Source organism: Mytilus edulis, chromosome 9 (assembly GCF_963676685.1).
Source record: "Mytilus edulis chromosome 9, xbMytEdul2.2, whole genome shotgun sequence".
Classification (NCBI taxonomy): domain Eukaryota; kingdom Metazoa; phylum Mollusca; class Bivalvia; order Mytilida; family Mytilidae; genus Mytilus; species Mytilus edulis.
The window spans coordinates 43,780,174-43,852,262 of NC_092352.1; the positions used below are offsets into that span (position 1 = coordinate 43,780,174).

At 32.0% G+C, this 72,089-nt stretch overlaps 2 protein-coding genes across 2 annotated transcripts; both read right to left on the reverse strand.

The window, feature by feature from the left end:
- Positions 1-10,773: 10,773 nt before the first annotated feature.
- Positions 10,774-22,120, reverse strand: LOC139488442 (temptin-like). Its single transcript, XM_071274042.1, has 3 exons — positions 21,579-22,120; positions 16,525-16,672; positions 10,774-12,391 (listed from the first exon to the last, which is right to left on the reverse strand). The coding sequence occupies exons 1-3, from the start codon at positions 21,801-21,803 to the stop codon at positions 12,291-12,293; spliced, it is 474 nt and encodes a 157-aa protein (XP_071130143.1). The 5' UTR covers positions 21,804-22,120; the 3' UTR covers positions 10,774-12,290.
- Positions 22,121-30,237: 8,117 nt separating this feature from the next.
- Positions 30,238-30,888, reverse strand: LOC139489977 (uncharacterized). The gene has a single exon (XM_071276829.1). The coding sequence runs from the start codon at positions 30,886-30,888 to the stop codon at positions 30,238-30,240; it is 651 nt and encodes a 216-aa protein (XP_071132930.1).
- Between the last annotated feature and the right edge of the window lie 41,201 nt (positions 30,889-72,089).

The following is a 72,089-nucleotide window of genomic DNA, read 5'->3' on the forward strand; positions in this document are numbered from 1 at the left end:
AATTAAGACTAGTGATTCTCAAAATGAGCAAGTCTTCAATACTGTTAGCACTAAGAAAATACTTCCATTGATCCTACAAAAACAAATGCCAACAATAACGACTTGTAAGGTTTAAATGTGTTTTATGAATTTGTTTCAATCTTAATCATCAATTTCTTCGTCTGTTGGATCTTTTAAGATTTTTTCTCAGTACCGTTTTGTTTTTTATAAAGGGACATAACACCATTACTAACCGTGTATAAAATAAGCTCCGCCCCCTTCTTACCTAATAAAGTATATAAAGGGACGTAACTCCACTACTAACCGTGTATGAGATAAGCCCCGCCTCCCTACTAACCTAATATCAAATATACACGGTTTGCACGCGGACGCTTTTAACCAATCATATTCCTGGAAATGTATAGAAGGTAAGATAAAGGTATTTACCTGTTATCAAACTTTAAAAATCTTGTGAAACAAACAATAAAGAATTCTATATGTCTTTTATAACACAAAATTGAAATTTCATTGAATTGTTTTTTGTAAGTAGTCTTAGCAGATCAATATAACAAGACCTATAAGACTGATATTGATTTGTAAAGGATGAGATTAAGCTTTTCATAGACATACCCTGAACACTAAAATTAATTTGTAAAAATACCTCTTTGAAATGTTATATAAGCTTGTTGATATCTCCTTCTTTACATGGTTCTTGTCATCTTTTTTCTTCAAACTCAACTTCAAGTATGGCTGATGTTGCTGCATCATTATCAGCATGTATGACTGAAATGAAGATTGAAGAATTATAAACCTGCAAAAAGCAACACGACAGCAGTCAAGGTATACAACTGCAAGTATATTTTCTAGTAATATTCAGACTTATCTAGTTAGCTAATGTAAATAAAGCAACACGATTAATTATGAATTTGATTTGTTACATGCAATTGGGCATATTATTTAATAATTAACAAGTTGACACACGTGATTCTTAGTCAAAATGTATGAACGAAATCCAATTTTCCTGTAAAAATTTAATGAAATTATATTTTTAAATTCTTTATTTTGTATATGAAACGTACCATTAGTTAGTTTCACATTCATCACTAATTAATCTGTAGGCCATAGACTGCGCCATATTTGACTCCATGGGTTTACTGAAGCCATGCCAATTCAATTGACAGTCATTCTCTGGAACAATCTCTTTTCTATTTAGATGGAATTCACAAGTCTTTTCTTAATGTCCTGCAACAATTAAAGTACAAGGTATAACAAATATGATCGGTTCTAACAGTTTAGTAAATTAGTACTAGTATTGTTATGAAGTTTGATTTCTCTAGTGGTGTAAGATAATAGATATTTTAATAAAATGTTTTTCCTGGACTTTTTCGGAATATCTCTACAAGTACACATTGAACAAATAAAGTGATAGGATGATTTCCGAACTATTACTGAATGTAAACTGTGTGTTGGAGCAAAAAAAAAGTCTAACATGTTGGTGGCGTGTACAATATAAGTACATTTTCACTTGAAAGACCCCCCCCCCCCCCCAATAAATAATAATAGAACAATTATTAGATCAAATGGTCCATGGCTTATTTTTTAATTCTTTATAAGACAATTTTGAGCATTTTTATATTCATCAATTACCATCGGACTGCGAAAAGGCAGTTTTTTTTTCATAAAAATCGAAGGGGAATCCAGGTAGGTCAAGTTTATTATTTATTTATAGTATGCAAGATGGCGTCGAGTTAGTTGCCTTTTTGTTTCATAGTATGTATAATAGTAAAATGGGGGTTTGTCTCCGAGTTCGTAAAATCACGCAAAACTAGGTGAGACATGCGCAGTAGTGATGGATATGTAGTATAAATAAAGAAAATTGAATATTTTAATCAACAAAATATCTATAATACTAAAATGACGAGGTCCAATTTGTCAGCCGTCATCGGGTAAAAACGACAAATCAAAGAAGTCAATTTTATATAAAGCCAATATAGGATAATGGTGTTGATTAAAAATTACACCACTCCAGACCCTTTTGTTTTCCACATAATTAATAGTGGCAATAATTAACGAGTTCCGGGTCGAATCCGATACCGATACCAATAGTATATTCACCTTTTACCTATTACATTATCTGTACGTTCCGCATCTGACAGGCGCACCACCAAACGATTTTGCTATATACACGGGTCATAATTACAGGGTTGTAGTACTAATTCAATCATTGACAAATTGTTCCCTTTTGTAGTATTAAATCAGTAAGACTTTCTAAGATGACAATACGAATACTAAAATTCTGGACTTAAAATAAGGCGTATTAGCAGTTTTCAGTTTGTTAGCAGGCATGACGTAAAACAGCTAATCAAAGGATTCAACTTTATTTATAACTTATATAGGACAATGCTGTTGATAAAAAAAATACTCCCTTCCAGGACCTTTTGTTTTTCAAATAATTAATATTACCAATAATTGAGAAGTTCCAGGTCGACGGGTTCAACTCATAAAATATACTTTAATTCAGTCACGGACCTGCGATATCACGGGTGTGTTCTAGTATACATATATATATATATATATAAAGTTTCTTTTCAAGCAGTCTACAGAATTATACATTAAAAATTAAATAAACAAAAAGAGTTTTAAAAGCAGCATTGTCTAGCGCTTTCATCCATCTTGGGACTTTTCAAGACTATGAACGTCGTTATGGGGAACACATTAGTATTATGACGTAACGTTATTGTTCGTAACATATTAGTAGTATGACGCGACGTTATTGTTCATGTAACTACTAAGCATTAAGCTTTGCGTCAAACACTTTGATGAATTTTCTCTTTAGTTCTTTACGGTATTCTTCTGTTGGTTCCGTACATTTGAAGAACGGGAAAAACTTGAATTTTCCTCCCGCACAAATGTCTAAATGTTCGCTCAACGGAATTTGTCTGTACTCGGGTTGCCGTATTTGCTGTTTATGGATCCTGACCCATTCACACACACTATTGACCTATGTAATTTTCTTTACAGTTGACACATGTTATACAACAGAAAAAAAATTCTGATTTGCAAGTCATGTTTGCGTTTACTGTAAATTTCTTACCGTTTTTGAAATATTTCGTACTACCGATTTCTAAGTAATTATAATTGTCTATGGAACATACTCTATAGCGTGAATCGCCACAAATTTGTACGGATGATATGTTTTCAACTATATCAAATCGCGCTTTTGTAAGTTGGTGTTTCAAATTTTTCGGTTGTCTTCTACTATAAATGATCGATTCTTCTTTTACCAAATTTTTCATTATCTCACTTTGATGTAAAATCGGACTATCATAACACAAAGTGAGCCACGTAGACGACAATAAGTCGCATAAGAAGGCCAAAGATACCAGAGGGACAATAAAGTGACAACGCCATGGATAAAAATGAAAAAGACAAATAAAAGTACACATGACACAAGCATATATAATTACGGAAGGCACCAATGATCTAAGTCTGCAATATTCGTATTTTTATGCCCCACCTACCATAGTAGAGGGGCATTATGTTTTCTGGTCCGTTCGTCCCACTTCAGGTTAAAGTTTTTGGTCAAGGTAGTTTTTGATGAAGCGGAAGTCCAATCAACTTGAAACTGAATACACATATTCCTTATGATATGATCTTTCTTATTTTAAAACAAAATAAAACTTTTGACCCCATTGTCATGGTCCACTGAACATAGATATTAATAGTGCGAGTCTCAGGTTAAAGTTTTTGGTCAAGGTAGTTTTTGATGAAGCTGAAGTCCAATCAACTTGAAACTTAGTACACATGTTCGCTTTTGGTTGATCTTTTTACTTTTCAGGCCAAATTAGATTTTTATGCCCCACCTACGATAGTAGAGGGGCATTATGTTTTCTGGTCTGTGCGTCCGTTCGTTCGTTCGTCCGTCCGTTCGTTTGTTCGCCCGTCTGTCCCGCTTCAGGTTAAAGTTTTTGGTCAAGGTAGTTTTTTGGTGAAGTTGAAGTCCAATCGACTTCAAACTTAATATACATATTCCCTATGATATGATCTTTTTAATTTTAATGCCAAATTAGAGGGTTTACCCCAATTTCACGGTCCACTGAACATAGAAAATGATAGTGCGAGTGGGGCATTCGTGTACTGGGGACACATTCTTGTTTACCCAATTTCACGGTCCATTGAACATGACAAATGATAATGCGAGTGGGGCATCCGTGTACTTTGGACACATTTTTGTTTCTTCTGTACCACTCATCGCTTTTTCAAACAGCTCCACACTAAATAGGACAACGGGACGAACACATAATCTATGATGAGTTTATTTACATATGATATAGTTACGTACAAATACACAGTATAAAGTAAAATCACAAAAATACTGAACTTAGAGGAAGATCAATTGGGAAAGTCCATAATCACATGGCAAAATCAAATCACAAAACGCATCAAAAACGAATGGACAAAAACTGTCATATTCCTGACTTGTATCCTTGTATCCTTTTTATTCTATTTTTTTTCATACAAAATACAAAATCTTTAATAGTGTGTATTTGAACGGAAACAACACCATCTACCACTAGGAACCCTTTGTTTACTAGCCGGTAACATTTTTCAAGGAATTCATGATATTGCGTATTTTGTCAGCAGAGAGACTCCTACTTAATTTGCATACATTCATTTTACTTTAAACAATATTTGTCTTTATTGGTGTAGAAGTGAACACTGTTTTGTCCCTCGGTGTTACCAAATTATATCAGCTAGTCGTCTGAGTCACTCTTGGGATATTTATATATTGTCTTCAGTTACTGACCTCAATATCTAAGACCGACGGGGATTGACCCAATTACTCAATGAATAACCGAAGTGTCCCATCGGAAGTACAACTCATGGCAGTATACCAAGGGGAAGAGCATTGTTCGTACGGTCAGGAACGTCTACCTGTATGCAAACGCTTTTGAAAAATAATGTGCACTAGACAATGCTCATTAGTTCCACAGAGATTTAAAAAAAAATATTATAATAAAATATATATGTTTAAAATGAAATGTGACTCACCATTTGTTTCCACCTAGTTGAATGAAGAATATTAAAAGGTAACTCATCACCAAGGTTCATTGTTCATATATATATATTTGAAGTATACATACGTAAAGGAGAAAGTTCACAACGTGAAACAATTAACCGATGCAATATTCATAATAAAATAATTATGTAATTAAAAAGCCGCACGGCACAGAATATAAAGTATTTAAAAGAAAATGTAATGTTCACAAGTAAGCAATCCTTTCTATTTATAAACTCCGCCAAATGTCCTAATTTTCGGTTTTTACCTTCAAGATATTTTCGTGTTGTAAATAAGGTCTGCATTTTCCCTTCATACTGAGACGTCTCATGTTGTTTTGGCCTTTTCTCTTAATGAGATCACACAATGTGCAAAGTAAATTTGGCAATGGTGAATTTTTGTTGTTTTTTTTTAGATAGGAAGAACCTTAATCTTATTTACAGCCATACATTTTGTCCGATATGAGTTGTATTAAAAGTGTTTCTGACGTTTCGAATTAGTGCTTTTTTGTAAATTTCTGAATCAGATTTGGTAGTAAGTGTAAATGAATTTGCTTGTGTAATGGTTATGGTTATGGAAACAACAAAACATTACTATTGAAACTATAAGAAAGGACATCAAAAAGTAGCCTGTTACTAGTATGTGAACATAAAATTGAGAACTTGAACTTTCCTGCTCCCCATAATACGTACAACATACACCATCGCCATCGAACATTTGACAACAGCAGCTTAGTCAATAAAATGAGTGTGCACTGCATTTAAAAAACGAAAAAAGTCTTGGTTGGTGATTTTTTCTGCACATGATCTTCTAGATGGACCACTCGAAATATGCATACTAATTACCACTTGCAACACGAAGCAAAGGTATGCTTATAATTAAAGTATGCTGTGAGCATAGTGATGTACTTTAATTCCATATTGGCTAGAGATACAGAAGGATGGTTGATATCTCGAAAAGCATGTTTAACCCGATGCATATTAAAATCTGTTCAAGTCTGGAGCATATACAGCCTTTGTGAGTGTTTTTTTCCCTTTAATTTTCCTCATTGAAATGTTTCGAAGTTTTATAAACTCATCATAGATACCAGGATAACAAAAAATTATATTTACGCCAGACGCGCGTTTCGTCTACAAAAGAGGGACGAAAGATACCAAAGGGACAGTCAAACTCATTAATCTAAAACAAACTGACAACGCCATGGCTAAAAATGAAAAAGACCAACAGAAAAACAATAGTACACATGACACAATATAGAAAACTAAAGAATAAACAACACGAACCCCACCAAAAACTAGGGGTGATCTCAGGTGCTCCGGAAGGGTAAGCAGATCCTGCTCCACATGTGGCACCCGTCGTGTTGCTTATGTGATTACAAATCCGGTAAATAGTCGAATTCGGTAGGTCACCTTCATGAAAGGGAAGGGGATTGTAGTTACGACGTAAGGAACATTTTCAAAAGACTCATCAGTGATGCTCGAATCAAAAAAAGTTTTAAAGGCCAAATAAAGTACGAAGTTGAAGAGCATTAAGGACCAAAATTTCCCAAACGTTTTGCCAAATACAGCTAAGGTAATCTATTCCTGAGGTAGGTAGAAAAGCATTAGTTTTTGCGAGCAACAGTAAGCAATCATGTCATTTGTTTTAATAATAAAACATGTTTTTACAAAAATCATTTGCGCTCGAAATGCACTTAAATCCGCTATTCAGTTACCATTTCCCCAACCTTTTCACAGTTTTGTGATCATCATGGATGATAAAGTTATGAGGTTAGTGGCATGATAAAAAAATACAAAAATACCGTTATTAAAGAGGGGCGAAAGATACCACAGGAACGGTGAAACTCATAGATCGAAAATAAACTGACAAACAGACACATAATAATAAACAAGACACAACATAGAAAAATAAGACTAAGCAACACGAACCCCACAAAAAACTGGGGGTGATCTCAGGTACTCCGGAAGGGTGAGCAGATCCTGATCCACATGTGGCACCCGTCGTGTTACTTATGTTATTACAAACCCGGTAAATAGTCGAATTTGGCGGATCATATTTGATGAAAAAAGTTAAATCACAAACATACTGAACTTAGAGGAAAATCAATTTGGAAAGTCCATAATCACATGGCAAAATCAAAAAACAAAACGTATCAAAAACGAATGGACAAGAACTGCCATATTCCTGATTTGGTACAGGCATTTCCAAATGTAGAAAATGGCGGATTAAACCTGGTTCTGTAGCGCTAGCCCTCTCACTTTAATGACAGTCTCATCAAATTCCGTTATATTTACATTGATGCGTTAAATGAACAGACACAATAAAGAAAATAGTCAAAAGATGGGTACATCAGTCATCATCGTATAACAATTTTAAAAGGAACAATTTAACAGAACACAAAAACATCCACGAACACATTCATTGATTTGAGTGGCTGACGTCAGAAAATTTTATACGTCACATAAATTTGTCGTTCAATGTGCATACAAACGATTTAAAATTTTAAATAGGCAATGTTAGCATACAGAGTTAAAAATCAAAAGTATGTAAGAATAAATTTCAGAAATAGACCGAGATTTAAACTAGTACAAAAGTTATATATATAGAATTTATAAGAATCCACAAATAGTTAATTCCACTACGCGATTGAATGATTTTGACGTTTGTGGTTCAACGTATATAGTAATTCATATTAGAAATTTATCATAATGACATATAATAGAACAATATCATACTGACGGGATCTTTTAAAGTACAGAGTCACGTTATAAGAACAAAAGAAATACAAAAAGTCGCATATACAAAACAAACCACCAAAAAATGAAAGCCAATACAAACATATTGACGAGATGTATAAGTTCCCAGCCACGTCAAACGAATATCGCATAAAACCACTCAACAGTAAAAGTAATATTAATAATAGAACAAATACAAATGAAAGAACTATAAAACACGTTGTTAAGATGACAATCAACATCAGTACGCAGAATCTATACATCAAGACCATCGTGTATTATTTGAGAAGTTGATACGGAATATTTATCAACAAGGAAAAGGGCATGGGATTGTAGTTACGACATAGTGAACATTTCCGATCTCATCCGTTAAACGGATATTCCATAAAGGCCATAACTCGTGATGGCATCCGTAAAATTAACGAAGGGATGATTTCAACTTCACAATTAAGAACTTTTGGTTTAATAGCTTCTTTGTGAGCTGCAACCCTCTATCAAAGAAATCACGATATTAATTACAAGCCGGGAATATCATATCAATTGGAAGATATATACTCCGTGTACATGCGCTGCTCGAATGTTGCTACAAAAAAATGGAAAGTTCATATTGGAAGCTAAAATCGTCTCAAATTATGTTATCAACCGACCCTCATTGTCCATTTCTAGATGAAAGACAAGATATGAGATACACTTAACTGTATCTGTTTTATTCTTTATCTCTGGGATAGATGCATTTAACATAGTCACTAAATTGTGTTAAGAGAACATCATCTGTATTAAATGATATTGCTAACTTCTTTTGTTTCTTCCTAAGGCGTTCCTGTATGAAGTCAGCCTCATAAGAATAAAGGAAAAAATCGGCAAGACGGGCACAATTTGTTCCCATGAGACTACCGATAATTTGCTGAAAACACGTCCTCCAAACGTAACAAATATGTTGTCACTCAAGAAATCAAGCATCTTGAAAATATCTGTTTGAGAGAATGTTTTTGTTTGAATAAACGTGTTTCTTTACAAAGAAGGATTTATCCCTCTCTTAGACAAGATATGATATGATTCTATGTCTTTCTATTTTATCTCGGAATTTAGTTGGTAATGAACGTTAATGTATTGTCTTTATTTATTCTCATTTCTTCAGTTAATTGGAACAATAAGAAAAGATAGTATTTCGTCAAACTGCATGTAAATGAGTTCACTGGCGTTTATCTGTTATCTTTTACGTAATGTTTGTCATGTGTAGCCAATGTAATCGTTGTACAACTTAATACTAGCAATGAACCTTGAACCTGAAAGGATTTTAACTAGCTACAAATCAATCTGTTTGATGAATTTAAACTGTTAACGATGTTATAAATTGAAGTATAATGTTATTTTTAAGCAAGTCTTTATGTTAGCCGTCGATCATATAGTTTTTCGACAGTTATGAAAATTAGAAACACGAGTTAAAACGAGGTATAGTTAAAAAAAAAAAGATACAAAAAGTAAAAAAAAAAAACGAACTCAAAACTGAACGTCCCATATATTCATTTGATAAAATTTACTGATTGCAATAGCATTAATTGTTCTAAATAATTAGGATGTTCTTATCCCAAGCATACAAACTTAGCCGTATTTGACACAACCTTTTTCAACTTTTGATCTTCAGTGCTGTACAACTTTGTACTTTTTTTCGCTTTCGATCTTTTATATCTGGGCGTCACTGGTGAGTCTTGTGTGGACGAGGCGCGTTTTTGGCGTATTAAATTTTTAAACCTGTTTCTTTGTCTAATACGTTTTCCTATTTATTTGTATTGTAGTCCTGTAATATTATGTTGTCATTTCTATGTTATATTTAACATTGCCATTAAAGTGCGAGGTTTGGAATGCCACAAAACCAGGTTCAACCCTCCATTTTTTCCTTTAAAAATGTCCTGTACCAAGTCAGGAATATGGCCATTGTTATATTATAGTTCGTTTCTGTGTGTGTTACAATTTAACGTTGTGTCGTTTGTTTTCTCTTGTTTTTGAGTGTAAATTGACATTGCGATAAGACGTGTCACGGTACTTGTCTATCCCAAATTCATGTATTTGGTTTTGATGTTATATTTGTTATTCTCGTGGGATTTTGTCTGATGCTTGGTCTGTTTCTGTGTGTGTTAGTTACATTGTAGTGTTGTGTCGTTGTTCTCCTCTTATATTTATGCGTTTCCGTCAGTTTTAGTTTGTTACCCCGATTTTGTTTTTTGTCCATGGATTTATGAGTTTGAACAGCGGTATACTACTGTTGCCTTTATTTATCAAATTGAAAAATCAAAATCTCAAACACATCAATTAAATTGAAACAACTGTCATATATCTGACTTGGTACTCTCAAAATCTCAAACACATTAAATGAATTAAAACAACTGTCATATATCTGACTTGGTACTCTTTAATTTGTTTATTATTGAAATAATAACCAATATCTACCAACATTAAGTATACACATTTGTGAACATTTGAACGAAATTTACAGCTTTATTCAGATTACTTTTAAATTATCAAAAAACAAATACACTAAACACTTACAATGCAAACTATGTATTTTTGCTAATATATATTTATGTACAGCCTTCACACGCTACTTCTTATTTTTTGTGTTTTCTTGACTGAGTGTTGTATATATGTGTGTGTGTAGTTTTGAATAACTCGACGAACCTTTTACAACTCCTCGTTTAAACTGTCATAAAAATTTTAAGTTCGTAGTGGAAATATTGTGAAAAAATTGACTTATATTTTTTTTTACAGCAATCAGTAGTTCTGTAAATCTTTAAACATTCATATCTTAATTGGTGCAAAAGTATCAATCTATCAAAAAACAACACAATCAACTAACAGTCCAAATATTAACAAAACGGCAACGAGGACAGACTTAATTATGCGATCGCCAAAAACTATTATAATATTACAAGTAGAAACGTAGGTAATGAGGTCATTGACCTTTACAATGCACATGTAAAACATGTTGTCAAACAACACAAATTATCTAAGATCTCTTACCCACATTTGACATTAGAAATTCTGTAAGAAAATATCACTTGTTTCAACGTAGATGATTAATGAAGTAAAATTCCTATAAAAGCATAGGTAAGTATGCACACGATAATATCAAAAGTAATATTAAATTTACAAAAATAAACGATAAAAAGAATGATTTGCTAATTACATACGACTAAGTATGATGCTGAAATACACAATGAGACGAATTTTGAAGGTTTTAAATATTCTTGAACGATAGATTTACGAAACACTTCATTAATAGGTCGTCAAACTCTATTGCAAGGTATCCCGTTTCGGTGTTGAAACATATTTTAATAGACTGAAAAGATTGAAAATATTATAGGTGTCAACCGTACAGAGGCTTCAAACAGTGAAAGATGAAGTCAGTGGTTAAGGAACGGGGGATATTCATGACATGCATGTACATTACATTCAAAGTTTCACATTTTGTTTTTGAAGATTTCACAAAGTCATGCTGCGAGTTTGCGAAAAAAAATCAACCCTATGACTTGAAAGGTAAACTGCCAACAGGCTTTGTAACTGTAAAAAATAAAAATCTGAATGCGAGTGAAAAAGGAACGGACAACAAAAAGGAGGTGCGTTAAATTGATACAAATAGAACAGTAGACTGCTAGTTCGAATATTGATTCACATAGAACAAGAATGTGTCCCAAGTACACGAATGCCCCACTCGCACTATCTTTTTCTATGTTCAATGGACCGTAAAATTGGGATAAACTCTAATTTGGCATTGAAATTAGAAAGATCATATCATAGGGAACATGTGTACTAAGTATCAAGTGGACTTCAACTTTATCAAAAACGACCTTGACCAAAAAACTTTAACCTGAAGCGGGACGAACGGACGGACGAACAGACGGATGAACAAACGAACAGACCAACAGACCAGAAAACATAATGCCCTGCCCTCTACTATCGTAGGTGGGGCATAAAAACTGTATTGCTGCTATAATCTTAGCAACAGCAATGTCTCGTTAACTTACCCTAGTTATTCTCATACAATTCAGATTGATTTTCTATATATACGAATGATTCCCATAATAGTATAAAAAAATAATGTAATACCAAAATTTATAACTTATAGTTCATATATAAATGATGAATTAAACATAAAATGCAATTTAAAACTAAAACACGTCCACAAGCAATTAATAACTTATCATACAAAATAAATATAACACATTTATATACAATACTATACAAACGTAGGATGAAATCCGTCAGTTTTACACATATAAATTAATCACTCCTGGAATGATATATTATAATTGTTTGTTGTTCATCACTTGTTCTTAATATGAGGTCAATATTACCAATTATCATCCTTCCTTGTCATTTCCATTTTTTTCCAATTTATCTTAATCGTACTTGTAAACAATTGTTCAAGTTCATTTTTTATATAAGTCGTAATAAGATTTTCCTCTGACCTCGTGTAACGACGGTCCATGTATCAAATGTCAAGGCCTTAACCTATAGCCTTATGCAATTGACAAAGCTTCTTGATCTTCACAGTTAACTATACTTTTAATGGTTCTACTTATATAGATGGCTTTGTTGTTCTTGAAAACTTCTTTGATACCTGTAAAACAAAAAAGGAAAAATAGAAGTATCACCTATAATGTTACAATTGAAATACATAAATCGGCGCCCATCGAAGATTGATGATGCTTTATATAACAAGACCAATTCCGAAACTGGACATAAACGCTATATGCAATTATTGCAGTAAATAAACTCCTCATAATATGTGTTGTGTAGCCTAACTGATTATTCCCCTTCTCTAATGTATCTAATACTTTAAGCTGCAGACAATAAATTAAATTAATCCCTTTCATAGAAGACAAGAAAATGTTACAGAAATTTTACTTGTAGAATGAGTGTTGTAAAATTTAATTTATGAAGATATCGTCAAAAATCAAGTGACTTCGTGTCAGATCGAAATTGCGTCATGGCAGTTACTAAACATTATAGAGCTTCAGACTTTGAAAATTAGACTACAACACATAACGAAACTCTTTTACATCTTCAAGCCTCACAAAGCCAACGGCCCATAAATATCAGTGACTATTACTTAAAAGAAATGGATGAAACATAAAGCAACAATTTTAACAAAAATATGTTTAAAAAATCACTCAAAAATGTACAAACACCACAGGACTAGAAACATGCTTATATTTCACTTGTCTTCAAAAAGGGTGACAAACATAAAGCTGTCAACTAAAAGCCAATTCATTGACATGCATCGCTGCAAGTTAATGGAACATAACGTCACAAAGCGCATCATTAATAGAAACATCTTGCGTATAATAGCATCATGTTCCATCTCCAACATTGTTTTCGACTTTCACGATCATGCAAACCCAAACTGTTTTTATTTAAGAAATATCTGCTACTAAGAACACTCAAACTGATCTCATTGAAAGACAACAGTCATATGACCAAAAAGGACACACAAATAGCCAAATTCATTAAAAAAGTTTATTATGCCACTTCGTTTTTGGGTAACTGTCTTTCTTAATAGTCTTAACACTACTTTAATATGTATTTTCAAAGTATAGTAATATATGATTTTTTTCTTCAAGAGTCTAAAAGGGTTCCTTTTGATATGTAAAGACCATTAATCGAAACTCAATTAGCATAGTCTCTATTCCAAATATAGATATTTTTTATAGCTATAGCTTTCAATTGAAATCAAGAATTGAATAAAAGTTCTCCTTTTTTATTTGTATTTCCAATGATCAAATAGTAAATAAGCTCAGTTTCGATATATATGTCGTGTACAAGTTGCGATTTTGTACAGGTTATAACATGTACACAAATATTGTACATGTTATAACTTGTATAATGCAAAAATACAAGTTATAACATGTACAAAAGTACCTCATACATGTTATAACCTGTACACAAATATTGTACATGTTATAACTTGTATAATGCAAAAATACAAGTTATAACATGTACAAAAGTACCTCATACATGTTATAACCTGTACAAAATATTGCTTAAAAATGGGTTTAACTTGTACAAAATTTAAGATAAATCTTAATGAAGTAAAATATACATCTAAATTCACCAATGCATAAAGAGCAACAATAAATAGGCCAGAACGTGTCTTTTTCTGTAGAGGACAATGATCAAAAAGTTTCAGAAATATATGTTTTATGACTTATGTTGGCAAAATATGTTTTCATGTAATTGTATGTTTTATGTAATCCATCGTGGCTTAAATAAGTGTGACACTATTTACTAAAAGCTCGCATTTCCTCAATGACAATTACATTAGATACTAGTAATTTAATTCTTCCAAAATTTTTAAGAACGATGCCTTAAAATTTTGGGTAATACTCCTCCCTATCGTTTTATAGCATGCACAGACAATGTCTTATATGCTTACTCTGTAAAAGCAAGAGAGAGCTGAAATAGTTTTCATTGGACCACGCTTCATTATCAATATCTTTGGATCTACTCTTCAACATTTTTGGCCTTCAGCATGACTTATGTAAATTTATAATTATTTTTTTTCTATAAACTATAAGATCATTGCATGAGGCGGATGTCATTTGATGTTTAAATATATATCCTTTACTTTGAAAGCATGTATTTGTGTCCTTTGGATGTCGTCTGCTCCATGGTCTGGTTGTTGTCTTTTAGACATATACCCCATTTCCATTCCCAATTTTATTTGTAGACACATCTGTCCTGGCTATCCTCTTGTGTCTTTTAGTGAGAACTAGATTGAAAGTATTTTACTATTGCCCTCAAAGTGGACACTCACAATTATAATTCATCAAATAAAGATATGTCCATAGATACTCATAAGAGGATCATAAGACATGTCCTAAGATATATCTTATGACAAGTCTTAGGAATGCTTCGTAATACCGACCCTGGAAATTAACTGTATCAAAAAAGGACAAAACACACTATCATGAAGGAATAATAAAAACGTTATGAAAATATTATTGAGGTCAATAACATCTGTTGCAATAATAGAAACATATCCTTATTTTTCGATTTTGTACAAGTTAAAACCATTTTTAAGCAATATTTTGTACAGGTTATAATATGTACGAGGTACTTTTGTACATGTTATAACTTGTATTTTTGCATTATATAAGTTATAATATGTACAATATTTTTGTACATGTTATAACCTGTACAAAATCGCAACATGTACACGACATATATATATATATCGAAACTGAAATAAGCTGAATGAATGTAATTATCAGTTTTTGACTTGTTATCTAAACTCTGATCGTTGCATGTCAACATCCTGAGTCTTACGTGTCATGATTTCATATTCGCATGATCATTTAAAAAGTTATATTAAACGAATGACCGGTGAAATATAATGTAATTCCAATTCTTGAACCAATGCATACAAAAATCCTAAACTAAAAAAAAAAGTATATGTACAAAAGTTTTAAAATGATAACTATCGATTGAGTTATAAAAAACATTGCGTATTGCGATCACCGAATTTTTACGAGATGGGTCACACTGGTCAGGTTGCATACGGAAAATATGTCTGGGAATTGCTTCTTGGAAACTTCTTCTAAATATGAACGAATTAAAGAATTTTCTTCAGAAAAAAGTATATGTACATAAGTTTTATAATAATAACAATCCATTCAGTTATAAAAAACATTGCATTATTTTTTTAAATTTGAGGTTTCTTATGACTTTAAACTCATGTTTTAAAAATATATCATGTACATTTTTAAATAGTTAAATATGTATAAATATTGTGCTTAAAATTAATTTCAGATAATTCATTATAATTTATAATTTATAGGTCTAATTTACCAAGGTTTTAGGTTATACAAATATCATAATAATTTTTTCTCTAAATAGAAAATAAAGAAAAAAGATTTTAAAGGGAAATTCCCATATAGATGACAGATGACGGAAAACGTTAAATATTGTGAAAGTTATTTATTCAACATAAATTTATTACACAGTTAAAGAAGTTATCAAGAAACAGAGAAGTAAATGTGCAGATGCAGATACCAACGGTTAGTTTCAGTATGGGGGAACATAATATTAATGAGGACAAAGTATTGGGTTCTTATTTGTTTTGCGCGAAGTAAAATGTTTCATCCAGCTAGGAAGACAACTTTAAAAATAAAATACTAGACATGCATACCTTTTGACACTAGAATTAAGCTACACAAATAATTTTGCTAATTTTAGTATATATCACAATTTAGGATAAACATATAGTGTTTACCTTTTTCTTTCCTAAGCCTCTGGCGGATATTTGTCTTATTTACAACAAAACAAACCAGAACCGCTTTATTTATAAATATTATAAAGGGAGTTTAACTGTTTCCTTCAAATATCCTTTTTTTAACTTTCAAAATATTTTTTAAATTTACGTTTATTTTGTGTGAAACCTACCAAAGAAACACAATTTTGGCCATATTCGAAAGACATAATTCAGACCTTCAAAGGGCGATGATCCAGGTAGAGGCTTTTTGTCTTGATACAATATGGTATGCTAAATACTATCATTCGAAACAAAATCCCGAAATCGTGCAGTTCATAAATAGACGAGGTGGCACAAAAACAAACTATGTAAAAAACCTGAATATAAACTAATTTTCAGGATAAGAAAATTTATAATTTCTACCAACTTATCTAGGTTTATATATAGCCATACTTAGAAAAAAATAATTATTCCAAAGGAAAGACACTCATAATATTTACCTGGATGACTTGTAGCAGGTCCTTCAGGTTTCTTTCCTTTAGACCAAACACAATGTGGGTCACCCAACTCTTCGCCGTTTGATTTCATGTCACCGTCGCTATCTTTGTTACAAAGCAACGACCAGTTACCTTTGAGTGTTTCGAAATCCTAGAAAAGTAGAAAAAAACACATGTAGTAGGTCTATTAAGTATAAAAAAAATTCATGATTTTACCAATTATTTTGCACTAGTATGATGTTTTCATGACTGTGACATCAAAAGAAATTTTTATCTATTTTATAATAAAGAGTTGTTTGAAGGAGATTTTTAATTATAGTATCCAAGAAAATCTCATATTAATACATCATTCACTTAACACAGTTACGTTGCACAAATTGACCGAAATGTCTGTAAAATAAATGGTCGAAGAAGAGCGAAGTTGAGCAAGATCTTTCCTGCAAATATCACTATCTATAATTGCAGATGCTCCTTGAAGACATGTCAAACTATTAACGGGGCACTAGCTACGAGATATATTAAAAAAAAATCAAAAGTAAGACTTTTTTTTGTTCAATCATTAATGAAAGTGACAATGTGAAATAATAATTTGCTTGTATCAGCTAAAATGGTTCAATTTTGTCAAATTAAGCTGATAAACATTGATAATGAATTATTCACTTTAATGAGGTCGAATTATTCACTTGCAAGTGAATAATTCGACCTCATTAAATCCATATTCATGTGAACTCTAATTTAAGCCCGTAAAAAGTGATAGAAAAACGCATGCATTGTCCGTGTACGGGTATTTAAAGGAAAAGAATGTCAACATTGAAAGTGAAGAAAAGGTAAATCATTTCATCAACCGATACAATCCACACAAAATCATTCTTAATAACGGTAAAAACGACGATAAACATATCTTTTTTTATCTATAATATAAAATTTAACAGACCTATAAAAGTAAAATTGCACGAGTTGCTTAATCTATTTATACCTGTGTTTATGTTTACATCGCTTATATGGTCATGGAAGGTCAACTCGATAGTTAATTGGATGATGTCTTGGCTAAATTTCACACGAAACGAAGCAACATCTTATTGAGATCATGTCCTGAAAATTGTTTATTTGATATTTTTGATAGTTTGGAAAAATAATTTACATTGTTATAAATAAATTATGAGAATTTGAGTCAAATCGGTGAACATGAATTTGGCAGCTAGTGCCCCTTTATGGAAAGATCAAAGTTAAAGCAATGTGTACTTATCTGGACTGAATTGCCTTGTTAATACATTATGTTCATAAAACAATATACACTGCAGCTGTGCTGTTTGAGCAGTCAAATTTTACGTCTTCCGCTCAAAATAAAGAAATAATGGTGTTTAGTTCTTCTTACCCTTATACTTAATTTAGAACAGTTTTAGAGTTGCAGTTTATGACGAATAACCATAAATTGTCTCGAAATATAAATATTATTAGTACTCGGCTCGAAACAGACAGACATGCTCGGCACAGTCTCGCTTTCTACCTGTTTCTAAGCCTTGTACAGATAATATTGATATTTCGAGACAATGTATGGTAATTCCATATATAAGTATTGTCTGTTATTTCCGGATATGATGCCCAGTGAAAACAACTCATGAAGAAATAAGAGATAATAAAGAACTAGGCGCTGACAAGATATCAATAATATGCAACAAGAATTTCAAATAAAAGCAAAATAACCAAAGTACCGAACGCCATGGAAAGTTCAGAACAGGCATTTTCCTATGTAGAAAGTTGTGGATTAAACCGGGTTTTACAGCTTGCTAAAACTCTCTCTTATGACAGTCGCGTAGAATTGCATTATATTGACAAAAATGTGTGAGAAAAAACAAACAATTCATCATGACGCCTTTCCTTCCTCAAATAAAAAATTTAAAAAAAAAACGAAAATATAAAAAAAAACCGCTCATATACAATTGTTTAATATGTCAAATACAGTACGAAGTGTGCATATTGAAAGCGAAAATATACAAACTTTGCCAAATACAGTTAAGGTTATCTTGTATATTAGATACATTATTTCTCAATACACATTTGCACTATTTCAGAAAAGAATCATCATTTTGGAAGGAAAAATAAAATAAAATAAATGATAACTATTTACAAATCTGACGGATATGTTGTACAGTTCTTTATGTTTACATGTAATAGTTTTCCAGTTGTCCAAAATGACATTACTTAGATTTATTTAATTCATTGTCAATCATCATTAGAATTTCCTCTTTCTCAAATGATTTCAATAGATGACCTTTACATTTGAGTCATAAGGAAAATAATTAACCTCTTTTCTGACATTGATAAATGTAGTTAATGATGACTCTTACAAAAGTGGACACCTGTTAAGATTGTGTATTGCTGGTTTAATTGATGTAAATAATTAATGAATGACATACAGACGTTATAAATATGTAAAATATAAACCAGGACAAGTCACCTTTGACCTAAACTAACAAGTTTTCGTTTATGATATACATTGTACATGGAAATAATCTGCTTAAAATTCGAATGGTGTAGAAGATCTTAGGAGTTTGAAACGTCAATCAAAAAGAAAAATAATTTAAAAATTGTAAACATTTACTTTAGGTTATGTTCTTCAACAATCAACAAAAACACATATCGTGTAGCTATAAAATTTCATAGATGAAAAATGGAATACAGTTCAAACGAGAAATCTATTCTCAGAGGGTACCACCAACCACCAGCCCGGCCAGTAGTCGGCACTTGTGTGTTGACAAGAATTATCATTGATATGGTCATATTTATAAATTAACTCTTTACAGTTTTAGTTAGTCACTCTGATTTGTTATTTCTTAATCGATTTACGACTTTCGAACAGCGGAATACTACTGTTGCCTTTATTTACAAAACTTTGACTTTTTGAAATAATAAGGCTTTTTTACCTCAGGAATAGATTACCGTAGATGTATTTGGCAAAACTGTTAGGAATTTATGGTCCGCAATGCTCTTCAACTTCGTACTTTTTTTGGCCTTTTAAAAACTTTTTTGATTCTAGGGTCACTGATCAGTCTTTTGAAAACAAAACGCCCATCTTGTGCAAATACAAAATTGTAATCCTGTTATATATGATGAGTTTATCTACTGATCTAGTAAATGTACAAATCAAAAATGAAAACCAATAGGATATACAGAAACAAACGACAGTCACTGAACTATAGCCTATTACGTCTACACATAACACAAAGGACAGAAAGTACTTTATAAAGATACCGAATGCTAGTTAAAAGGCAATAAACAAATATTAATATTCTTGTATCTGAAAGATTAAAATTACAATCAGTACATATCTAATAGTTCAGGTATAAAGACGTTATTAAAAATAAATCTGAAACATTGGCTTGTGCAATACTATTACATGTTGAAATGTTTACTAGGATCGTATCCAAATTAATGGGCTCGATTTTCAACATTATCGTAATAATGCATTTTCTACAGGTACAGGCAAACTAAAATCCAAGTTTTTATATCCATGAAAGAATTTAGTTAAGATTAACCGAACTCTTGGCTTAATATTTTACTAGTTATATATCTTACTGTCATCAACATTCAAAACGTTACTTCCGACCCGGGCTGAGCAAAGGAGTCGAACATTGTGTTATCAAAGATCTATTTTCATATTCGTATAAAAGTGTGAAACATTAAAATATGAAAAAACATAGATGCATTACTTCAAGAGAAAATCAACAAGTTAATATTTATATTTTTGCATTGCTCAATTTAAAGACACTATTGTATAAAGCTTCTTCATTAAAGCTGGGGTTCGTATTTATTTTGTTCGTGATAGGTGGTAATCAATTAACAGCTGAGGTTAATTTCCTATTTAAGCGAGAGCATTTCAACCCTGCTTTTCAAAATGATTAGCCGTCTTTAATAACGATGTTAAGTAAGTTGTTATCCTGTTGGTAGATTCCTTATGTTTTTTTGTCTTCTACTTTCAAGACCCATTGTTTATAGAGGTAACTATTGTTTTTGACAAATCACATTTTGTGAACGTCTGGAAGAAGTCTTTCTTAACAAGGTCTTGCTCGCTGCTTGAAAATAGAGTCGTGTGTTGGTGGTTTGTAATTTTTTTTTCGGAATGTGTGGTATTTCCTGTTACATCAGACACGCCTTTGACTAAAAGTTACAAAGTAAAATATTTGTGAAGAGAATAAATCGATAGAGTTACAAAGCAGTAGATTTGAGCAAGATCAACCATGGAATTGCCAGTAGTTTTCAATGGTAGCTATATAAAACATCTTAAAATGTCATAATTAGATTTAATAAATGCTTATGTAGCATAACACGAATAGTTTAATCGTTGAAATACCTTTTTGACTTTCTTGTACAAACAATTTTACTCAAAATAAATATGTTTTAAAATGGTTACATACGAAGTAAGTGTAGGTTTTAGTTATTGTAAGTATCAAATATAACACATTGCTACTATACTTTCAAGGTGAGGATGTTTGCTCATCTGTTTTGAAATTTTGACAAATTTTAGGAATCCTTTGGTATTATCCACGTTTTGCCATTAAAAATTTGCACCGGTAACCCACATTTTTATTACAAATTGTTTAAAAAGCAGTTTTTAAAAATCTGCCGAAATCTTTAAATTTTTTCAGTTTTTGAAACAAAAAAAGCGGCCGAATATACGAAAATGAATAATGTAGGGAAAAGTATTCCCGCCAAATTTTCAATAGCGGGGAAGGAAACAAGCACACGGAATATTTTTGTTTTTGTTTTGCTCTTTTATTTCCTCTCTTTTATTGATTTTTGTAGAGCCGTCTTTAGAGTAGCGAATAGCAAATATCCTGAAAAATCATTTATTAAGATGATATTATGATATCATTATTAAATAAATTACAGTTTTAGGTACTTATTTGATTTTTTTTTCAACGGTACTTTATTGTTTTTGCACAAAACGATAATCTAAACAGGAATTGAAATCATGGCATCTTGGCATCGAGCGATCATGTCGTTCACATTAAAATGAGGTATACACAGGTACAATGAAGACACTAGATAATACTTACGGATCCAAACGGATTTCTCTCAAATTTAAATGCATCGAATATTCCTCTATGCATTGAAAACCTATCCATATGTGGTGATTTCTGCCAATGACCAACTGCTGTAAATGATCCTTGTGCTGACGGACATGGATCAGGCACCTGGAAGCCGTTTGGAATTTCAAGTAGATATTTAGGAAAAGTATATGCAATGTCGATAAAGATTAAAAATAAAAATGTTTGATACATTTTTGCAACAAATTAATGATTTCCAAAAAATGTTAATGTCTTCTTAGGTAGTCGTAATAACAATAGATTTTATAATCCCATGAATTTGACGAATAAAGTTTTAACTTGAGTCGCACAACGCATCTTTGACAAACTATTCGTCATGTTCATTCACACTTAAGATTTTATACACATTTGACATCATATCAACCTTACCTGCGGGCTAAAACACGTTAAGACAATATTATTTTACAAAACCTTACTATAATCATGCTGCACCCACGTTTATTACCATTCGATATTAATTGTATAACAAAATATAAGCCGTTTTTTTGCAACCAAAGTTACCATAATGAGTTGTTGATATTACGTCATTATATGAGGAAATAAACAACTTGATAATCATAGTCACTGTGGTGTATAAGGAGGATATCTAGGAAACAAGTGTATTGACTGATTTATTAATGTATTGTTGTTTGCTTAAGGCCTGGTGGCAAACATTATTTTCGCATTTAGAACCGGAACCAATTCTTAATCAATAAATGCACCCAGGTGTACTAGAAATTCGACCACTATGGACATTTGGTTTCCATCCAATACATCTTAATCGGCTGACGTATGGAAAGAACATATATGTGTTAGACTTGTCAACAGCAAAGTGTTAGCTTCTAGTACCTTAATCATCTGTGTTTATTACTGTGCAGTTAACTTATTTGCTCACTATATACATTTTTTTTAATGTTTAATAGGATATAGCTTATAAGTTGGAACAAAAATTATGCCTGTTATCTTTCATTCTGTAATAAAAGTATTGGTCATCTCAGTAACACCTATCATATATTCATAGATATAGTTTATCAGGCAAACAAAACTACCTCAGATATAATTTTCTAGATCTTAACTTGTATAGATATTTGCAGTTGGCAAAAACATATAAGGGTATCTAGTCATTTCTTATATTTCAAATCCTTATTGTTTATATTACAAGTATTCGGTTTGACTTTACATTTCAAATTCAGTGTTTTTGTTTTGATCACACATTGTTGTCAATATAACGTAATTTTTATGCCACTGTCATTCAAGTGAGAGGTTAAGCCACCTATAAAACCAGGTTTAATCTACCGTTTCTAAATAGATATGCCTGACCAAGTCAGAATTATGACTGTTATTATCTCTTCGTTAGATGTGTTTCAGCTTTTGATTATGGACTTTCCGTTTTAAATTTTCCCATTCATTTTCGTTATAAAAAAAAATTACAACATTGTACAATAATATACTGCTAAAATTATATATTTCGGGTAGTTTTGTAAGCAGCTTAGTGCAATTTATTTTAGCTCCTATATTTGCCTTGTGTTTTACCATACAGTTTTTAACCTACAGGTAGCCTGAATAATACCTATAATAAAGCTTGTTATCGTCTTAAACATGTATCTAAATATTTAGACAAGAAGCGTGATTCAATTTTTCCTTATGTAAACTAAAATTTAATAGCCTAATTTATTTAACATAACAACGGTTAGATGTATTTACCTAATATAATAGGACAATGGTGTTGGTAGAAATTTAAACCATTCCAGGATATTTTGTTTTCCTTTGAAATTATTTTTAACACCAATTAATTAACGAGATCCGGGTCGAATCCGATATCGATACCAACGTCACCTGTTACCTTACCTGGACGTTCAGTCGATGGACTAAGTCTGTGCCCAAAACTATTTGAAAAACTAGCCCTATGGGCTAGTAAAAAAATACTAGCCCGAATTTATATGTACTGGACTGAATAAAATTCTGTGTCACCGGTGAGGATCACGAAGTGATCCGAACCAGCTAGGGGGGTTTGGGGGCATGCCCCTCAAAGAACATTTTGGAATATTAGATGTAAAATCCTGCATTCTGAGGTTACATTTTTGTATCTGGAAGTGTATATAACTTGTCAAAATGTAGAGTTTTTTCTCCATGTTATAGGAAAAATTCTACTTTCCTATTGTCCATTTGACTTCTATATATTTGCAGAAAAAAATTCTTAAAAATTCATTTTTTATAATTGACAAGGAAATTAGACTATGATAAAGTATAGTAATACAGTTAAAGGAAGTATAAATGTAAAAAATATTTTTTTTTTTAAATTGTATAAAGGTATAAAAATAATGAAAAGTTATTTGAATTTTATATTTTTATGATTTAATCTTTTTCACCCATAAAACGTAAATATAAGGAATAATTTTGAATGGTGAAAAATAAGGGGAAGTAACTCTAGTTCAGTTTGTAAACCAATGGTGTAATTTATTTACGACCTAAAGCTAAGGTAATTGGTGTTAATTAACAGTGTGTTTGACACCAAAGCTGTCAAGTGAAGTCATGCACTTAATGGGTCACTTAATTTGACAGTTTACTTAGCTAGATGAACTTCCTGTTCATGGAAGAATTACGAATTTGCCTGTATTTCAAAGGAATATTACTTATGAAATCAATCTCAAGGCTAAGAAATACGGGTGAAATCGGGTCATTTTCGGAATTCCCGGGTTATTTCAATGACCCGATGGGTGTTCCGGGTGATCCCTCAGAATTGTGAAAATCTCGGGTCACACCCGCAGAATACGGGTCAGTTGACAGATATGTCAACATTATTGTCCCATATTAGTTATCTTAGAAAGTTTTGCTGATTGCTGAATAAAACTACAATAGGGAAAAATTTGACAAAGATTGAATTTAGTAGTATCGGCCCTTTGATTATGACCCGTGTATATAGCAAAATCCTAAATACACCGTTTGGTGGTGCGCCTGTCAAATGCGGAACGTACCCTTTGATTATGACCCGTGTATATAGCAAAATCCTAAATACACCGTTTGGTGGTGCGCCTGTCAAATGCGGAACGTACAGATAAGGTAATGGGTAACAGGTGAATATATTATTGGTATCGGTATCGGATTCGACCCGGAACTTGTTAATTATTGGCAATATTAATTATGTGGAAAACAAAAGGGTATGGAGTGGTGTAATTTTTAATCTACAGTTGGGTGCAGACCAAGCATTACATGTAGACGGGCCGAAAAAGTTAACGCGGCGTTTGCTCGCGTGCACTTCATGTAAACGCCGCGTTAACTGTGCGTTAACTCCGAAATTGCAGTAGACATTAAAAGTAAACGGGCGTTTACTTTCGCGTTTACCTCCGCGTTAACGCAAAAACGGCGAGTCTTCTAATTTTGTAAAGAGTAAACGGGCGTTTACTTTTCCGTTTACCTCCGCGTTAACGTGGAAAAAGGCGCGTCTTCTATTTTTGTAATAAGTAAACGCGCGTTTACTGTTTGTAGTAAACGCCCGTTAACGCAGATTGTCATCGTAACTTGGATACACTGACCTAAAATATGAAATGATAAGGAACATCAAAATTAATTGACCAAGTGGTCATTTCTGCTTGACATATTGACGATTACAGTTATTTAAAAATGTCACACATTTGTATTTAATTGAACAATAATTATAGTAAATTTCTTGTTCTTCGCAAATAATAGTTTAAGTATGTTTATTCAAATACATGTAATTTAATCCTCACCAAAATCAAACAGTTTTCTCATCTTAGACAGACTGACTCGTAAAACAAAACTTTTTGATATCATTCACCACAACTGACAATATTTACCTCTTAACAAGTTATCTTATTCTATATAGAAGTAATTCAGTTATATTTTTATGCCATAATTGACCATATAAAACAATTGACAGCAATTTTTGTACCAGCCTGACGGCGATGGCCTCTTTTTATTTAAAATATTGAATAGTAAACAAAATTCAGTAGTTTTCATACATCAGACTAACTCGTAATATATAATTATTATTAGGTAGCAATATTTGAATATTATGACTAAAAAATTTTGTTCGCATCAATTTAGATTGCCAGCATGTACTTTTTTATTCAAAATATTGAATCATAAAAAAAATCAGAAGTTTTCATACCTCAGACTTACTCATGTAATAAAATAATTTGTCCGCAACAACAAAAACTGACCATATAAGCATTTTAATATGTAAATCTATATAGCTGCATAGTAAATTAGTTATATTTTCATGTAAGGATTGATTGAATAAGAAAATATGTAGCAATATTTGAATATTATGACTAAAAAAGTTTGTTCGCATCAATTTAGAGTGCCAGCATGTCCTTTTTTATTCAAAATATCGAATCTTAAACCAAATTCAGTAGTTTTCTTACCTCAGACTGACTCATATAATAAAATTGTTTGTCTGCAACAACCAAAACTGACCATATAAGCATTCTAGTATGTAAATCTATATAGCCGCATAGTAAATGAGGTATATTTTCATGTAAGGATTGATTGTATAATAAAATAGGTAGAAATATTTGAAAATTATGACTAAAAAATTTTGTTAGCATCAATTTAGAGTGCCAGCATGTCCTTTTTTTATTTAAAATATTGAATCGTAAACAAAATTCAGTAGTTTTCATACCTCAGACTGACTCATATAATAAAATTATTTGTCCGCAACAACCAAAACTGACCATATAAGCATTTTATTATGTAAATCTATATAGCCACATAGTAAATGAGTTATATTTTCATGTAAGGATTGATTGTATAAGAAAATAGGTAGCAATATTTGAATATTATGATTACAAAATTTTGTTCGCATCAATTTAGAGTGCCAGCATGTCCTTTTTTATTCAAAATATTGAAGCGTAAACAAAATTCAGTAGTTTTCATACCTCAGACTGACTCATATAATAAAAATATTTGTCCGCAACAACCAAAACTGACCATATAAGCATTCTAGTATGTAAATCTATATAGCCGCATAGTAAATGAGTTATATTTTCAAGTAAGGATTGATTGTATAATAAAAAAGGTAGTTATATTTGAATATTATGATTAAAAAAAATTTGTTTGCATCAATTTAGAGTGCCAGCATGTCCTTTTTTTATTTAAAATATTGAATCGTAAACAAAATTCAGTAGTTTTCATACCTCAGACTGACTCATATAATAAAATTATGTGTCCGCAACAACCAAAACTGACCATATAAGCATTTTATTATGTAAATCTATATAGCCACATAGTAAATGAGTTATATTTTCATGTAAGGATTGATTGTATAAGAAAATAGGTAGCAATATTTGAATATTATGACTAAAAAATTTTGTTCGCATCAATTTAGAGTACCAGCATGTCCTTTTTTTATTTAAAATATTGAATGGTAAACAAAATTCAGTAGTTTTCATACCTCAGACTGACTGATTTAATAAAATTATTTGTCTGCAACAACCAAAACTGACCATATAAGCATTTACTTATGTAAATCTATATAGCCGCATAGTAAATGAGTTATATTTTCATGTAAGGATTTATTGTATAAGAAAATAGGTAGCAATATTTGAATATTATGACTAAAAAATTTTGTTCGCATCAATTTAGAGTGCCAGCATGTCCTTTTTTATTCAAAATATTGAATCGTAAACAAAATTCAGTAGTTTTCATACCTCAGACTGACTCATATAATAAAATTATTTGTCCGCAACAACCAAAACTGACCATATAAGCATTTGCTTATGTAAATCTATATAGCCGCATAGTAAATGAGCTATATTTTCATGTAAGGATTGATTGTATAAGAAAATAGGTAGCAATATTTGAATATTATGATTACAAAATTTTGTTCGCATCAATTTAGAGTGCCAGCATGTCCTTTTTTATTCAAAATATTGAAGCATAAACAAAATTCAGTAGTTTTCATACCTCAGACTGACTCATATATAATAAAAATATTTGTCCGCAACAACCAAAACTGACCATATAAGCATTCTAGTATGTAAATCTATGTAGCCGCATAGTAAATGAGTCATATTTTCAAGTAAGGATTGATTGTATAATAAAAAAGGTAGTAATATTTGAATATTATGATTAAAAAAAATTTGTTCGCATCAATTTAGAGTGCCAGTATGTCCTTTTTTTATTTAAAATATTGAATCGTAAACAAAATTCAGTAGTTTTCATACCTCAGACTGACTCATATAATAAAATTATTTGTCCGCAACAACCAAAACTGACCATATAAGCATTTGCTTATGTAAATTTATATAGCCGCATAGTAAATGAGCTATATTTTCATGTAAGGATTGATTGTATAAGAAAATAGGTAGCAATATTTGAATATCATACCTGCCAACTTTTCAAAATGCCTATGGGGGTTTTGTGTGCAAGATGGCTGTCATAGTCCTCAAAAACCTTCAAGAGGGCCTGCACATACATTTTAATGTTGTTTTTTGGCTCCTTCATACTTTTATAAGCCTAAAGTCATTGTAAAATTAATTGTTTTGTTTAAATTGTGGACAAAATTGCTCTTTCAAAATTTCAATTTGGGAGCCTCCATGGGGGAAATCCCCCGCAAATAGTGACAGTTGGCAGGTATGGAATATTATGACTAAAAAAAATTTGTTCGCATCAATTTAGAGTGCCAGCATGTCCTTTTTTTATTGAAAATATTGAATCGTAAACAAAATTCAGTAGTTTTCATACCTCAGACTGACTCATATAATAAAATTATTTGTCCACAACAACCAAAACTGACCATATAAGCATTCTATTATGTAAATTTATATAGCCGCATAGTAAATGAGTTATATATCAATGTAAAGATAGCAATATTTGAACATTTTAATTGACGAGATGGTACAAATGAACATACTTATATTACACTTTATTGATATCCCTTTCAATATACTGTTCAATTTACGTTTTTTTTTTATCATTTGTCAAAACAGAATCTTAAGTATCATGTTAATCCAAGGCAAACAAGGTGGATTTCGATTAAAAATTAATGTATTAAATACACCGAGTTATAGTTAGGAATTCGAAGAGATAATTATAAACGGGGAACGAAACAACGTAAACCATGATGTTTATATCCCATCATATAAAAATATTCTCCCGATGTCTCGGATAACCTTTCTTTCCGTATCGATATTTGCACATGTAACTTTTGAAAGGAAAATATAGAAAATCTGCCAATCAGTAAAGTTAATGGACTTTATGAAAGTGATTTTGTGTAATTTAATATTTCGAATTAAAAGAGTTTTTGAATTGTTCTGGTTTGAAACACATATACGTGAAATATAAAGACTAAAGGTCGCTTTTATAAAATAAATGTGCAAATGAACTTGAAGTTTATTTCTAAATTTACCCAATCAGTTAACGCGAAAAGTAAACGTGCGTTTACTTTCAAGTGCACGTAAAAATACACTTGTAAAATCTGTACTAAACGCCCGTTTACTTTTAAGTGCACGTAAAAATAAATTTGAAGAATTCTGAAGTAAACCCCCTTTTACTACTGACTAAACGGACACATAGTAAACGCCCGTTTACTAGGGTAGACATTAGAAATTTCCATTTCGACCACGTTAACGTAATTATAGTAAACGTGCGTTTACTAGTAAACGGGAGATTTGAAGTTAACTAACGAAATATGTGCACGCGGCGTTAACTTGCGTTTACTTTATGTAATGCTTGGTCTGCACCCAACTGTACACCATTGTCCTATATTAGCTATATATAGAGTTGAATTCTTTGATGTTTCGTTTTTACCCGATGACGGCTGACAAATTGGACCTCGTAATTTTAGTAATATAGATATTTCTTTCTTCCATGTATGTTAATATATGATATATACAAACTCTGACTATTAATTTCATAATTTTGGGTCTATAATTAAAAAAGTTTCCCATTAGGTCTCTATGTTAATTTATTTTTTGAAGTCTTGATTATCTGATGGAGTAACAGCCTTCCAATCAAAACAAAAACAACATACATGTGCTTTTAAAGATTGTTTATTTATACCATGTGACTTTGCTTATTAGAATATATAGATGACCTTAACTGACCAGCAAACAAAAAATTTCATGTCATGTGATTGTTTTAATTGTTTTATATATGATAGGATTCTGCATTGTCCATTTTCTGTTAAAAAAAAATAGATTTAGTATAAACTATTAAAACAGTACTCTATCTATAGGCAAATGAAATGAAAATAAATATTGTTTTATATGTTTACCTTCATATGTTATGTTAGTGGACATGAGTTATGACAGGATTTATCAACTTTTTGTTTCATTTTATGGCATGGAAAAAAACATTACTCACATCAATTTTATTTTTACGGCCATGCATAATCCTTAGTCTCATCTCTATCACTAGAATGATCCATTTTACTCTCAGATTAGGAATCAGATTGAATATTTATCACAATTTTTTGAATTTTTTCCTGGATTGCATCATTTTTCCAATAGCTCGGTTCAATAATATTTTTAACATGATTTTAACCACTTAGTACTATCAATTTGTTCAAATCCTCTTTGGATAAGTGATTTAACATCATTAAGTTTAAATGTTGAATTTTCTTTACCAATAAATCCTTTTAAATCTCCCCATATAAGTTCAATAGGGTTTATATCACAATGGTAAGGGGGGGAAGTCTAAGTACGTCATGTCCTTTCTTTTTAAGGAATTCGTCTACTTTATATACAGGGGCAATTTTCTTAGATTTTATTATTTCATATAACTTTGGTTTTGTAAACTTGCTATCAAATTTGAGACCATGTTCATTTAAAAAGACTTTTTGGGAGTTAGATGTTGGAGCTTTTGTACCATCAACACGGACACTGTGGTAGGATGCATTGTCCATTACTATAAGACTTTTCGGTGGCAAAGCGGGAACTAGCTGTTTATCAACCCATTGTTCAAATACTTTGCCATTCATTTCTGTGTGGTAATCTCTTCCGTCGGTGCTCATCCCCTTAAACACTAAATCGCATCCTTTTAAAAAACCCGTTTCACAACCAGCATGTAATACAACAAATCTTTGCCCTTTACCCAGAGGAATTTTTCTATTTTGCGATTCATCAGGACTGGTCCATTGATGTGATGTAGTATGATTGGTGTCCACCCATGTCTCATCCAAATAAATAGGTGTGTACCCTTTTTCACGTTTTATTTTAATTGTTCTTAAAAACTGTATACGCTGGTTTATGATGTCTATTCTTTCGACAAGACCTTTCCTATTTTTATTGATTTTTTTTATATCTGAATCCCAATTCATGTAGGGTTTTCTATAGCTTATACTTCGATAAAGCAAGATCATGATCTTTCTCCAATATATTTGTCCGTTTTTTAAATGTAACATATTCATTTCTTCTAAATTGCTTATGAACAATAGCCTTTATCATGTCTTTGTCAAACTGGTCAAGGGTATCCTTTTTTGGTGCAATTTTTGAATTTTGATTTTCTCCTGGCCTATTAATTAATTTGTTTATAAAACTTTCACTGATCTTTAAACATTGTGCAGTTCTTTTTGTGATTTTATTCCAGGAATGAAAAGGAGCTCCTAGCTTTGACTCGGCATCAAAATAATTATACACTTTTAGGATTATATCTTTTTTCTTTTAAAATTTTGGGTGGCATTGTCATTCCTTTCTTTTAATTTTAGTAGGGGAAACAATTGTTAACAATGAAAAACTGAAAGATTTTCTTCACCCACGAAGGTTATTATTAAATGAAACAATTTGCTACTTTCAAAATATGAAGTTTTTTTTTTGGTTTTTTTTAAACCATATTTTATTATTTTCTTAAATTGTTTACTTCCAAGATGTGCATTTTGCACATTGATAAATAACTAATGGTATATTAAGTTTAGTCCATTTTTTAATAAAACTTTTCACACCCTCTTTGTCTTGGTTATATGAAACTCACCATGCTAAAAGCCTGAAAAACTTGTGTATAGAAAGTTTACTTATTAAATGAGTTAAAAATCAATAATCAAAACTATAAAGTGATCATTTTCATTGGTGTTTTTTAATATTTAAATATAGAAAGTCACATGGTACAAATAAACAAACATTAAAAGCACATGTATGTTGTTTTTGTTTTGATTAGAAGGCTGTTACACCACTTATACTTACGCCATCAGATAATCAATTTGATGTAGATGTACAAGGTTAGGGAAGAGAACATTTGAATATAATTACACCAACTTTGGACTATATTTATTTGTATATAGTTCTCTACAAAGAAAAGTCATTTATGCCGTGTTGTGTATTAAAATTAAGATATTGCAGAAATTTGTATCTTAGCTGGTTCTCATTCTTAATAGTATTTTTATGGTTTTTTGTTTTTTAATTATAAATATTTGAAAGCTATTATGAGTTAAGTGATATATTTAAAATAAAATAAATACCTGGATGTCTTGACCAGCAGCTGGTGTATCAGTCTGATCAGCCACAACAGTTTCTTAGTCGACTGTGTCTAATTGAATCTGTTGTGTTTGGAGTGTCTCATTTAACCGTGATGGTCTTGAATAGCCAACTCTCCTTCTTCTGCCTGAAGGGATAATCTGAAACATAGTACAAATTATTTAAAAAAAATAAACAGTATGTTTGTCAGAATTTTTAATTAAGTTTACAATTGTTCAGACTAATATGTAATCAAAGATGTATTTGATAAAATTTGATTAAAACTTTGGTTTGAAAGAGCTTGACAGCATGGGAGAAAATACTATAGACATTAAGCATGTGTTAAGGCATACAATGATACAGTGAACTGAGGACAGTAAGTATTGAAAATAAGTAAACAGAAAAAAATTCAACTTTGACCAAATATTATCCAATTTTTTGCAGACAAAAAAAATAATTTTAAATGAACAATTACCATCAAGTTATCAATTGCTGGCTTTTGGTCAAACTGCTCAACATTAGCAGTCTAAATTTCGACTTGGATCAAGTCCTTCAATGTTTCCGTCTTCAAATGACCCCGCCTCTTGCCTTTGCTGAGTTTGGTTCTGCTGAATGTAGACTCGTTATTGACACTTGTTGGTGGTAGACTGAGCAGAGCATCAATAACGAGCTTTATATTGTCAAGGCCATCACTGAATGTTTCAAACACAGATCCCCATGTCAATGCACCATCTAAAAGTCTGTTACCTAAAAAATGAATACACAAAATTGTAAATATTCAATATCAGACATATATTTATAATTTTGAAGAGGCATTAACAAGGGAAAATATAACCATATGAATATTTTATTTATAAAAATATTTAGAAGTTCAAGGCAAAAAAATCGAGTAAATGGCACACTTATAGATTTAGGAGTTGTTTACCGTATAGGTAACATTAAGCTAAAATTAGTTTTTATAAAATAGAGAATGGAAACAGGGAATGTGCCAAAAAAAGACAACAACACAAACAATAAGCAGAAACATTAATTACCTTTGATATATTAAAGATTTCAAAATGGCCCACTCTGTGTTAACTTCCTCTATATCCATGCCTGACCTTATTAAGGTGGATTTGAGATTTTTCTTTACAAGATGAATCTCATGGTCCTCATACTCGAAAATGACAAAAAAAATTATTCATTAAACATGTTAAAAAATGAGAAACATAGTTTTGCTTGCACCATAAAACACAATTTACTTATAGACTGAGAAATTGATGATTTTAATGAAATCCTAGTTTGTTTGCTTGATCTATTTCTGAAAAAAATAAATTGTTATCTAACAACATGATATTTAACATTTAATATCTCAAATTATTAAAAGGAAATAATGATATTAACTTTTATTGCATTTAATTCAAGTAGAATACACATTTATTCTTAAAAAGTATGTTCACTGAATTGTCAATTGAATTATAAATTAGTTCCTGGATTTTTTTTCTCAGTGCGTGTTTATATATATATATTACCAAGTCAGTGAGCATTAGATTTTTAACACAAAACAACAAGTAACAACTAAAAGAGAACAAAACAAAATAAACATCAATCCTTGTTAACTTTTGTCTTTTTGTTTGAACTATTAACTAAAAGTGTTATTAATATATATTCATAAGTTTGAATAATAAATTATTTTTTTTGCTATCAAACAAGGATTGATTATGAAACATTGGATAAAACAATTTGAATGAAACCTAAAAACATCTTCATGATTTTCTTTATTGGCCACAACTGGAAGTCCAATATTGCACTAGCTTCTACTATTTCTGTAGAGGGAAATCTTTTATCCAGTGCCAAAACTAATTTGTTTAGTATCTCCATTTTATAGGCCATTTGTAAGTTTACATGACCTTTTAATGTTCCCCCCTGGAATATCTTTTCAGTAGCAATGGTTGTGATGTCTTCATTTGTCCTATTAAGTCATTAAAATATGAACATGAAAATTTTAAATTCCCTGTCAACCGGAAATTATATGAAGCACATTATTTTTTTGTAAAATAGAAAAAAAAATCCTTCACAACTTTTATGAAAAATATTGCCATTTAAATTTACAGGTATTTATTTAATTACTAATTATAACCTGTACAATCAGAGACAGTAATGCTATGACATATATGATATAACAATACTTGGTTTGCATTTTTTTTTAGAACTTCTGTAGTTCCTTTGATCTGTGCATGTCCTTTATACAATGTTAGGTTCTGTTTCTGCAAATTCCAGGATAGTCTGTTCAAAGGTGATATGATTTCCTAAATAAAATGCAATTAATTAAAGTTCAACACACATGTATATATAAGTTCGTAATATACATAAAAATTTCAATATGCAGTTCATATTCACATTCATTATTTGTAAAGCAGTATTTTTTGTAAAGCAGTAATTACATATAAGAGTAGTAACAATTGTAAAAAAAATCAAAACAGACATGTCAAGATAATCTAGAAAACCAAAAATCAATAAAGCAATCTCAAAAAATATTTTGACTTATAAATGTATGTTTCTTAATAATGATTTATTATTCTACATGTATACCTTTAAATTTAACATGAATGTGACAACCGCTACATCAGTTAGAATTTTTGCAAGTCCTTCAGCTTTTGGATTTCATGTGAAGCACTTTCTAGGTGAGCTTCAAATCCCCTGTAACCTTTGATAAGAACATTTATTGCTCTTAGCATGTGTGGCATTCAACGATTTCCTCCTACACGGGTTGGAAGTATTTTCGTCATGTTAAGTGCAATGAAAGCTCGTTTTGAGGCTTTTTTCTGTTTGGGACCTCTGCGGTACAAGTAGTAAAGACCTGTTAAATAGTCATTTGAAAATTTGACTTAAGACATCTTCTGTAATACAAATTTATGTAAATAAAATAACATGATTAATAAATAAGGGTACAATATAAAAAAGAAGATGTGGTATGATTGCCAAAAAGACAACTATCCACAAAAGACCAAAATGACAGAGACATTAACAACTATAGGTCACCGTACGGCCTTCAACAATGAGCAAAGGCCATACCGCATAGTCAGCTATAAAAGGCCCCGATAAGACAATGTAAAACAATTCAAAAGAGAAAACTAACGGCCTTATTTATGTAAAAAAAAAAAATGAACAAAAATGAACAAAAACAATACATCAATGCATGACATGTTGATGACCCTCTGCTGTTGTTTTTTATTTGGTCGGGTTGTTGTCTCTTTGACACATTCCCCATTTCCATTCTCAATTTTATGACATGCATTGTATATGCATGCATGTAAAATAACATATTAAGCTAAATGCATTTGAAATGAATTAACTAGGACTTTATAATCATGATAATTAATATTTATTGTATTGCCAAATATAAGTATAACTTACCATGGTCCATGTTTACTTTATATCAATATGTAGGTCTAGATTGAGGTTCTTTCATTTCAGTATAATACTAGAACACACCCGCGAAATCGCGGGTATTCAGAGCGTAGTTTATAGTATGTAAAGTGTTGTTGGAAAAATTATGTAAAATATTGAATGACTGGAGAATTTTAGCAAAAGTATCATAAGTCAAAGGTTATTGGGGACAGGAAAATGTGGTTGTTTTTTTTTTATCATTCCTCCTTTATTTCCAAAATTCCCAATTTTGGTTTTCTATCAATTTCAATATGAACAAATTTTTGGTTTTCTATCAATTTCAATATGAACAAATTTTTGGTTTTCTATCAATTTCAATATGAACATAATATAATACATTGAGTATGTTATGAACATTTAAGTAAGGAGCCTGTAATTCAGTGGTTGTCGTTTGTTTATGTGTTACATATTTGTATTTCACTCATTTTTTGTACATCAATAAGGCCGCTAGTTTTCTGGTTTGGATTGTGTTACCTTGTCAGTTCAGTGCCTTTTAAAGCTGATTATGCGGTATGGGCTTTCCTCATTGTTGAAGGTCGTACGGTGAACTATATTTGTTAATTTCTGTATCATTTTGGTCTCTTGTGGAGAGTTGTCTCAACATGGCTATCGTACGGTGAACTATATTTGTTAATTTCTGTATCATTTTGGTCTCTTGTGGAGAGTTGTCTCAACATGGCTATCATACCACATCTTCTTTTTTGTAATCAATGAATTTTGTAAAAGATTTAATAACTGGAGAATTTTAGAAAAGGTATCAAAAGTTCACATGAATAATCTTAGCGCTTATATAAATCTGTATATTATGAACATTCATTACTATAGAAATATAGTGTATTTACTTTCAATGTTAAGTTTACTAATCGATCCATGGTGGTCATTGATAAAGTATACAGACCCTCTCTATTTAATAAACTATGTGACCGCCGTGGATAGTAAACTTGAAAATGATAGCAGATAGAATTATTAAAATACAGTATACAGAAAAACGCAAACCGGAAGTCTAATCAGACTTATCTAATCAGATTTTTGTATTGTTATGAGTTACAATTTATGACAAAAATAAGCAAAGACCCATCGAAACAACATCTGATAAACAAATTTAATAATACTTTTAGATATTTGGATTACATTTTGGCTCTCAATAATGACGACTTCAGTATGTATATTAATGAAATTTATCCTGTTGAACTTACTTTAAATAAAGCTAATACTAACAATGACCACTGCCCTTTTCTCGATCTTGATATCTATATCACTAATGGAAAGCTGAATACTAAAATTTATGATAAAAGGGATGATTTTTCATTTCCTATCGTTAATTATCCGTTTTTAGATGGTGACGTTCCCTTGTCACCATCTTATGGTGTATATATATTTCAACTTGTACGATTCGCTCGTGTATGTAACAATGTTTTAGATTTTAACGAGAGAAATTTATGTATTACTGAAAAATTATTACACCAGGGTTTTCGATATCACAAACTAGTCAAAACATTTACTAACTTTTATCATCGGTATAAAGACATCATTCGTAAATATAGTTCAACATGCAGACTTCTAATACGTTCAGGTATTTCACATCCAATTTTTTATGGTAATATTCTTTATAAAGCACAAAGGTGTCAGTATTCACCTCAGAAACTTACAAAACCTTTGAATAGACTTATTAAGAAGGGATATAATTACGATACTGTTGTCAAGTCATTAAAGATTGCATATTTTGGCGTTAATATTGAGTCACTGATAAGGTCTTTGCATCGGAACTTAACACATTTATTCTAAAAATAGTTGTTGGCATGACACGGGTTATGTTCTTCTCATATATGTTATGATGGTATGATACTAAACCCCTAACGGGACGGATTGTGCCTGATGTTCATATGATGAAATCATAATCTTTCAGTCAGTTTAATTGAAGTCTGGAGCTGGCATGTCAGTTAACTGCTAGTAGTCTGTTGTTATTTATGTATTATTGTCATTTTGTTTATTTTCTTTGGTTACATCTTCTGACATCAGACTCGGATTTCTCTTGAACTGAATTTTAATGTGCGTATTGTTATGCGTTTACTTTACTACATTGGTTAGAGGTATAGGGGGAGGGTTGAGATCTCACAAACATGTTTAACCCCGCAGCATTTTTGCGCCTGTCCCAAGTCAGGAGCCTCTGGCCTTGGTTAGTCTTGTATTATTTTAATTTTAGTTTCTTGTGTACAATTTGGAAATTAGTATGGCGTTCATTATCACTGGACTAGTATATATTTGTTTAGGGGCCAGCTGAAGGACGCCTCCGGGTGCGGGAATTTCTCGCTACATTGAAGACCTGTTGGTGACCCTCTGCTGTTGTTTTTTATTTGGTCGGGTTGTTGTTGTCTCTTTGACACATTCCCCATTTCCATTCTCAATTTTATTAAAATTTCGTCCAATGACGGGACAATATCCGGATGCCTTTTTTCTCGTTTTTCTCCCAAAATAACTCAATCTGAATAATCATATGAATGGATGACAAATGCGACTATGCACTGTACCTATAGGACACAGAGGCGTGTTGATTAATATATTGTGGAAAGAAGAGAAGCGACACCAAAAATGAGGTCTTCTCGTTTAATAGTATAGATTCTTTAATTTTTAGGTCATTTGTCTTTTCTTTATACCCATTATTTGGTATTCTTTATATTATATGAACATGATGAATGAAGGATTTTATGTTTATAAACTAGTACATAGCTACAGAGAACATACATTTCATAAATTAAACATATTTGCTACGCACCAAGCACGTGTGAAAATAAAAAACTGTATCAACACCTCATTATTTTCTTTATCTATATGGATAAGAAGATGTGGCACGAGTGTCAATGAGAAAACTCTCAATCCAAGTCACAAATTATAAAAGTAAATCATTATAAGTCATAGTACAGTCTACAACATGAAGCATTGGCTCACATCAATACCATTTTTTCTATATTGTAAACCCCATCCACATTGTATATTACATAATAGATAAATTTAAAAATAAATTTACCTTGCATTTTTGAGGCACCATCTGAACAAAAGCCAATAAGTTTACTCCACAGTTGGTTAGTATTGCTCTCTGAATTTTCATAGCAAACAGCTTTCGTGTAATCAAATATGTTCTGAGATACTACCGATTCAGAAGTACTCAAATCTAAAAACGTTTCATTTTTTTTTTCCATTTTTGGCACTTCTTACCCACAATGACTCATATTAATCCCCCATGAAGTCTGATGACCCATCACAGGTGAGGCTCAGGGATGGTGTTTTTTGGCGCAGATCTCTGGTTTCAATTCTGGAAACACTGGCAATATTTTTCACAAATTCACAGGCTTTGTCATTCAAGTAGCTATTGCCAACATCAAGACCTTTTGCCTGATCTAATTTGCATATAACATTATAGGTCTTAAAGCTAAGATTATGTTTCGCATCAGCATGTGCGTTACGAAATAGAATGCTGAGTCTGTCATATTCACTTTTTTATAGTATGAATGCACTAACCACATGGTTCTAGATAGTGTCTATCCTAAAAGGAGTAGGTCCGGTAAGGACCGATTTTGGCCCCAAATTTCAGGTTCATCTGACGAAAGATTTTGACCACTTTTTTAACACTTAAGTGTCTATCTTATTTGAATTAATTAGTTTATGTGAAAGATTTTAACAGATTTAGTCATTAAAAACGATCCGATTCAAGCTCAAATATGAAAAATCTACCTAATATGCCGAAAAATGTCACTTTTCAGATGGTTTTTGGTAAAAATGAAAGTGGCCGCATCCGTGTTCATCCTCAACCTTTATATATGTTATGTACTATCATAAAATACAACTTACATTTCAATATTAAGGATGAACACGAATGCGGCCACTTTCGTTTTACACGAAAACCGTCTAAAATTTAACTAAAATGCTAGAATTATGAGTATTTCAGTAATTTAGCATGACTTAATGGTGCTAGTACCGGATATATATGCATTGCATGGTCAAAAACAGCCCATATTTATGTAGCAGAAGCATTCTACTGTGCAATAAATAACTAAAGGTTTACATTTTAACAATTTTGTAAAACTGCTATATTTTGGGGCCAAAAAGGGGTCTTACTGAACCTACTCCTTTGTACACCCAGATACAAATTTCCATCCTTTTTCCTGCTTCTTACAGTAGCTACAATACATAACTAAATTCTCATACTTGAGCCAGGGACGACCGTCCGTCCAATGGGTTTTAAATTCTTGGACGCGATTTCCTCGTATTTTTCTTTCCTTCAGTAACTTGGTCGGACGTGCAAGACGGCCTTTTTAGTGCCTTTCCAGGTCTCGCACTATCCGACCACCTCAACAGTGAAGCCATGTAACAATGTAAAATTATGTGTACACTTTGATCTTTCGAAATGAAAACAAAACTGGTACCACTTCTTCATAAAATTAACGGTAACCAGTCACCGAAGTCGTCCTCATAACCAATCGTCTAAAATACACAAGATGTCAAGCGGGCAGTTACGAATAAATGTCTTCCGATGCAAAAATGTTAATTTTTTTTAAATTTTTTGTTATGATAATATTTTATTTAGTCTATATGCAACACAAATCAATCAATAATTACCAAAATTTGACATTTTGAAAACACTTTGTACTGACCGTTTTCGCCCTTATTTTTATTTTGAACAATCGGTTATTAGAGAGACCGTCAAAACTGGTTTACGGTAATTTTGCAAGGAAGTGAGTATCAGTTTATTGATATCAATGGCATTGTGTGACATTCTGCAGTTAACTTACGGTAACGATTAAAAAAGTGCACATAGATATGCACTAGACTTGTCGGACTATCGGCAGTGTACGTTAACTAGTCCGAGCTTATTTAAACTAGACACGGGCTTCGGGCTACCGCTGAACGTCGCAGACTGTGTACTATTCAAACTGCAAACATCACGCATAAATATGAGAACTTTATATATTAAAGCACTCGTTCGAAAATATGAAAAGGAGAAGTTGGACTTTATTGTTGAACAAAGCACAACACTTTTCAACAGTGAATGTACTACTGTGGATTTTGTACGTAGTGTTGGCTACAAATTTTGTGCCAGAACTGATTCATGTACTCTTGATAAGATATATCTGATTACTGCTGACTTTTAAAATACGTTATAATTCATTTTAATGATGAAGTTTTATTGCATATTATGATGACCTATATCAACTGAATAAATATTCATTTAATTTTTATTTTAACCTTGCTTTTGTTCAACGAATTATTCTTGAATTATTTTCTCGGAAAAGTTATAATTTATTTTTTCCGGAATCGTGACTATTTTTCCGGAAAAGTAAGGTATCTTTTTTCGGAAACGTCATCTTTTTTTTCCCGGAAAAGTAATGGCAATTTCCTGAAACGTTAAGCGCCGAACCGAATGGTAAATTTCGGAATTTCCATATACACGGGTTATAATGATCTATGCTTCGACATTTTACTGGGATTGACACAACTTATAAATTGAATCAGTCACAAGTAGTTTCCGATTGTAATAAGAAAATTAGAACTGCGTGTTAGTGGTTTTTTTTCTTCTGATTATGCTTATTTTTCAATTTTTTTTTTAGAAAAATAGAATATGTATTAAATTACTAGACCTGCCAAACATTCTGGGCTTAAATAGAACAATCTCCTTTTGAATTGGTCAAGACAAAAACCGTAGGCTCGGCAACTATTAGACTTCTAAACTACAAGGACCAATCGGAACTACTAGGCTTTTCTGGTTGCACGAAGGAATAACATCGTATGCACTAGGCGGATAAATCGCACTATTTTGTAAATCACGTGACATTATTTTGTATCACATGACATGAAAATGGGCGATCGACCACCATTCCTGTGTTGTGGTTTAAGTAAAAGTAAATATTTTAGTCTTTTCAGTAAAAAAGTGAACTCGACAATATAAAATCAAACCTTCAACTGTTATTTGAAAATCCTATCGACTTTAGACAAATAAGAAATACCGTTATAAGTGACAAATGTTTAAACATTGTTAAAACTTCAAAAAAATACTAGAACACACCCGTGATATCACGGGTTCTTGACTGAATTAAATTATATAACTATGCGCAAGCCTTGTCTTAGTATTAGTACTGTCATCTGATAAAGTCATGCCGATTATAAGATACATAATTTTCTCTGCTTTCAAATCTTTCTGTTTGAACCCGTCGAACTGGAACTTATCAATTATTGGTAATATTAATAATTTGGAAAACAAAAGGTCCTGGTATTTTTTAATCAACAGCATTGTCCTATATAAGTTATAAATAAAGTTGAATTCTTTGATTCGCTGTTTTACGTCATGCCCGATAACAAATTGAAACTTATTTTTAGTCCAGATTTTTAGTATTCGTATTGTTATCTTAGAAAGTGTTACGGATTAAAATACTACAATAGGTAACAATTTGACAACTTAGGAGTGTCAACCCTGTGATTATGACCCGTGTATATAGCATATTAATCCTTAATACACCGTTTGGTGGTGCGCCTGTCAGATGCGGAACGTACAGATAAGGTAATAGGTATCAGGTGATTATACTATTGGTATCGGTATCGGACTCGACCCGGAACTTCCTAATTATTGGCAATATTAATTACGTGGAAAACAAAAGGGACTGGAGTGGTGTAATTTTTAATCTACACCTTTGTACTATATTAGTTGTATATAAAGTTGAATTCTTTGATTCGTCGTTTTTACGTGATGACGGCTGACAAATTGGACCTTGTAATTTTAGTATTATAGATAAAAGAGAGATTAGCTCATGCCATAAGAAATTCTGTTAATGAACCAATTATAACATGTATAAATAATTAACTTAAAAAGACTTCAACTCAGCATGTTAAGAACAGTAATAATAGAATGGCCTTAACATCAGATTCAGAATTACAATTTAGCACCAAAAAGAGAACCAGTTATATCATCTCTGGTCCGATCATTTGAGAAATTGAATACACATAGTTTAAATGTAAGGGAGATATCAGGTGTTTCGAGACGTACTATTTGATTTTGACAATGGCCAAGACCATTCGTATACAAAGGATTCACCTTCATGTGACATTATCAGACACATCAGTGACCAAAATAGCAACCTAATTGAGGGTTTAATGTGCCAAAATATGGACAGGTATATATCACTGGCTTTATTTATGATTTAAGATAACCACACTTTTTTTGTGAAGCCCCACAAAGTATATTTGAGAAGTGCATCTTGTGTACAATTCATTTTAATTGACAATCAAGCCAAATCTTTATCATGTAACATTATGTTTGTTTATTTATTATGTAGAACACTCATAATATTTGTATAAACAGTCTAAAATTTAGGTTTAAATATATGGACACAAAATCTCAAACTACATGCGTGTCAATGAATGATATATGCATATAAACTGTTGAACTTGTTATTCACTTCATATTTATAATAACCTTATATATGCAGCTTAAGAACATAAAATGTTGATATTTACATGTAGGTATCTTTGTCGAAAAGGTAAGAGTGATGATACAGATCATAAAATCTTTAAGTTCATAGAAGAATAACACACTCCTTTCTAATATAATATAATTTGAACATTTATTCATGTATGTATGTCCTCCAGTTGCATAATAAGGGTTTTTTGGTGCTGTCTTTCTTTTTTTTTAAGTTAGACACCAAGTTCGAGCCCGTAGGTACAGATACAATTGCTAGTTGGATTGTTCAACCAATAAACGAATCATATTCAGATGAAAATTTTAAGTTAATGCTCATTCCACTGTGCATTATACAAAGGAGCATCCACTCAATTTATTTTGGATGCTGCAGATTGGTCATCTGAATCCAAATTTTTTTTTTGTTAAGTTTTATTTGAGGGATTTAGATACACATAGAATAAATTATATGTTTTATCTCAGAATGATGATTAGTATAGTTGTAAAATAGCATTTGACTTGTATATATGTTAGTTATTGTTTTTGGTGTTAACATGGTTATGATGTTATTGGTGATGGATTTTAAAGTAAAGCAGAAATTTATCCACCTTCCGAAGACCATTCAATGCTTTGTAATCAGTGAGTATTCTATAATGTAAATATATCAGGCAAGTATATTTAACTTATTCACATAAAATGGATATTTTGGAATATCAAGAAGAGATTTTATGTGAATATGTAAGTTAAATATACTTGCCTGAATCCACCTCCTTCATACATTCCTTGTGTTGTATGATTGATAATTTATATTACCAATTAAACGCAACTTGAAAACCAATTCTTACCTGGGTGATTTCCACTCAGGATAGTTTGTGGGGTTTACAGATACACCCGGATGTTTGCGATGGCAGTATTATATAATAATTAAAACCAATTTCAATTGTGGTTTGAGTGACGTACACAACTAATATCAAATTTACAAAAAAATAAAGCAAATTTGTTATATTATAGAAAACAAAGATTGATTGATTGTTGGTTGCTTAACGTCAAGTGGCGAATATTTCATGTCTGTTCAGGACACCTATGGACCCCTCAAAGAGTTTTTGCAAGGGATCTTAACGTGCAAAGAGCGTGGCACTTTCTTGACACGAGGATTTAACGTCCTCATTCTGACCGGATGTGACTGCGAGCTTAATACATCCTGCATAAAAAAACGGACGCACCACTTCGGCAAGCGTTTTACTGCCGGTTGGGTGAAGATCAAGTGACCATATTTCGTTTCCCTATTTACCTTTGGGGGCTAGAAAATAAAGAAACTTGCTTACTAAAACGAAAATGAAATCAATTAGAATTATTTCATGGGAAGATTTGTAGGAAGATCAATCAGCGAGAATTATTGGTAAAAAATCAAGCCCTTCTCAACTAATCAAGGGTCACATTACTCAAAAGATATAATCAAAATGAAGTTTCCGAAATATTCAATATTTTTTTTGTAAATGTTGCCAAATATATCGGCTCAAAAGATACAATTATTGATGAACACCATCCAAGCTTAAAAGTGATTAAAGAACGCAAACCAGAATAAGAAAAACATGTTTTACCCCAGTTAATTCTGAGTTTGTAAAAAAAAAAAATCAATAAAATTAATTTTAAGAGGCAACATTTTTCAAAAATGTTGAAAACTATCTGAACCTGAATTTCCCTCTCTAATCCTTGTTTGATGTCTAAATATATAATAAATCATTTTTTTTTTATTATTATGGTGAAATATCTTTACAATTATAAAAGAAGAGGCAAAGACTCTTAAATTTCATACTTCAAAAAGAACCAACAAAGCAATAAAAATATAGAACAAACATAAAACGACAACAACCCAAAAATTTATAAGAACAAGAACTTATGACACAACAAACAAAAAACTGATCTGAAGTAGTCATGAAGGATATTTCTTTATCCACTTGTTTAACATGCTTAAAAGTTGAAAATATATTTTAGGTTATTGTTTTTTTTTCAGGCTGAAGAACAGATTTTAATTGGTCTTTTACTGCACAGAAACAAAGCTGTAGACAAAACATTCATAAGTTTGACAAACATGAAATCAAGATCCGACTTTCCAGCATACCTCCAGGATATGCTCGATAATCTGCACCTTGAATTTGCCCAAAAAAAACAAAAACAACACCAAACAATGTTATAATTTACAATATCACCGGCCAAGCAGTTAGCACTTCGGTGTTGACATGAATATCAATTTTAAGGTCATTTTTATAAATTTCCTGTTACAAAACTTTGAATTTTTTCGAAAAACTAAGGATTTTCGTATCCCAGGAATAGATTACATCAGCCGTATTTGGAAAAACTTTTTGGAATTTTAGGTCTTCAATGCTCTTCAACTTTGTACTTGTTTGGCTTTATAACTTGTTTTTTTTTATCTTAGCGTCACCGATGAGTCATATGTAGACGAAACGCGCTTCTGGCGTACTAAATTATAATCCTGGTACATTTGATAACTATTTACAACACTGGGTCGATGCCACTGCCGGTAAAAAAAGGCTGAACTCATCAGATGTATACAAATAGAAATACGACACTGAATGGACGTAGTTGGTACTTTATATCCCGAAAACAAATAGACACTTAGTACAGAGTACTCGCAGTTACTGACAGCTAGTTAAAAGCCACTCACAATTAATACAACTATCATGCATCTGAGACTAAATTATCAATCAGTACACATCCAACATCCTATGGATTTAGTATAAAGAAGTCAAAGAAAGTAAAATCACAAAAATACTGACCACCGAGGAAAATTCAAAACGGAAAGTCCCTAATCTAATGGCAAAATTAAATGACAAAACACATCAAACGAATGGAAAACAACTGTCATATTCCTGACTTGGTACAGGCATTTTCAAATGTAGAAATTGGTTTATTGAACCTGGTTTTATAGCGCTCATAAACTAAGATCTTGAACTCAGGGAATTGTTTGACAAATAGCGCTTTGTATGAGAATATGCAGATAAAAACATGGCCTTGTGGATTGACAATTCAAAATACAGGTATCGACAGTTTGTAGATCCATGCATTTGTACAAGTATACAACAATAATATTTAGTTTACTTTAAATTTACTGATAACAAAATCAATATCAATACCAATAAAAACAAATTTTCAATTTATACAGTGTTTGAAATTTCCGGTCACGTGAAAAAACATTTCCGTAAAAATGAGGATGTGCTATCCCGTAGAAATAAGTTTTCTACAGGTACAACCAAATCTTTATATCTATGGAATAATTTAGGAAAGGTTTAAAGTAATTTGAAGTAACAAAATCCCTGACTTAATAACTTACCAGTAGTATATAGATTACGTTTGGTCTTGTTCTGCTTTGTGGATTCTTATGTCATCCTGCGTTCACGCATAGACGGAACATAGGGATGGCTTTGGTATTCTCTCGTCTTGCGTCACACTTTTACGTTGCAGTTTTCTCAAAAACCACTTTCAGTATAGCCTAGATATTTAACAGGATGTTTTATTCTATGATACTAAATTGTGTATATCATTTTCATGGCCGTCACTCATCTACTTTTTGATCGAATACTTAACGCAGGCGATATTAGATTTTTTCAAAATCATTTGTATTTGTTTTTCATGGATTGAATTGGTAAGACTTCGTAGAGAAGTACAAAGACGTAAAACAGAAAACTCTATAGACTTACGATAATACTGATGCAAAAAGATCACGAAAAAGAAAGGGAGAGAGAAAAGGAAGTAATCATCTTTCTTAAAAATGTCAGATATATCAGATGATTGAATGAATAGGGAATAGTTTTGTCTTTTAAATGACATTTTTGGATAACTGTTCATATTAATAAAAACTTTTGATCATGTTTAAGAAGCATGATAGTATTCGTGTCACCTTTAAAAGGATAAAGATTTTATTTTTATAATAAATTCGTTTTTATACAGGTTTTTCCCCTGTTCATGTTTAAAATAATGTAGAATATGCATTTCAGTAATTGTAAGTTTCTTGTAAGCCATCAATATAGGCAAATACATCCCAAATGGCACAAAAGACTTTTTGAAGAAGTTTCTGTAAATCTTATATACCAGACTCAGATAAAATAGAGAAAATATGTTGACTATATCTTACAGTTTAGTTGTAAATAGCGGGACGGCTGCAGTGCAGGCGATTTGGTGTCACGATATCACAGTAGTATGGGTTCGAATCCCGGCGAGGGAAGAACCAAAAATTTGCGAAAGCAAATTTACAGATCTAACATTGTTGGGTTGATGTTTAGACGAGTTGTATATACATTATGTACACAGCCATGTATCACCATCATTGATGGCAATCCGATGGATACATCTGTTGTAGGTTTGTCACTGACTCAGACGTACTTATAAATATAATTATTTTCTGTGACTGTATCTTACATAAATTTGTAGGATCCTTTACTATAGATAATTTAGCTGATCTGTAATAATATCTTCATGCCTTATATATCATGTACTGCAGTACGCCGCTAGATTAAAACTGACGTGGAAAGGTAACACACGGCCATCGAAAGCTCTTTTTTTAAGATCCCAGGTGGTCGTGTGGTCTAGCGGGACGGCTGCAGTGCAGGCGATTTGGTGTCACGATATCACAGTAGTATGGGTTAGAATCCCGGCGAGGGAAGAACCAAAAATTTGCGAAAGCAAATTTACAGATCTAACATTGTTGGGTTGATGTTTAGACGAGTTGTATATACATTATGTACACAGCCATGTATCACCATCATTGATGGCGATCCGATGGATACATCTGTTGTAGGGTTGTCACTGACTCAGACGTACTTATATAATATATTATATTGTTTTTACAGAACAGTCATCCACAATACGACGTCAATACAACTGGCTCATAACCAGTGGTAATCAGTCACCAACTTCTATCACGGTTATAATGAATTCGTTTTCACCTGTTCATGATTAAAAATAATGCAGAATATGTATCTCAGTAATTGCAAGTTTCTTGTAAGCTTTCAAGATATAGGCAATTGCATCCTAAATGTCATAAAAGACGTTTTAAAGAAATTTCACTTCATATTCAACAGACTCAGATCAAATAGAGAAAATATGTTTACCATAGTCTCCATATATCGTCATACAGCTTCAATGCAGTAGTCGTATGATCCTGGTTTCAATTTTCTTTTTGTATTCTATATATAGTCATAATAAAAAACTATTATTAAGATTGTTAAGTAAAAAACGTAATACAAAAATGCATTGCTTTTCAATTAAAGTATGTAAAATATGATTATAAACGGCATATTTCACTATTTTTCATTTACAATTGTTGAAGGAAGTTCGTTACTCTTGTGTTTTTACTTTTGTTGAATATTAAAAATCTTCTAGTTTTATCTCGTGTTTCTATGTATTCTAATAAAAAATAACTAGCCACTTTGTTCATAGTGTTTGAAAGAAAAATGTGGCAATGCTACATGTAAGAAAAATCTAGAGAGAATCATTTTTCCAAGAATTTCAACCCAAAACAAAGTCATGGACCTCTCAGTTTTTTCTGCTAATTAAGTTCAGGTATTTATATACTATCAAATTCTTTAATTATCGTTGTTTACGATATTGTTTTAAATAGAGGGACACACATCCTTAAAGCTTAAGTTCAAGTTTGTATATTTGATTGGTTACTAATTCATGCAAATTTAGTTTTCAGATTGTTGAGCCTGAAGTCAGTGGACCTAGTGTATGTGCTCTTGTTATGACAAGGTGGTCACCAGACAAAGTATTCTATGAGGCACAAGTCCTTTCAATAACAAAGCAAGGAAATACATTGTAACTGCATACTATTATATTTCTCTTCTCCTAGTTAAAAAAAGGTTTTATTATCTTTGAAAAATAAGAAAAGTAAAACATGTGAAGATTACTATACTGTTGTTTAAAAAAAAATTGGCAATCTCGCGTTCATAGAATATAGTTTTAATATAAAATATAATGTGATAAATCTGAACAGTCTTTTAATTACAAGGTTTTTGGAAAATAAAATATAATAGTAACTTTTACTAACAATATGTTCTGAGAATTATCATATATACATGCCAAATGCCAACCAATTATGATAAAACATTTGTTTATTGCACAAACCTTTTGATAAGCATATCATTTTCCATTGGATAAAGGACTGCCCATATATGTTAAGAAGCAGAGGGGTCATCATCCAGTCTGTACGATTCTCATTTGTAATCTAATTTAGTTCCAGGTTAATGTTGTCTTTCTATTACCTCACCAATATAAGGGTTTTTATTGTTCACTGAACACTGTACTGCAAGGGGGGACATGTGCAATATGTCCTTTGAACTGATATTCTTGTTTAAACATGATCAATATCTAAATATGAATAATTAAAATCTACTTTATTTCATTTCAGGTTATGCTGCAAAGTACACATTGGATGGTTATGAGAGGACATATCCACATAAATATGTGAAGCCTCTGTAATGGCAATAGAAAACTGTTTGTAGAACAATGTATTCTCTGTTTTCGATAAATTAATCTATAGTACATGTTTACATGTAAACTTGTTCATTTTTTTTTGTTAACTTTGTTTTGTTTTCATTGTATTTTAATGGAGAAAGTTTAAATTGATAAGTTTATGTAACAAGTATGTGTAGTTATTTGGTTGTACAATTGATTCTCATGATCAGCCAAAATTCAAAAACTATATGAGAAGTTGCTTGATGTAAACCGAGTATTATATATACAAGTATGAAAAAGTATCTATAACATTGTGCACAACAACAATTATATTCAACGAAAACAGTTACAAATGATCAACAATGACAACAATGTGTATCAGTAATGACAGTGATGTCATTAAATTGAATATGGTGAAGTGATCAATAATCCGTAATTAGTTCAATAAAGATATTGATTTTGGTTTTTTTAATTATTGATTGTCTTCCGATAGCAGACGAAAAATGGATGAAGATGGTGAAGTCAAAAATAAAAAACAAAGGCATCATTGCCTACTACAATGAAACCACAACAACGCCATTCAGCAAAGAGAAAGTTATTATTTTTATAAAATCAGAAAATGCTACCAAATTTGAAAATTTGACATTCACACAATTAATAGAATGCTATTGTGGTCATAAAGAATCCGCCGTAGAAAAGGGAATAGGCAGTTTCACATTGAAATTGGCAAGACAACCTAAAAACGTGGGTGTCTCTACCGAAACCTTCAGTATAAACAGACAGCAACAGTGGCAGAATAAGCGCACAATTATGCAACAGTATAATACATCTTCATTAACAACCTATATATAAGCTCTTAACAGTAAGCAAGAGGCTGTACTGGGGCTATGAATTTACAAATCAATTTTACTAGACCACACCTGCGAAATCGCGGACATTAAGATCTTGGTTAAAAGTAGGACGAATTTTTGTAATAGATTTTGTCTTGAGAATTTCAGTAAAGGTATCTAAATCTCTCTCCCTTTTTTTCCAAAGTCCACTATTTGTTTCCTTTCTGTTAAATTCCAATATTTTCACGTGCTTGGTCTGAGACCACACTTATTCTTCCTCTTAACAAAGAAATAACACGACGGGTGCCGTATACGGTGCAGAAAGTGCTTACCCTTCCGGAGCACCTGATTTCACTCCCCGTTTTTAGTTAAGATCGAGTTGTTTCTTCTTTATTATTTGTAGCTGTTGATGTAAATGGCGTTTGGTTTTATGAGTCTTTGTTTACTCCTTGGTTTTGATTGTTATTGTCTTGCTACAATGCAATTTTGGTAACAGTGAAAAATAAATTTAAAAAATTACACCACTACAAACATGAAACAAATGTGACTGCTTTTAGACCATTTAATATTGTTCTAATAATAGTTATCAAAGGTACCAGGATTATAATTTAATACGCCAGACGCGCGTTTCGTCTACATAAGACTCATCAGTGACGCTCAGATCAAAACAGTTAAAAAGCCAAACACAAAGTTGAAGAGCATTGAGGACCCAAAATTTCATAAAGTTGTGCCAAATACGGCTAAGGTAATCTACTCCTGGGCGTAAGAAAATCCTTAGATATGCTTCTAGGACAATGTATCAGTGTTTTTTTTTCTTTTCTTTTGAGAGCTCTATTAACATGCAAATGGTAAGATTTGAAACTCGAATAAATAACTAAGGCTAATTTCTACCCTACTTTCATTTGGCCAAATAACTACATTCACTTTCAACAATAAAATTTACCACATGTTTTACTAATTTTAATATACATACAACTGATATGACCCCTTAAATAGTAAAAATTTCAAATAAAACAGTAAACAGAATACTTAGGAAGCATTACCCCACATAATAACTGGGAACTATATTCCAAGACCACGAACAAAAGGAATTAAATGTGGTCTGAAGCCTTCTGTATAGTATGAACATACGTAAAGTGTATTTGCTATTAACTATCAACTCCCAAGTTTTTCTCCACGGCAATCACTGCTATAATCATATAGAGAGTTTCTATCATTATAGAAGTATAATCATAGTGAACATGTAGATAAATGCAAAAATAATTGTTCTCTCTCCGAGTTCTTATGAAAATCATGTGGAAGTTTAAAACAGGAAGTCTTCTCTATGACTTAAAAATCGGTCTGATGACGGAAACCATATCCGCACGCCTTTGTTTTCGTTTTTCTCCCAAAAAAACTCAATCTGAATAATCACAAGATACATTTGTAGATGACAAATGCGACTATGCATAGTAACTACAGGACACAGAGACATGATGATTAATTTATTGTGGAAGGAAAAGAAGCGACACACAAAATAAGGTCTTCTAGTTTGATAGTATAGATACAGTCATGAATAAATGTTTAAAGCTGAATGTGTGCATTTGTTTCACGAGGTACATGCCAATATTGAAACAAATATCCATTAACAAGAACAGTTTAAAATATGCTTCAATGCAATATAACAAAGGATATCAATGGTCTGAATTTCTATGGGATAATTAAAAATAAAGAATCTTTTTTTCCTCAGAGGAAATTTAAAGAAAAAAAAAGTGATTTTTAATTTCTTCAAAGGAAACATGGAAATTGTGTGGCCTTAAATTTCCTCAGTGGGAATGTTTAATGATTAAATTTCCTCTAGGAAATTTGGAATCATAAAATTTCCTCAAAGGAAAATGAAATTCATAGAATTTCCTCACAGGAAATATAATTTCTTCTAAGGGAAATTTATGCAGCAAATTCCCTAAGGGAAATCTTTTTCCTCTGAGGAAAATAAAATTCCCGTCCTCGAGAAAAAATCTTTTTCAATTAGGGAAATTTGATTTCCCTTTTAAAAGGAAAACCACTTTTCCTCTAAGGAAATTTGTTAAAAAAAAAAAGGGTCATAACTGTTTTTAACAGTGGTGCTTAACCATTTTTGTTAGGACAAATATCAGGGAGCCAATACCAACTAAGTTATCAACTTCATTTTGACTTATACCCTCAAAAATTAAAGTGAAAACGTTTGAACTCTACGGAATTGCAAACCTGTCACACCTTGGTTTTCAATAATTTACTGATGGTCGCAACGAAAAGTATGGCCAACCATTAAATAAATGATTTCTAATAATAATGATGTTGTGTTCTTTTAATCCAGATTTAAACATTATGTGTGATAAATAGAAAAAAAAATATGAGTTATAGAAGTGCGAAAAAGGAATAAACAAATCGTAGAATCTGTTTCTTTCCTGTAACTTTCTCCTGTTAATAAGGAGCATATTCAATTAGGATTTAAGGGAGCTACCATTTGATTTTTATGGGGGGCTAGGATGAAAAATGTTGTCCTGCATTTTTTTTTAGCTGTAATCTCTGTCCTGCCTTTTTATTTTTAACTCTGTTTGGTCCTGCCTTTTTTTTTAGTTTATCCTGACTTTTTTTTTACCTAAATTGTCGTCCTGACTTTTTTTTTTGCAAGCGTCTCATCCTGCCTTTTTTTTTAAACTAAAAACTCCTGTCCTGCCTATTTTTTCAAATTTCATCCTAGCACCCCCACCCCCCAATAAAAATCAAATGGTAGCTCCCTAAACACAATTTATGGCATATATACACGGCCGCAATGATGTTGATCATCAATGAGGCTTATGTTACTTACAACTACTCATATAAAAACACGAGTTGAAATTGTATTTAGTCACAAACACAGCAATACCAGTTAAAATTGTGCTCATTCTAATGTCAATCCGGCAAGCATCGTAAGCCACTACTAATTTAGCCATTCACAGATGTTATACAATCAAGCATGTGACAGTCAAAGCACAGGTGAAAATAAAGATAAAATTATCACAGGTAAAGTTTACCTGTATTAGCATTGTAATCTTGAAAGCCATACAATTGTAAAGACCTTATCTATCTTAAAATCCACATGAAGTTAGTTGTAAAAGAGGGACGAAAGATACCGAAGGGACAGTCAAACTCATAAATCTAAAACAAACTGACAACGCCATGGCTAAAAATGAAAAAGACAAACAGAAAAACAATAGTAAACATGACACAACATAGAAAACTAAAGAATAAACAACACGAACCCCACCAAAAACTAGGGGTGATCTCAGGTGCTGCGGAAGGGTAAGCAGATCCTGCTCCACATGTTGCACCCTGTAACACTTTACTGTACACACATGCATTGTAATATCGACTTCAGGAAAACATATATTCTGTCCACCTGACTTGTATGTTAACAATAATGTAGGTAGTCGTTCGTTTGGTCAACAATAACAGTATTAAAGCACCTTGTATTATTGTACATCTATGATGTCAATATCTTCTTTGGAAGGAACGGTATTAATACTGTGCACATGTGAAAAATGCCAGTGATTTTCATAATCAACATGCACGCCCAACATTGAAAATACTGTAGGTACCATCAAGTTTCAAACATATTTTATTACATGTAAAGACATTATAATTTTCTTCAAAGAATTATTAAAAAAAAAAAGTGTCGGCCTGTTAGATTAGTTTAATAAGCCACCTGTTTCAATGATTGAAATGTGTATAATTGTCTTGTCTTGTCTTTTTTCAATTCATTGAAAAAATTTGATAAGAAATGTGCTCGTCTTGTTTCAATATTAAAAAGAGGTACGATGACTTTTTTTTTATGTAAGAAAAAACAGCCATGGTTCAACCTATGTTAAATTATGTCTTATTATGCATAGCACAATGTCCGACTTTATGCCTTTATTTCAATTGTTTAATTAAGAATTGAATGCTCTTTTTTGTAAATTTATTGGGGTGTAAAATCGTTGACCGAAGTACATTTTGTATGAAGTGCGGAAGCGCTTCATACTAAAAATGTGCGCACGGTCAACGCTTTTACAACCCTATAAACTTACAAAAAAAAGCATTCAATACTTATAATTACATTTTTACCTATAGGATCACGAAAACACGCCTTTTATCAAGTTTTTATTTCATTTTCCTGTACACTTTATTGTGGGACCTCGCGTCATCATGAATGAAAAGTTGCATTGTGTAATGCAATTGATTAAGGAATGTCACGAGATTGCTAGTTAGCCAATCAGAATAACGTATTATAATGAAACATACATCTAATGTAATTATTACGAAATAACCATGTATACAACCTTACCCCGCCCATATTCAAAGATTTAATAGGAACATTGTGCTATACCCGCTTTTATCCCTCTTATGTTTTCCAGCAGAAAGATCGCTTTGAGCCCCTTGTATACCTTATACCGTTTCACAAATGATATCGGATATGTTCCTTACGTCGTAACTACAGTCCCCTTCCCTTTCATAAATGTGACCTACCGAATTAGACTATTTACGGATTTGTTATCTTATAAGCAACACGACGGGTGCCACATGTGGAGCAGGATCTGCTTACCCTTCCGCAGCACCTGAGATCACCCCTAGTTTTTGGTGGGGTTCGTGTTGTTTATTCTTTAATTTTCTATGTTGTGTTGCGTGTACTATTGTTTGTTTGTTTGTCCTTTTCATTTTTAGCCATGGCGTTGTCAGTTTATTGTCGATTTATGAGTTTGACTGTCCCTCTGGTATCTTTCGTCCCTCTTTTATACGATATAGCCTTGTTGTGCTAATGCGGCGTAAAACAACCAACAATCAATCAATTAATTATAGCGCTAAACCACTCACTTTTACGACAGACATAACAAATAAAATAGTCTAAAGATGGATACAGTAAATGACACAGAAATAAACATTTATAGGTCATCGCAAGGCCTTTAACAGTGAGCAATGTCCATAACGCAGCGTCTGTTATTAAAGGTCCGAAAAAACAAATGTAACACTATTCAAACAAGTCTACTAATGGCATTATTAAAGTACACAAAAAATAAATAACGTAAAACAAATATGTAACACAGCAACACACGACAACCACCGAATTTCATCCTGACTTGGCTCAGGCCTAGACAATTACAGAATGTTGCGATGTTAAACATGTTAGCTGACGTCGAACCCTCCCCAGGGACAGTGGTGTACAACATTAGAGCAGACTAAAAAATCAGTCTAAGTTATCAGTTATTACACATCCAACATCCGATGGAAATAGAGTGAAGACGTCTTAAACAGTGAATTTTTTTCTAATGTTGTTTCTATCATTGTGAGCATATTTTTTTTTATCCCGATGATTTCATATATTTTGTCGAATTTATGACAGTTTCATTTTGAAAAAAAAGATGATCCGAACTATTAAATCGGAGAAAACGAATGAAGCAGAAACAACGCAACTCAACAGTTACGGATTTTCTTCTCTAAACGTTTATTACAGTAACGGATATCAGTCTATGCACTTACCAATATCCTCGCGAATTTTGAAATTATGATTTCTCCAATTACCGTTTGAACTATAAAAAATAGCTTTGTATTTCAGTTTCAAACTTGGTAATACTTTAAATAGGACACAACAATTCGAAAAATAAAATAGAATTCTTACAGAATTGACAAAAGAAATATTGACCAGAAAAACCAAAGTACCACTATCTATTTCAATGTTTTTTTTACTAAACATGCTGAATAAAAGTCTTCACAATTTTATATAGATACAAGAAGATGTGGTATGAGTGCCAATGTGCCTCAAATAGAAAATCTTACGAATTCTGACATAGAGACAGACACTGGCCTTACAATGAATGGTTTGCAGTTTTCACTGGATTTTGGGATATTATTATTTCCGTTTTTTTTTCTTTCTAATTGAAAGCCAGTGTAATCATTAGTTTGCGTTTTTTTTTTCGAGAATTAGAATCATATGGGTTAAACAGTAATGGTCTGACCTCAGATTTCTGATACTAATTCTCCTACCTCTGCTTATTCTTCTCACCTGGTTGTTCAGTTTCATTACAAAACAATTTTTCTCAGTTACGTTTTCTCTGCTTACTATGCAATGATTGTGTTAATTCCCTTTTTAAGATTCATTACTTTGTTTTGGACGCGTTAATAGCCATTTTAATATCTTCTAAAACGGCTTTTGCAGCAATTGTATCAGTCTGTTTTTCATGTTCTTTTGGAGTTTTTACAATATTAAAGTTTTGTAACTAGCGAACTGTTGGAGATTATTTTTTTTTTATCCTATCATCCTTTTTCTACTATGATAGAATTTACTTATCGATATATTATAGAGATATACGGTTCCTAAAAACAAAAGAACGGCAACCTTAAAATGTAGTTAGGAACAGTTATGTTAACTGCTTCTCCATAAACTGTTATTCGTGCGTTACCGAAATAAAAAAAACTTGTAGGCACAATCTTTAAATAATGATAATAGATAATCTATTGTTTTTTTTACGAAATAGTAATCCAATCGATTACTTCTCCAAAACCTGCTCTTACAATGTCAACAACAGTTTGATTTGTGCTGATACATATGTCTCGGCCTTTCCATCACACACTTTTTAACCGGCGGTATATGCATTTTCCATTTTTGACAGCTAACTCTAAAACATACAAAGAATAGCTCTTTTCGTTGTTGCATCTAGGTGCATAGTTAAGTTTTTAGCATTTAGCAATTCCTCGTGTAATTGTTTTCGTGACACAGTTCCAAGTTCACTGACCATATTGCATGCAGTTGCTATGCTTGGTAATTTTCAATTCTAATGCTGATTATAGATATTACACTACTTCTTTAATTGGATTGATATGTTGGAGCCCATTTTCCTAGTTGAAACAACATATAATAACTTTCTTATAGATTCAATAAAAGATTTCCCCCTATCGTTTGATTGCAAAGATATTTTAGACGAATTATTTGTAGTTTCGGTATGATTTTTCTTTTACAGCATCCCTACATATTAGTCCATCTAGTTTAGATAGTCGTTATACTAAAGCTTTTTCTACCTCAGGCACAGATTATCTTAGCTGTATTTAGCAAAACTTTTAGGAATTTTGGTCCTCAATGCTCTTCAACTTCGTACTTTATTTGGCCTTTTTAACTTTTTTGGATTCGAGCGTCACTGATGAGTCTTTTTTGACGAAACGCGCGTCTGGCGTATATACAAGATTTAGTCCTGGTATCTATGATGAGTTTATTTATCAATTTCAACTTGAAATCATTAATTACGTAACTTAGGGTATTAATGTACATCAACACCTTTTTTTACTTTATTTTGTCCAATCTGTATTCTCAACTATATTATGACTCCTCATGGAGTTTGATGCGACTGTCATACAAGTGAGAGGATTAGCGCTAAAAACAGGTTCAATCCACCATTTGCTACATACGAAAATGCATAGACCAAGTGAGGAATATGACAGTAACTGTTCATCCGTTTGATGTGTTTGTGTGTGCTTTAGATTATGCCGTTTAATTAGTGACTTTCTGTTTTGAATTTTCCTCGGGAGTTCAGAATTTTTGTGATTTTAATTTTTTCTGATATATTTCGGCCCTTTATTTAAAACAACTTTGACGCAACTTTTGTTATTTTACCAATAGAGACGTCCGTATCTTAAACACGAATTTACTTTTCAATTGCACAATATTGTACTGCAAATGTTTAATGATTTTTTTATCACTTGAAACTAACGAAAGGTCTGTATACTCCCAAAGCAGTATTATCGTATTCTCTGGTACTACCGAATTACTTAAAAACCCAGAGTGAACTATAATTGCTATTGCAAGCAATAGCGGATGTCACCCTTTTCCCTCTTGCCACTAAGCGGCAGCCATTTCAAAATTGTCTAACAGTGAATGCACATATATGCATGGCAATACATGTTTCTGTAAATTTTCAGTTCATTAAGAGCATTTTAGAAAATTTCAAATTTTTGCTGTTTCCATGGCAACGGCAGCCATTTTTAAAATTTCAAAGTCAAAAGTCTCATCTCTACTTGCCAGTTAACAATAATATCAAGTTTCATAAAGTTCAAAGCATTTTATAAATGTTTGACTTTTTTGCAGTTTCCATGGCAACGGTGGCCATTTTGGAAATTCCATCTTCAAAAGTCTCATCCAGACTTGCCAGTCTACAAACATATTTTAAAGTTTCATCAATTTTGGAGTATTTTGAAATTTTTGACATTTGTGATGGTTTCTATGGCAACAGAGACCATTACCAAAATTTAATAGCATATAGCACATTGGTACATGGGACGGAACATACCATCAGAGTTTCAATGGATTTGACGTACCATTTTAAGAAAGTAAATGCCACTTTTAGGTGTTTATGGACCATTTTTGCATCGTTTCCATGGTAACGACAGCCATTTTGGAAATTCCAACGCCAAATTCTAGATTAACCAATGTTGCTCATCCTTACTGTGAAGTTTTATAAAATTTGGAGCATTTCCATTTTTTTGAAATTTTTGGTGTAGTATCCATGGCAACATAGCAGTTCCAATGATTGCCAAAATCATCCCAAAGCAGTATACAGTAGGCACCTACATTGTATCAAAATCTAAAGATTTTAAGCTTATATAGGTTTTATGTGGTCAAGCACTTCTATCATTCAAACAATCCCGCTTGTGAAACTTTTAAAACCACGTGATACATGATTAACCGGTGTATGGATGAAAATGTGTCCTGTATAAAATTGTCCCGTTACGGAAGAATCGTTTCGGAGGAATTTCCAAGCAGTTTTGAGGGTTTTTTTATCAAGAATGCTGGTTACCGGGTAACCAAATTACATTAAAACTTGTTTTATGGTCGAAATAGTATGATTGGTTAAAAGAAAAAGAGAAATTCTTGTTTTATACTGTACCAATGGTTTAGCCTACGGTTACGGAGGAATCATTTGATGAGCATAATTGGTTAAATGAAAAATTAAAGAGAAAATCTCAGAGACAGCTTGTTTTAATAGACAGATTGAGATAGTAATTCAAAATTCAACACTTTTTAACCCATAAACAAACATAAAAACACTGTACCTGTAAGTTGCTCATTTTGAAATATACTCAAATCACCGTTATGGAAGAATCATGAAACTGACGACACATCTAAATTGTTGATAAACATTTTTTGTGGTGTTTTGCTATTATTTTTACTTTCATATTCAATAGTTCATGTAAGGATCATTTGGATTTAATCAAGAAAGAGCATGAAATTGGTGCACAGGACAGTTTTTTTCGGTTGCATATTCCTTATTCGAAATTGGCGACATGGCTTTTTTACAATTTTATAGAATTTAAGTTCGATATTTTTACGTTAATTGAAGTTTATTATAGTTGATATGTTTTTAAAAGTGAATTTACATATCATGTGATTTATTTTAGACCAAGAGACTCATCAAAAGGTATTATCTTTTCAACAGTGGACCCATTCAAACTCATAAACCATGTTTGCACGACTTATATGAGATTGGGCGTTCTACATAAGGTGTAGTTATATGAATTTGATGTGTTGTAAATAGAAATTCAATATTTAAAAGTTGCTGGTATATATACATTTGCCTACCGAAAGTGCGGATATTTCCTTAGTCATGTTTGTGTAAGAGGATTCGGGTTAAAAAAAGTGTATCTTGGATATTGTCTTGAATCAGACAATCCTTTTTGACCATTTTCGTTTAGCGTCCCTAATTACGGGATATAATTTTATTCTGCTTTCTTCTATTTCAAGTGAGGAATTGTAAAAACATTCCAAACTTAGGTTCGTCTTTTAATTTATCTGCTTCTAATACTATTCTTAGGTCCTTGAAAAATTTCCAAACTGTTTATCTTTTTCAATCAACAGTTCTTGTGAAATAAGTTCTGAACTGCGAGTTTAGTATATTCCTCTGGTTTCTCTTTACTTCCATTAAAATCTAGATTATTTTCTATTTCTATGCATTGATGTACATTGTAGACCTAATATTTGTTTCCCGCTAATCTGCCACATTTATTTTATTAGCGGCATTTTTTTTTATATCTCATTTATATCTCGCTTTGTTAGTTCTTTCTTCAATTCTCATGAATCGTTTTCAAAAGTATTTTTTCGTTTGCTTTTTTTTCCATTGACAACAATTTCAATGTTCGATTCTTTACTCGTTAGTTCAGTAAGTTTTCAATCAATATCTTCTATTTTATTCGTTTTTCCTTCGATGATCAATTCTAGTTAATTATTAAATGAAATCATCTTCGATATTCTCAATACCAGCATTACACAGCGTTATTATATATTTTTTTTTTTTACAATATTGCGGATTTAAATCAGATTGTCTTACGTTGCTAAGAAAAAATCATGGAACAATTAAAAAATGGTGACGTTGTTAGCTTAAACAATACTTTAATTAAACTCGATAATAATAGAGATAAATGTCACAATACACAATAAACAATCCAATTAATGAAGGATTACTTCAATTTTTTGTGACTTTTCTCGAATCTTCACATAGCAGTTTAAATACTATAAATTTTCTTAATTTTCGGCAGAGTAAATTTAACACGACTTCTTGGTAACATAATCATCACATACTCATACTAGTGGAACAATCGATTTACATTATAGTTGTAGAGCCTAAGTAATGACTGACGTGTTTGCCTGTTACAGTACAGTGCCACTAGCGTAAATCAGAGGGTGATTAAGAACCAAGAGGTGTTCATGTTACTGTGTTGTTAATTTCATGAAATATTATGTCATGCAAAATGACTTGGTAAAAAAGTGGTGGGATAATTAATAATGTTTCAGACCTAAATACATACAATAAGAAATATTGTCAGGGTCATGTACCTTGTGATGAATATTTATAGTTATAATAAAGTACGCAGCGACATTAAGGTGGTTTTCCCGCAAAACCGAATAAAAAAGTAGTGCAAGAGTTATTTCCCCTATCTGGAATTAAATGTACAATTATGTCTAAAGTGTATTAACGACCGCAGCTGGTTCTCCAAAATAAGACAGCTATTAGCTATATACGAATTACCATCTGGCATTGAGATATTTGACAATCCTCCAACAAAAAATGCATTGAAAAATAAGGTGTCTAAATCCATAGACTCTTACTGGAAAAGATATATTGTAGACCTTGCAAAACTATACAATAGGATACATTATATTGGGATTAACCAATACTCTATTGGTGCTCCCCATCCAGCATTATCAAGTGTCACAACATCAACTAGAGAGGTCGCAAGATTACGTGAAGCTAAAATTATTGACTGGAACACACCAACTACAGAGTACAAGAACAGCCTTTAACCAGAATCAAGTAGACCCTACATGCCAGCTCTGCAACTTAGAGTCAGAAACACTAGAGCACTTTATCTTCAAATGTAGGGGTTACACTCGAGACCTGAAAGTGGACCTGAAAAGACCTGAAAATATACGACTAAAATTATTCAAATTGCAATAACATTTTTATTATTGGATAGAATTTCTTTAAGTTGGAATTTTATTAATTGTTAATATCCATGTTTCATTAAAATGTAAATGTTATAAATTAAAAACGAAACCTGAACGGAGTAATGAAAAGACCTGAAGGGACCTGAAAATCTATGGTCGGACTTATTCTAACTTCAATAACTTTTGTAATATTCAGTGGATATCTTTCAACTTTTGATTTTGTGAAACAAAAAGTTCAATATAATGATAATATATAAAAAAAAAATAATATGAAAAAAAATTGTTGGGGTGTCAAAACTCGGACCTGAACAGAAAATTAAAAAATCTGATTTAGCCTAAAATTCTGCTAATAAATTTTTAAAAACGAAAATTATAAAAAAAAAACATAGACGAAAACTATGGTTGTTAACTTTTCATGGTCGATGTCATTTGATCTCTTGTGGAGATCTGTCTCATTGGGATCACATCACGATACTATATGATACGCAAAACTGATACTAGCTGGGACTATTATACTAATAGTATTAAACTCGCTTGTCAAAACTTTAAAGTCAAAGAGACATATGATATACCATAGAAATAAATAATTCAGAAAATGGTTTGGTGCCTTTAAACTATGATAACCCCGTCACAATCTTTGTGTGCGTGTCCCATGCCATTTCCATTAGATTGTTGTTGCACTTCTGCCAGTGGTATTTTCACGTTGAAGCTTTTCTTTTTATCTCCATATATTGCAGCCAACTGTATTTCTAGACTCGCTGTTATAGCGTGTAAAGAGTTAAGACTGTCTAGAACGTAAACTACGGTCACCGTGTCTCTTGTTTGCTGCAGTGACGTTACCCAGTGTGATTGTCCTGTGTGATGTATTTGCACACACGGGGCTTTTTTCGACTGAAAAGTACCAAAGATTAGTCCAACTCTTTGTATTCTCATTGAATGCCAATGTAGTTGCCTGAAAGCCAGCAATTCCCGGAAACTGTGTTTGTACAATATCGGCACAAGTGTTAATGATGTCTGGATAAAGCTATGTATTAGTAAGTATTTTGTTTTTGTGCTCGAGCGCAAGACCACTAACCCATGTTTTTTTGAAATTTTTTTTTAATGGTATTGGGCATGTACTTCGAGGTGAATGGTTCGTATATCTGACTGTTTGTTTGCAAAGCGTAGTCGGTTTCCTGTACATGGATTTGTTACCGTAGGTGTTTAAGCTGTATAGTTGTCCTTGGTGACAAAGTAACAGGGCTGCAAGGAGGAGATGAAATTTCTGTTGCGACTGCCTCAGAATCTGAAGTTGGTACCACATCAATGTCATAGTCATTTGCTCTAGGCTTCGTTCTTCTGGACTTTCATGATCCATTCGTCTTTTATTTCCCCGCCAAGATCCGAATTTTGTAACTCAACCATTATATTTTCGATAAAGTTCTTTAACATTTCAATGATATATTATACATGTACCTTTCCTATAACAAAATTCATATTTCAAGGAGATTTATTGAAAACAGTTAAAGAACTTGAGTAAATCTGACCGCAGTCTTTTCAAGCATATTTATGTTATTTAATTTTCCGTTCAGGTCCGAGTTTTCACATCCCAACGATATTTTTCATATTATTTTTTTAATTTTATCATTATACTGAACTTTTAGTTTCACAAAATCTAAAGTTGAAAGATAACCAAGATGAATATTAAAAAAGTTTTTGAAGTAAGAATAAGTCCGACCATAGATTTTCAGGTCCCTTCAGGTCTTTTCATTTCTCCGTTCAGGTCCAACTTTTGGCATCATTTTTTTTTAATTTGAATGAAATATGGATATTAACAATTAATAAAATTCCAACTTGAAGAAATTCTATCCAATAATAAAAAAGTTATTGCAATTTGAATAATTTTAGTCGTATATTTTCAGGTCTTTTCAGGTCCACTTTCAGGTCTTTAGTGTAACTCGTAACTCCCTGTTTATATTCGTTACACATTGAGCGGTAAGGCTCAAGATTAATAAAGAGTTTGACTTTTTATGTATCAATATGGTACAGTTGGGGAAATTCATGGTAACTGCGGTTTTGTAACAAAATTATAACGTTCCTATACTGTACACACAAAAAGATTACAACGATGGAATGGCAGGTGTCCTTTAATGCCAATTTATCAATGAAATACTACTACTATTGAAAGAATTGATAGGTGACGGAAATAAGTACATAAAACAGGTATCCAAAATAACATTTTCTAATGTCTTCAATCGCTTATAGAAAGCATACGGGTTTACACTACAACAGCGTGGACGAGTACAACAATTTTATCAAAAATAAAAGTCATGAATGCATAAACAATTGATCGTTCAACACAATCTACAATTAATTAGATTATAATATAAGTTCGGAGTTTTTATTTTGTATATATTATGAAGATACCTATCAAACCTTATCCTGTATGCAAAAACTAATTGGTTTTTTTCTTTCTGAAAATCGATATAAACGTCTCCTTTCAGTTTTGAAACGCTTCCTATGAGATAAAAGTTACTAGGAAACGCATCCTTTCAGATAAATTAAAAAAATCCCGAGGCTTATAAAGTGAAAAAGGGGGATCTCATATTAATCTTGACATAAAGGCATCAAACTTTTCAAGATGAAAAAACAGCAATTTAAGAGAAAAGTAAATACACAACTTTTAATGTATTATTACTTTTACATGGTTATATGATCTGCATGAATTTAGAAATTATAGAAATTACCCGTAATTTTGTATACATAGTGTCTATCAGAAAGCTTTTTTTCTCTTTATATCACAATCACCATTTCTAAAATTAGTGTTCCAACTGACCAAAAATTTTAACAGGAGAGGGTTTGTTTTTTGTCTAAATCCCCCGTTATCCTTCTTTCCTATTTTTTTGGTAATAGCATCTATCTTGTTTATTATATGCTGGGGTACCGGACATTCAAAGAGAAGCACACAAGAACCATTAAACACAATTATGGTTCAAAATATTCATAGCGGTTTCGGAGAAGAATAATAGTTTACGGTCGACAAACGATAACTTATGTTAAAATCTAACATGACAGAAACTATCAATGATATTTTCAGATGAATGTCCAAGTAGATAAAACTGTTTTATACTATCTTGGGGTAGAGTTGTTGCCGTCAGACGAGGATAATGATTTGGCCAAGGGATTTTCAAATCCCGGTGAAGCAGAACAAAATAACGAAGATCAGGTCGATGATATTCCTGATTTTTTACAACTGGGAGAAGCAGTAGCTGTTAATCATCTTCAATTAAGTGAACTGTCTGATTCGTAGAATTCTCCAAAAAAAAAAATATGATTGTAAAATGAAAAATTGCAATGAATGTAGCAGACTGATCTTTAATGGCCATGACTCAGCTCGTCACTTTAATTCTGTACATAAAAATATAACCTATGACTGAACAACATGTAGTAAAACCTGAAGAGCATTGAGTATCCAAAATTCTAAAAAGTTGTGCCAAATACAGCTACGGTAATCTATGCCTGGGATAAGAAAAAATCCTTACAAAGAAAAACATATATTACCATGTACATGAACCATTTAAACACCGTGAATAATAAATTAAACAACAACCTATAGATACGTATACAAAATTTTGTCCTGATATCTTATTGTGAGTTTATTTAGATACGTCAACGGATACGATACGTCTTTTAATGTCCCACCTCTAATGATAGTTACACTTTATTGTCACATAGGAACCCAGAGAAAAGATCTGAAAAACTTGAAAAAGAACTCCATTCTTACAGTCAATGGCTAATACATTTATAGATAACAAATTATCCCTACATGTAGGAAAAACAGAATGTATATTGTTTGGTCCTGTATGTGTAAAAAGTTGAAAATTGAAGTAATAAATTTATTACAGATAATGTAAATTTTAATGTACTAAATAGCATTGGTTTCTTAAATGTAAAAAATAGAGTCAAACAATTAAGACTCAACAATGCACATAATTTTTTTTTAACAAAAGCTTTAAAGGCAAAGCTTACCGAACCTACATTCAATTTGTATAATAATTATGAAAGCGTATTTTTGTTTTCCGTTTGTTATTGTTAAAAACAAAACAAAGTTCACAAGAAGTTCAATATTTTAACTTTTTTGGATTCGAGCGTCACTGGTGAGTCTTTTGTGGACGAGGCGCGCGTCTGGCGTATATACTAAATTTAGTCCTGGTGTCTGTGATGAGTTTATATACCTAACTATTCTTAATTGTCACATCGGCATGACTGACCATACGGCGTAGAGTATTATAATGTCATGAACTGAAGCTTGAAATATCACATTTATGTACCAAAGGAACTCTTCAATTGCTATATAACATCAGGAATCATTTATGTACCAAAGGAACTCTTCAATTGCTATATGACATCAGGAATGTTAATTCAAAAGAGTATTAGCCTTCAATCGTCAACATTGTTGACTTGACAAGATCACGTCCTGTGAAACCAACATCACTCTCATAAACTGAAATACCCCATCAACAGTTTCAATCCATTGATGATGATGAAAGTTACCAAGAGGGATTGAATAAATACATCAACTTAATTCAGAAAATTTACACTCAAACTGGTAGAAGCAAAACAGAAACCATAACAAGAGGCTAAACTTTTAATGAAAAACGGTTTCGTCAAAGAATAGGGACAATAACAGCAAGCAAGGTTATCCGCGTTCTAGGTAATAAAAAAAACAAGCACCTATTTGATCTATCTATAGTAAAGCCCATTCAATGCGGTCTAACACAAGAAATTACCGCTTTGAAACGGTCACAGAGGGATTTTCACTGCACGCGAAGGAGATTTTAATTTCTTTTGAAAAACTAACCGATTCTTAAGTATATTGAAATTTTCTTTTGGATTGATTATTATAATTCATTTAGTATTAGTTAGTTCCAAAAACTACCTTGACCAAAAACTTTAACCTGAAGCGGGATAGACGGACGGACGAACAGACGGACGCAAGGACCAGAAAGCATAATATCCCTCTACTATCGTAGGTGGGGCATAAACAACATACATATGTTGGCATTAAAAAGAGAAACATTTTTCTGGTTTAAGGGTCGTCAGTTTTTTGTAACCATTTTTATCACAAATTTATTTTTCAAATTCATAAAATTGTAAACGGGATTTATCTGCGACTGAATTTTTGAAACAATCGGGTGCAGAAGTCATGCTGTAAAAGCAATCATTTATGGAAAATGAATTCTGTGGTAACAGTTTTTCATGCAATGAATAATGGAACTGACGAATACTACATGAATTATAATAATCCATAACCACTGGGACTCAAAAGAAAATTACAATATACTCTCAGAATCGGTTAGTTTTTAAGAGGAAATTAAAATCTCCTTCGCGTGCAGTGAAAATCCGTCTGGTGAAAATCTACACGATGGGTACGAAGGACATCTAAGCCGATGAAAATGGGGAATATAAGACATGCACTCTCACAGCATGCAATACATGAAAAGTTTGCGACCAAAAAAAAAAAAGAATGCAGAATATATGTAATGCTATGTCGGCAAATAGACAAAGACATTTATACACATTATACACACATCAGCGGTCATAGCACAAAAAAGATTTATGCAAATACATTCCTGCAGAAATCACATGTTTAGAACATATTCAATATATGTGATAATGAAAATGAATATATTGAATAAATGTGCTTGGTTAGTTTTTATGTTTTTTCCTTTGAATACTACCAATTTTTGATATGATAGAATTCTAATTAAAAAAATAAATGACAATCTTTTGCATTAAAAATAAAGTGAAAAAACAAAATAGTTTCAAGTTCTTTTAAAATATATCTAAACAAAATAGATTATCTGTACATGTATATACTAGCCAATAAAAGAAACGATATAAGTTAAATTTGTCAATAATTCTAAATTTTTCAATTTAAAATTTCTGTATAAGTTTATTTCTGTATTCAACGTCAATAGCATCTGTCAAGTCTTTTTTAAAAAGAAATCCGAATCGAATACGACCAAAATCCTTACTGTTACTTTTTCGTTCGGTTCTCGAGTTTGCCGTGAATTTAAATTGGTTGATGACAATAATTGGGCTACAGTATCGGGTAAACAATTTGCCATTTTAAAAAAATAGAAGAAAAAAACGGGAATTTGATGCCACGGTTACTCTAAAATGAGCATGGATAAGCTGTTGTCCTGGTCAAAGCTGGGATGACGCACGCTGACGTCTCAAATTATTTTCATGGGACCGGAATAACAATATCAAGACTTGATGATTAGTCCTAGGCAATCTGGCTCAAAAAAGATAGATCACTTATCGTCAGACCCCACTCGATGTCACAAAGTCAAAATCGCGCGATACGAGTTGTACAAACAACACTTATGACAAAAGAGATGATTTCCGCTTTCGAATTGTGAACTTTCCATTACTAAGAAGCACTTGAAATTCGACTATTTACCGGATGTGTTATAACATGAGCAACACGACAGGTGCCACATGTGGAGCAGGGTCTGCTTACCCTTCCAGAGCACCTGAGATCACCCCTAGTGTTTGACGGGGTTCGTGTTGCTTATTCTTTGGTTTTCTATGTTATGTCATGTGTACTGTTGTTTGTCTTCTTTTTTTCTTTAGACATGGCGTTGTCAGTTTATTTTCAATTTACGTTTGTCTGTCCCTGTAGTATCTTTCGTCCCTCTTTTGTAAACTTTCGCAATCGTTTTGGAGGCGGAAGTTCGGTGGTATGTCACAACGGAACCACACAGTTAAAAATCGTTGATGGTAACTTGAACGTTTTGAAATATAGGGATGAAATTCGACAACGCGGTTTCAACCACGTTTTCCAACAGGATAACTCTAGATGTCACGTGGCATGGATTTGTATGGACTATATTGAACAAAATCATATTCGAGTTCTCACTTGGCCAGCAGTACCACCGAATCTCTCTCCTATTTAAAATTTATGGAATCCACTTGGCAGACGTGCTTGATAAGGCAAAATCCACCGAAAACGCTAGAAAGCTTGCATTTGGCACTCATACAGGAGCACAATAAGATCCCTCAATCCAACATTATGACTTTGGTAGGATCTGTGCCTCAGCTGTGTGAGGCTGTGGTAGCTGCGAGAGGCGGCCATACTCACTATTACATCCCGCAAACTGGAATTTCGGATGCTGACTTTAATCCGTCCGTATTCGGTCCAGGAACTGTATTGAACGTTATTTTGTGTATCTTTGTCACATAGAACGTTAAAATAACATATTTTATACATTAAATTTTGTAATTGTTTTCTACTAAACGTAAACTATTATTTTAAATCAAAGTGTTACATCGTTTCTTTTGTTGACTAGTGTATAAGACATCATTTAATTTATTCGTCACACACAATTTTGTGTCCTTTTAACCTATACAAGTATATATATATGAATTTCTGAAATACTTGCTTTTATTTCCGGTGCAACAGTAGAAGTAGTAAAATATGAATCTGGAGTTCTGAATGAAATATTTTTCCAGGATGAACCTTTTTTTGATAAATATCCTGAAGTTTTACTGATTGACGCAACATATAAATTGAACGACTAACACCAGCCTCTTTATGGTAATTATGTGCGTTGACAGAAAAAGAAATATCACAAATAACTGAACTCCGAGGAAAATTCAACCGGAATGCTATAATCACATGGCAAAATCAAATGACAAAACACATCAAACGAATAGACAACAACAGTTATATTCCTGCCTTGGTACAGGTATTTTCAAATGTAGAAAATGGTGGATTGAAACTGATTTTATAGCGCTATAACTCTCATCAAATTCTGTTATATTAAAAAATGGCGCAACTACTGGGTCTGGTGAATGAAAAGACACTTTCAAAAATATGATGCAAATTTTCAAAAGGTATAACTCAAAATTGGAAAATGTTAAATGTATTATGACGGATAAATAAAGGCGACAGTAGTATACCGCTGTTCAAAACTCATAAATCCATGGACAAAAAACAAAATCGGGGTAACAAACTAAAACCGAGGGAAACGTATTAAATATAAGAGAACAACGACACAACACTAAAATGAAACACACACAGAAACGGACCAAGCATCAGACAAAATCCCACGAGAATAACAAATACAACATCAAAACCAAATACATGAATTAGGGATAGACAAGTACCGTGACACGTCTTATCGCAATGTGAAATTACACTAAAAAATAAGAGTAAACAAACGGCGCAACGTTAAAATGTAACACACACAGAAACGATCAATAATATAACAATGGCCATATTCCTGACTTGGTAATTATGTGCGTTGACAGAAAAAGAAATATCACAAATAACTGAACTCTGAGGAAAATTCAATCGGAATGCTATAATCACATGGCAAAATCAAATGACAAAACACATCAAACGAATAGACAACAACAGTTATATTCCTGCCTTGGTACAGGCATTTTCAAATGTAGAAAATGAAAAAATGGTGGGTTGAACCTAGTTTTGTGGCTTGCCAAACCTCGCACTTTAATGGCAATGTTAAATATAACATTGAAATGACAACATTATATTACAGGACTACAATACAAATAAATAGGAGAACGTATTAGACAAAGATGCACGTGTTTAATGAATAACAAAAAGCATCAGGTTTAAAATTCAATATGCCAAAAACGCGCCTCGTCCACTGTGACGCCCAGATATAAAAGATCGAAAGTGAAAGAAAAAAAAGGAAGATAAAGAAATGAATGAAAGAGACACAAGTGTGGTCATTCAAATCTGTCTATTCCACGTATTGAAAACATTTAATCGTGAAATTACATGTGAGAAAATGAAAATTTCAGCCGACGAGCGGTTACATGCATTACAGCTGCTTCAGAAGCTTACATACAGCAAATCTGAAACCTCATACTTTGAGAGAGGGACGTTAGATACCAGAGTGACAGTCAAACTGACAACGCCATGGCTAAAATCAAAAGACAAACACAAATGATAGTACAGAAGAACAAAACATAGAAAACTAAAGACTTAGTAACAGGAACCCCACCAAACACTTTTTGATCTCATGTGCACCGGAAGGGTGAGCAGGTACTTATGTGGCACACGTCGTGTTGTTTATGTAATTACAAAAAAAGGAACTGTATGCAGAATTGAAAACTTGTAGAAATATTATGACAAAAAACGGTCATCCGATTAAAGATAAAAAGAATTAAAGACCGTAATAGACAAATTTTCTAATATTGTTGACTTCTCCGTTGATCTAATGAAATGTGTCAAAAGTCTTAGAATAGAAAGAGATCACAGAACAATTCCCTTGTTCCAGAAACAGAAAGTTGTGCGTTCACTTTGTCTACAATTACAATCATGTACTAACCATTTTACTGGCTATGCATATAGTCAATGCGAATGTGGCTTTTTTTAAAAGCATTGGATTAACATGTAAAAACATTTTCTATTTGAGAGACAAAGCCGGAGATTCTCTTATGTGTCCCGAAAGAAGTTCTGCCAGATATACAAGATCCTATTACAAACGAAGTCAGGTTATTTTTGAACACTTTCAATCATATTATTCGGGATCAAACGTAAAAATCACAACCACACCTCGCAGACGACGTACGCGGGTTCAATCCGGGCAGGGCATATATAGGAGAGCACCAGACGAAGGATAACAGCAGTAATTGCTGCGAGGTCATTTAAAGATTTCAATCATCATATGAAACACTTTGAAATCTTACTTGATTTGTTGCATCAGTCAAACCCTTACGCAATAATAGGTGTTTGTTGATGAAATAGAACATTCGAATTTGACATTATTACTTGCTTTTTAATTTTTATAAAGACATCCAAGCTTTAACTTTAGAAGTTTAAGACATTTAAAAATTTCAGTTTCTGTTGATCATTTTACTGAAAGATTATTTTTAAATTTTTAATTAATAAATTCAATTTGAAATATTATTTTACATACTCTTCACTAGTACTACACGAAATCCCCATATAATCGATAATTTTCGTTTATATTTCACGTTTCATTACGGATCATATTGCATTTTATTAAAAATAAAGGCAACAGTAGTATAACGCTGTTCATACGGATGTATATACGCGTAGCCACTATTTTGCAGACACTGCTGCTATAAATATCACACAGGTCGATATATAAAATGATTTTGTCGTATTCAAAAAATATACAACTAATTTTGATTTGTAAACCGAAACTTTAGGTCTTAACTTTTTGGTGACATCCCATTATTCCGACAGCCCACTACTCCGACAGCCCACTATTCCGACAGCCCATTATTCCGGCAAAGCATGTCTTATGTTTAAGGGTAAATTTTCTTTAAAAATACCAACTCCGTTCTCTTTTATATTTGTTGTTGTCCGTTTTGATTCCAAATTTTTTTTTCCATGCGGGATATTTGTCTCAGTATATTAGAGTTGATACACATCCTTATTGC

Excerpts from the sequence above, each read along its gene's own strand:
- LOC139488442 (XM_071274042.1), bottom strand. The coding sequence starts at position 21,803 with ATGTATCAAACATTTTTATTTTTAATCTTTATCGACATTGCATATACT. Across the intron at positions 16,673-21,578 it reads AGAGAAATCCGTTTGGATCC|GATTTCGAAACACTCAAAGG; the intron begins GTAAGTATTATC and ends CTACTTTTCTAG. Across the intron at positions 12,392-16,524 it reads ACCTGCTACAAGTCATCCAG|GTATCAAAGAAGTTTTCAAG; the intron begins GTAAATATTATG and ends TTTGTTTTACAG.
- LOC139489977 (XM_071276829.1), bottom strand. The coding sequence starts at position 30,888 with ATGAATTGGGATTCAGATATAAAAAAAATCAATAAAAATAGGAAAGGT.